At 39.3% G+C, this 72,089-nt stretch overlaps 7 protein-coding genes across 7 annotated transcripts; 4 read left to right on the top strand and 3 right to left on the bottom strand.

Annotated features, from left to right (window-relative positions):
* Window positions 1-7,242: 7,242 nt before the first annotated feature.
* LOC130967522 (uncharacterized) lies at window positions 7,243-11,460 on the top strand. The gene is made up of 5 exons (XM_057892415.1): window positions 7,243-7,588; window positions 8,148-8,649; window positions 8,768-8,972; window positions 10,067-10,564; window positions 11,044-11,460. The coding sequence occupies exons 1-5, from the start codon at window positions 7,243-7,245 to the stop codon at window positions 11,458-11,460; spliced, it is 1,968 nt and encodes a 655-aa protein (XP_057748398.1).
* Window positions 11,461-20,416: 8,956 nt separating this feature from the next.
* Window positions 20,417-21,031, top strand: LOC130966849 (uncharacterized). Its single transcript, XM_057891672.1, has one exon. It carries the CDS (start codon window positions 20,417-20,419, stop codon window positions 21,029-21,031), a length of 615 nt encoding a protein of 204 aa, XP_057747655.1.
* A 4,184-nt stretch (window positions 21,032-25,215) lies between these two features.
* On the bottom strand, window positions 25,216-25,644 carry LOC130966848 (uncharacterized). Its single transcript, XM_057891670.1, has one exon. It carries the CDS (start codon window positions 25,642-25,644, stop codon window positions 25,216-25,218), a length of 429 nt encoding a protein of 142 aa, XP_057747653.1.
* A 10,451-nt stretch (window positions 25,645-36,095) lies between these two features.
* LOC130966847 (uncharacterized) lies at window positions 36,096-37,474 on the bottom strand. Its single transcript, XM_057891669.1, has 2 exons — window positions 37,352-37,474; window positions 36,096-36,566 (listed from the first exon to the last, which is right to left on the bottom strand). Exons 1-2 carry the CDS (start codon window positions 37,472-37,474, stop codon window positions 36,096-36,098), a joined length of 594 nt encoding a protein of 197 aa, XP_057747652.1.
* A 3,205-nt stretch (window positions 37,475-40,679) lies between these two features.
* On the top strand, window positions 40,680-42,092 carry LOC130966846 (uncharacterized). The gene is made up of 5 exons (XM_057891668.1): window positions 40,680-40,742; window positions 40,829-41,094; window positions 41,173-41,269; window positions 41,505-41,768; window positions 41,871-42,092. The coding sequence occupies exons 1-5, from the start codon at window positions 40,680-40,682 to the stop codon at window positions 42,090-42,092; spliced, it is 912 nt and encodes a 303-aa protein (XP_057747651.1).
* A 1,871-nt stretch (window positions 42,093-43,963) lies between these two features.
* Window positions 43,964-46,041, bottom strand: LOC130966844 (protein FAR1-RELATED SEQUENCE 5-like). Its single transcript, XM_057891666.1, has 2 exons — window positions 46,010-46,041; window positions 43,964-45,947 (listed from the first exon to the last, which is right to left on the bottom strand). The coding sequence occupies exons 1-2, from the start codon at window positions 46,039-46,041 to the stop codon at window positions 43,964-43,966; spliced, it is 2,016 nt and encodes a 671-aa protein (XP_057747649.1).
* A 5,070-nt stretch (window positions 46,042-51,111) lies between these two features.
* On the top strand, window positions 51,112-54,170 carry LOC130970155 (uncharacterized). The gene is made up of 5 exons (XM_057896151.1): window positions 51,112-51,609; window positions 51,716-52,217; window positions 52,320-52,521; window positions 52,656-53,120; window positions 53,385-54,170. The coding sequence occupies exons 1-5, from the start codon at window positions 51,201-51,203 to the stop codon at window positions 53,748-53,750; spliced, it is 1,944 nt and encodes a 647-aa protein (XP_057752134.1). The 5' UTR covers window positions 51,112-51,200; the 3' UTR covers window positions 53,751-54,170.
* The last annotated feature ends 17,919 nt before the right edge of the window (window positions 54,171-72,089 follow it).

Here is a 72,089-nt window from a genome sequence, read left to right as displayed (position 1 = left end):
GATGCCACCTCCAGCGACAGACACCGCAACCCCGGAATCCTTTCACGGAAGTGAGTCAACTGATGCCCTTCCACCACCTTCCATCGTCCGGTTGACGATTTGACCTGACGGTAGAATAGGGTAAGTATCATTTTAAGTGTTCTATATGTTGAAAGTGTCTAACTTTTGATTCTAGTTTAGTGGATTTAGGGTTGTAGGTTTGAACTACTGAAAGTTATTGATATATCGTGATTAGTGATTCTTGATAGTTGATTCTAGTTTTAGTGGATTTATGGTTGTATGTTTGAATTGCTAACAGTGCTTCATATTTTCTTATTATTGAATTGCTAAAAGTGTCTGAATATTGATTCAAATTTAGTGGACTTATAGATTTGATTCTTGATTATTGCCTGTTGTTCATTGATTATTGACATTCGGTGGCATACAAACAGCGTCGCCTTCTGTGCCGCCTCAGCAGGACCACGAGAATGACGGCGATAACTACCTGAATTTTTAGTGATTATGGCTTCATTTTATTATTTCATTGTATTTATTTGATTTATTTGACTTTTAGTTTATTTGAACATTTGATATTTAATATTACATAATTGGTTTATGTTATTTATAAATTGACCATTAATTGTGTAAAAATTAAATTTAAATAAAAAAATTAAAATTACAAAAATTACATCGCAATTTTTTTAAAAAAATTTGACATTACCGTCAGAATTACCGAGGAAATAATTCAACGGTAATAGTGCAAGAAACAACATATTATGGTGCTAACATTACTGTCAGAAAAATTCGCCAGTAACCAAATATATTTTTGAGCAGGTAATTCGTCACAGAATCAACAGTACTTACCATTGGACCAAAATAATCTGACGGTAACCATTTACCAGTGAGGTTTATACCGTCTATTTCCTTCTGACGATAAATGCGACGGTAACTTAATTAGCATCGGACACTACAAGAAAAAAGATGAGTATTATCGAATTTACTGTCGTCTTAGAGTTAACAGTATAAATGGCACCAAAAACTATCTACCAGCGAATTATTTTCGTCCGACGCTAATTACTAGCAAATTTTTATGTCAATTTTTAAAAAGGATTTGTCGATACAGAGTTGATGATTGTTGTTAGATTAATCTGACGGTAACTTTGGCAGCATTTCACTTGTTTAGGCGCCAAATTACCGTCGGATTTGTCTTCTGGTAAATGCGTCGGTAGTTTTTTTATTATTTTTTTGGCACAGTTAAGCCACAATTAATAGTCAAATTAAAACTCTAGTTAACAAAATTATTAGCAGAAATTAATAAATTATTTTATTAAAAATAAATGGTCTAACTACAATAAAATATCACAGAAGTAGAATACAATGAAGTAGACAAACTAAAAAATAAAACCCTAAGCCCTACAGGTCTGGGTAATCGCCAACATTGTCGTCATTGTCATCGTCGTGGTCCCCCTACTGAGGCGGTGGAGTAGGTAATGACATCGGTGCCCTACCAGCAGTGTTGCCGCTGGAACCAGTAGTGCCACTGGCTCCAATGCATATCTGCTGGTTGTATGCCTCCATCTGCTCTCGCAACCGATTTAGCTGCTCCAACTTCTTCGTCAGGTCCGAGCTGATGGCAACGGTTCCTTCCACGTGTGGAAGAAGGTCGTTATACCTCTGCTCAGACTGTTCCGCTTGCTAGTGAAGCTCCTGTGTCAGCTTCTGCACCTCCTCCATTAAGTCGACAACTTCCTGGGGATCGGCAGGGCTGGTGGTAGAGGCAGAGGCAAAGGAAGCTGCCAATGCAGAGGAGCAGAGGCCACTAGCGAAGAACGAGTCCAACTCGAAGCGGAAATTCTTGTGGATTCAATGGCAGTCTCGCACCAAACCCTATAAAGATCTACCATTGAGGTCTCAGAGCTAGCTTCGTCGTTCCCACTAGGCGATTGAGATTGTTGGATCGTGGCCTCCAACCTCTGCATGTAATTCTCCTTGTCATACACGTCATGATTAGGATAACTGTTAATTGGCTTTAAACCAAATAAATTTGAAACTTATAATTAATTTGAACTCACATAATACGTCCGCGAGTGTCACCTCACGGTCCAATGACTTAGACTACAAATTTATATATCAAACCAATAAAATAAAAAGAACAAATTAACTAGCTAATTCAAGTTACTACTAAAAAATTAAACGATGACAAAATTCTTACCAGTCTGCTCTTTGTTTTCTCTTTGTTTTCATGAAGGTTGCCGACCCACCCGTATACTTCGACTACCTGGGCAAAGCACTGTTAGCAACTTTCGTTAGACGATGACATTTGAACCCCTCATCATTCCTAAAATAGGCCTCCAGATCCTTCTTGATGGTTGGACAAATCCATGATGTTATGTGGTCGCCCACCTTACGAATGTCGCTGATCATCTGCTGAAGTTGTTTAGCTGCCCGGTAGTCGTAGATCTTCTTGATCATGAGATTACGCTCCACATTCTATATGAATTTTAACTGCACAAAGTGATTCAACAACATTAGTTAGTCAGAATAAAATACAGTTCAATTACATACAGTTAATTAATTCAGCATTATTGAGGTCATACCGTCCACTTCTGAAACCATCGATCTCTAGTCTCAGCCAGGATCTGCGTGTAGGTCGGCCACAAAAGACCTCGGAGATCTTCTGTGTGCAAGCATTGGGGTTTGGTGTAAACCTATCAGAGAAAAAGCCCAACATTAGCGAACATATAGAAATGCATAAACTTAATATTAACAAACTTAAGATTAAAAAGTTGTATGTACTCACGCCTGCATGCTACCAGGTCAAATTCTCAGCTTACGGACGATGGTGGACGGGCATCCTGCTGAGGGGCACTGAAGAAATCACCCACCATGGGCTCTATCGATGAATCTATAGGGGAGCGTAGCAAAAGGAGGCACATAGTTCGGGTTTGGGACCATGATGAACTGTTGGTCCGCTAGACCCGCCTGCAACGTCACAGGGGGCGACGGGGTAGTCGGGGTAGAAGGTGAAGGCTGAATAATCACAGGGGATCCAATAGAAACTCTCCATCTACCACGACCACGAGACCCACTCGGTCTACCTCTGCTACCTGTTGTCATGTCTGCAAAAATAATGTATTATTAACACTAATCAACATATATTAACTATACGAATTGTTCAACGAAACTCCCCAAAAAATTGGACATAGCCTTCACTAAAATTGGGCATATAATCACCTTTACGGTTCGGGCACAAATCCAACTAATCTCAACCCTCAGCATCAGTCAACATACAATAAATTTCATAAGAATTAAACTCAACTAAACAAGAAGCCTTCATGATTCAAATCCAAAGCAATAAGATGTGACATGCATAAATCCAATGCAAAAACAATATGCAAAACTCAAAGTAGATTCACAAAAAATAAAACTGATTATTGAATAATTAATCAAACTGTAAAACTAATTATTAAATATTAACAGATCCTATACCATAAATAATTAAAGAATTGAATAAAAGCTTATGAATCAGAACTATCTAATATATAAGTGTGCATCAGTTGTTTCTGTTCCTATCTTCATGTTTCTTTCCATAACCTTAAGAAATATAATATGATAAAATTAGTCATAACCCAAAACATGAACAAAAAGTGAACACAATGTAGCTTGGAAAGAACAGAAAATAGATCAGGCAAATAAAAATATATTATAAAAGGGAAAACAAAATAGGAAATATAATATGAAGAGTGATCTATTTAGTCTAGTTATTGGCTTTCCTTTTGACAAAGCTACAACAATGCAAATGTGATGAATATTGAGCTCACTGCTTTCATCCTTTTGTCCATTACCTTCACTAACTACTTTTATTAATTTTGGAAAGTGGAAACTACAAGCTTAGCTTGGACTGTTAAGGTACTAAACTATTTACTTAGAATCAACTAAGAAACCTCACTAATTTATTCATTTTCTATACCCATTTCCTTTGATCAAAGGTCTACCGCTCAAAGTAAACAAATCATATATGCATTAACATATATAAATATTTTCATCGCAATATTCTCTATTCTAAACCTTGCAACCTTATGTATATATGTTTTATTATTCAAAAACTATTAAAAATGAGAGAAACTTTTGCCTACACGCACATGAGCAACCGAGATTTAGTAGTGTTCCAATTTTAATTTATGAACTTCTAACACAATTTCATGTGACATACACTTAGAGTTATCCTATTTGATAATCTTGTATTTTTTTGTCATGCTTTGACGATAATTTTATTTAATTTAGCTAAATGATTAACGAAGATCGTATGAAATTAAAAATTTTCATATATTGACCAAAAGGTATGTGTGACTTACAAACTGTCATTTGTCAAAGAATATTGTATTTCCAACACTCCAAAATCAAATAAGTTAACCAAATCACGTTTTCTTTTTTATGAAAATTAGGTTAAAAATAAAACAAAAATTAAGCAAGAAAAAATTAATTAACCTGGACCTGGCAGACGATGACAAAGCTAGACCTGGCAACGGATGATGAAGCTGGCGACACAAAGAACGGCGCTTGTTGGCAGTGAGAAGAGCAGTGGCTACAACGGAGGCCAGGGTTCGCAATGGCTGCTGCAATAGAGACATTGCGGCAAATGGGAGGTGCAAGGAGAGGAGGGAGGTGGCGTCGATGGCAGCGGAGATGGGGTTGACGGTGTCGGCGAGGTTCAGACACGACTAGAGAGAGAAAGGGAGAAGAGAGGTTAGAGAGAGTAGCTTCAAATTAAAGGGGTAGAGGGGTTCATGCTTTGAATTTTAAGGCTCATTACCATCGGATTTATCGGCGGATCCGCCAGTAACTCGTTGCAAATGACCGAAATGTAGCATTTCACTGAAATGGGTTTACCGACAGATTGTTCTGACAGTAAATTTCACATAACACTTCGTGCCTATTTCTTCCATTTTCCTTCCAAGTATTATCGACAAATTTATCGTCGAAAATCGAAATCCGCCAATAACGATTTGATCCAATGAAATCCATGTCAAAATCGTATGTGAATTCGTCAGTAAAGCTGACGTTAATGTGCGACGCTAAACCGACAGTAAATTCAATGGTACTCAACGTTTTTCTTGTTATGGAATTTTATTCCTTTTTTGAACAATAAATCTGACAATATTCAACATTTTTTAAAGATTTTATCAATTTTCTTTTTTTTTCCCCTTAAGGCTTAATATTAAATTGAGTTAGTCCTTAGTATTAAGTCGAGTTAATCCTATACACACATCAAATATGTCTAATATATACTTAGATGGATCACTTCACTCAGCTCATTTATTTAAAAAATAAAGTAATAGAGTAGATATAAAATGGCAAAAACTCATCACCAATACAAAGTTACTCACTCTTTAGTATTTAGTAGGAGTGGCAAACGGATTAACTCGTTCTACTCCACTACCCTACACTTTAATTTATAAATATATATATCCTTCTCATTTTTGTTTCTATGTAATCTTATGATAAGTAATTAAAGAATCTCATATTTCAAAATAGCTAGTTTATTTTATTATATTTTGTTTGTTTTAATACTCCAAATAATATATTTTTTTTATAGAGAATGGGACATAAAACTCAAAAAAAAAAGATAGAAGGGTCCTAAAAAATGTAATTTTAACAAAGTCTACATAAAAATTTAAAGAGATACATGAGGAAAAAAATGACATTCCAATTAAAGTTCATATTTTTATCATACTAATCTATATGTACAAGCATTCGCTTTTCAAAATTCGTGATAAATATTCTAATTACGTAATTTATTGCAATATTCTTTAGTAACCAAAACTAATACTTTTATAGAGTGCAATTCGACAATTTTTTAAAGGCAACAGAAATTTACTACTATTTTAGAATATACTTTTATACAAACATTATTCATTTACCTAAAATTTATAGTCAAGTCCAAATCTAACAAAATACTTTAGAATTCTACTCTAGTTACCGTACAGTTACCTAAATTTGTACTATGACACTAAAAATTTACTTTTGTGATCTCTTAGACTTTGTTTAGTTAGAAGAAAAAAAAAAAGAAAAAAGAAATAGAAAAAAAATAGAGTAAAATTTTATTTTTCTTAAATATATTAAGATAAAAGAAAAAAATAGTATATAATATTATGAAAGAATAATTTTATCTTTATATATTTTAAAATAATTAAAAATAGAAACTAATATTAAAATATTAATACTAAATACATTTTCCTTTCATTTTCCATCGAATATACGGAGAAAAAAAATTTCAAGAATTCTACCTACTTTTTTTATACTATTCATTTTCTTTAAATTTTTTTATTCAACCAAACAAAAAAATAGCTATTTTCTAATTTATTTTTTTCTTTTTTTTCTTTTTTTTCTTAGTCTCATTTTCACTTCAAATAAACACACCCAATAGACCTTCACAAATCATTTGATCCTCCTTTGTAATAGAGATATCCGAATTCAGCTTAATAAAGGAAGTGTTTGGGGAATCCGATAAATTTATTTTTCAGCAAATCATCCAACCTTTTTTCTTATCCAAATTATCTTCTCATGTACTTAAATTATACTCTTTAACTAAATGTACAGACAAATAATAGATTTTATCTTTATCTACTCTTGTCTCTCTTAATAATAATAATAATAATAATAATAATAGTAATAATTATAAAAGAAGAAGAAGAGTGCATTTAACAAGCAACTAACCGCCTAAGGAAAGAGAAATAAAACCTTAGGTTGGAATTGAAAATCAAAATCTACAAGAGTTTCGCCACGCGGCTTATGCTACCCATAATATAATATAAATGTAAAATAATGTATTAAATGTCAACTAAAAATATGTATAATATCCATATCGAAAAGTATAGGTTACCAATATATTATCTGCCAACTTCTGCCAACTCTTATTTATATTTGTGTTTTATGGAAGTGTGTTCGTAGATGTGTCTAATAATTAATATATTTTAAATACATATATAAAGAGACACATCCAGAAAATATATTTATAAAGACACTTCTATTAAACACAGTTATAAAAAAGACATTTTTATTAGACACATCCATGAACACACTTCCATAAAACACAATTATAAATAAGAGTTGACAGAAGTTGGCAAATATGCTGTTGGTAACGTAGCGGAACCGTATCCATATATAAGCTAAGGTTTGCAACTCTATAAAAGCCGTCTCGTTGCTCCCATCTTCTTGTGAGTGTGTTGTTTTCAATTCTTGAATCATTGTTTTATTGTCAACATGGAGGTTGAGAAGACGTTATTAGCAGAGAAACCCATATTTATTGAACCAAGCATTATTGATAATGATGATTGGGTAGTTTCATCCAAATCAGAAACGAGTAACGTTGATTTGTGCAACCATTTTGAAAGCTTTAAGATGCTTGTAAAGATGGAACTACCATGTAATAATAATGAATCTGTTGAGGAAAAGCTTCGTTGGCTTAGATCTCAGATGATAGGTAACGCTGCTGAGTTCTATTCTCCATTTGGAAGAAGAGAACTTGTATATGCTGATCACACTGCTTCAGGTCGCAGCCTTCAATACAATGAAGATTTCATCATCAAACATGTTCTTCCTTTTTATGGTATGTATGTTCGCACAATTCCTTTCTATATATATGCACATCTATCGATCACTTAAAGAACCTGTATTTCATCAGTCAACAATTTCTCAGGAAAAAAAATTAAATAAAATAACAATTGTCTTGTTTGAAATTATTAAACCCCAAGTTTAATTTATTTAAGTTACTTCATTCTAAATATAATTTTTGTTATAAATCATATAAGTAAAATGATTGTGTCAAGTTGTTTTTATGTGAACAAAATAACTAAGAAGAAAATGTTAGGTGAATAAATTATTTTTTATTAAATTTAATTAATTTTTTATGCCTTTTTTTGTTTTTTAACTAAAATTTTTAATTATCAATCTTGAAGTTATTTGACTAAGATTATAGAATTGAAAATTATTAGATAATTTAATTAATATATTTAATAAAATTATTATCTAATTAACTATTTTTATTAGAGTATGGTCTGGTACAAAAATAACTTTTACGTGAGTAACTACTAATTAATAATTAGGTTAATAAAACTATGTTTATGAATATTTAATAACAATGAGTGGTATTTAATTGGTGTGTATAGGCAATACTCACACGTGTGACAGTTATGTGGGAAGTAGAAGCACAAGAATTTTGCATGAAGCAAGCGAGTACATTAAGGAATGCTTAGGAGGTGGTGAAGAAAATGCAATCATATTCTGTGGTTCGGGGACAACCGCAGCCATCAAGAGGCTCCAAGAAGTAATGGGCATCGCGGTGCCCTCAATTCTGAGAGAAAGGGTGGTAAAGAGCCTCAGCAAAGAAGAAAGATGGGTTGTGTTTGTGGGACCCTACGAGCACCATTCCAACCTGCTTTCATGGCGGCAAAGCTTGGCCGAAGTAGTTGAGATTGGCCTCGATGATGAAGGCTTGCTAGACATGGATGCCCTTAAGCTACAACTTGAGGCCTACAAAAATACCAACAGACCATTGTTGGGATCTTTCTCTGCTTGTAGCAATGTCACCGGGATAAACTCCGACACACCAGCCATTGCTCGCCTTCTTCATCAATACAACGCCTTTGCATGCTTTGATTTTGCAGCAAGGTACGCAGTCTCTTCATATAAATATGATAGTCAAAATATGTACACATATTATATTAAACTATACAGTTTAATTAAACATGTCATAGTATCTAATAAATTCATGAACCAATGTATATAGTGGGCCATATGTGGAGATTTGCATGAGGAGAGAGGAGAGGGATGATTGGTATGATGCGGTGTTCTTGAGTCCGCACAAGTTTGTTGGTGGTCCTGACACGCCGGGGATTCTCCTCATGAACAAGGCACTGTACCGGTTGAATTCTTCGCCACCCTCCATTTGTGGAGGTGGCACTGTGAATTATGTCAACGGCTTCGACGAGAAGGTATGTATAATTAAAAGTAAAATCATGACTCTCTTGTTCTTAAGTTTTAAAATATATTTATGTTCTAAAATTCCACGTTAAGATTATAAAATAATTTTTTTTATTAAAAATATAAATAATTTAAATTTTTTATTAATTATAAATTTATGATGTGTCTTTAACTAAATTCTATTTATTATTCATAATGGCAACCTGATCCAGCGACGACGAACTTGATATGATTGGCCTACATTAGCAATGAATAAGACGTAAAGTATCACGCTGTGTGTGTATTTATGGTTTTTCAATTAATGCTAGTATGGAGACCAAGCTGCGGTAGAGAAGGGGAGACGCCCTCACAATCAATGATAATATTATCAAGTCATTGTCTTCGATTTTATCATCGTCAGAGATAAAATTAGATTAACTTTAATAAGATGTATGGAGTAATTAAACACATAACTAGCTATAGCTAGCTGTGAGATTTTTTTAAATGTTAAATCTTATTTTATTTTCAAACCTTTTTTTTTTCAAAACATTCTAAATTCCAGATTTGATTTACCAACCAAATAATAATATATTTAAAATCCAAACAATGCAAGTTGAATGGGCTCTATATAACTCAATATATATTATGCCTGATAAATTGATAAGAGAAATAATTGAACTTTTCCTTTTCATGAAGTTATTCCAATATGCTTCCTAGAATATGATTGACAATTGAGGGTCAACGAAATTGATGCTTGCATGTCAACTAGTGTACAGTGTTTGTGTACAAATTGAATTTCTAATCTATTACTTAAAGTACCTATATGACGTATATATTCTCCTGAAATTGGTTATAATTGTTACTAATATGCTGTAAACACCAACTCGTTTCCACCATTTTACACTTAACATCATTTCTCTCATGGTCAACTTTGAAATTTCATTCAAGATATTTGAATACTACCGAGCTAGACAAATATTAAATGGAATATGATATTTAAATAGTATAGACACTCAACTTAGTTTAATCCAATAACTAAAATTGGGAAACTTTTGTATATAAAATAGATACTACACATAAATACAAAAATTGAAATGTTAAAAAATAGATATTATTATTGATGCAGGATACGTTATACTTGGAGAACATAGAAGAAAGGGAAAATGGGGGCACCCCTCCAATAATCCAAACAGTAAGAGCAGCCTTAGCATTTTGGGTGAAAGAATATATTGGCTACAAAGAGATTGAAAGAAGGGAACAAATATATATTAACAGGGCACTTAAGAGGCTCATCTCAAACCCTAACATTAAGGTTTTGGGAAACAAAAGCACCAAAAGACAAGCTATTTTGTCCTTTGTGATTTATTCTACCACCAATTCCTCATCAACATGTTGGGGCAACGATCAAAACCAAGAAAATAGTAATGAAGAGGAACTTAATTTGTGGGAAGAGATGGGGAACAAAAGGGGTAAATTACTTCATGGACCTTTTGTTGCAACATTGCTCAATGACCTATTTGGCATTCAAGCTCGTGGTGGGTGCGCTTGTGCTGGACCTTATGGCCACCATTTGCTCAATATCAGCAAACCTCAATCTCTTGATGTTAGGTCAGCCATTCAACAGGTAAATAAATTAACACAAAATATTATTTGCATATTAAAATTACTCATTAAAATTAGTTATTATATATTTATCTATATATATATATTAAAAATATATTTTATATTTCAATATATATCTAATATAATTAATTAATAAATTAAATATATAAATATATTTTTATATTAAATGTACACAAAAGAATATCTACTAATATAAATTAATTATTTGTATAAAATATATATATTAAAATATAAAATATATAATAAAAATAAGTTAAACAAAATATATATTTATATATAAATATATCGTGAATAATTTAGTAGTTGAGTTTTTATGTATCGTATATAACAATTTTTATTTTTAAATCATTATATATTATATATGCAGCTCAAGAAATTTCCATACTTCATTTATTTATACTGATGGATATCATTATTATTGTGCCACATATTAAGGATTTTATTTATTAAAACCGTTGTTTGTTATACATTGATATATAGGGTTATGTTGGAATAAAACCTGGATGGACCAGAGTGAGTTTTCCCTATTACATGGAGGAAGAGGATTTTGAGTTCATTCTAGCAGCCATAGAGTTTGTAGCCATGTATGGCCAACGGTTCCTTCCTCTTTACAGCTTCAACTTGAGAAATGGAAGATGGAGAGTAGTGAAGACTCAGGAACTTGGGGCTCTAATAAAGGAAAACAATAATAATAATAATTATTGCAACTATAGAAGAACTATGGAGGAAACAAGCGTTGAGTATGATAATGGGGTTAATAATAAGCAAGTTAGAATGTTGAGGAGAAAATCTTACCTTGACATGGCTAAGTATATCGCTACTCGCCTCCCAAAGTTCCCTTCTCAAACCATGCTAATGGAAAACGTAAATCCCAGTGCACTCCATTTTAGAATTTAATTAGCTTCACAATATCAACATATATTCGTTACATATATATTCAATTGTGTGATAGACTATAGTATTCGTTTCACATGTTAACCTAATAAGAATAAATAGTTATAGAAATAGAGAAATATTTTAAAGTATACGTGAGATATTAGTAGTTTATGTCTTTATGATGGTCATAAAAAATTGTAAAATTTTTATGTTAGTAATGGATGAATGCAGAAGGAAAAAAATTGGTATTGAAGAAAAAAATTGGTGTGACTCAGTGACTGATATTGCTTCCCTTTCTCCAACAAAAACGCATCCCTCCATCTTGGGCAGTTTTTGGTATAGAAACGGGCCTAGGCCCAAAAAAGAAGATCATAAGGTTCCACCTGCCAGCACCTCTTAAGAAAATAGGTTACACAAGGGTTTGATACACGGGCACGGATTCGGTGTGCCGAACCGCTTTGGCACATCAGTGCACATGATGTTTATGTTTGGCTGATCGGTGCGCCATTTGAGGATGGCCGTCGGATCTCTCTGTTTTTTCAATCCAATGGTAGAGATTACTCTTTCTCTCTCCTCCTATGATTGGTTAGTGGTGTAGGTGTGTCAGAGGGGTTAGTTTGCAAATTTCACTTTGTAGCTGGTTATTTTTGTTACAATTAAAAATTAGTTGGGTTTATGTGGAATTAGTTTATCATGTTTTAAGAACTAAATTAATGGCTGTTAGTGATTCTGTTTAACGCCAAATCGGACATGATAGAGGAGGGCTGAGAGGGAAGGAAAAGCGCCGTGGATACAAGATAAGCTGCGATGGATACGTATCCGTCACTGACCCGTCAATGGAGTAACGGAGTTGCAGGAAGCTTTCTCCCGCGGAGTCACACTGGAAAGCTGCCTGCTCTCCGAAATGCGGCCTCTGTCGCGACTCGTTGGTTCGGAGGATGAAGATCTGCATAGCGTCCTCGCCGGAGCTGGAAACGGTCACCGTCGGATAACAATGAGTGATGTTTTCGGCTAGATGCCTGGCTTTGCCAGAGACGCCCAACAAGGAAGGATCGAAGCGGCGCGGGATGGTGGGCGACAGGATGACGAAGGAGAAGCCCATGGTGTTACGGGTCGGGCGGGTTAGGTTAGAACACAGTTGGTTGAACTTGGGTCAATCGTGATGGGCCTCTGGATTTTTTTTCCCTGAGATGCACATTTTTTCTGAAACCAATGCTGGGCTCAAGTGTTGGGCTATTAAAAGTGTTGTTAAAACTAGATAAATGGTCTAGTATGGTGGTCCTTTTCACCGCACGAGCTGGTCCGGTGTCGAAAGAGGCAAAGAAAGGAAACGATGAAAGGGGGTGCAGAGGTGCGGTCTTTGTCGCCAGACAGGGCATGATCGAGTTTCCTGCCACTTAAATCCCAACAGCAGAATGAACACACAAGAGGGTGCATCATACTTTATTGGTGAGGGCGAAGGTGAAACTGGCAGAAGGGAGGACTCGTCTGCGGAGGATGAGGTAAGACTTTGCCAACAAATTTGTTTAGTCGTCTTTTTCAATTAATGTATTGCTGTTCATCGATTCCTAGTTCATGGCTAACTGAATGTATCATTGTAGCTGGCATGGGACGATGCATCGGACGTTGCCTTGGACGAGGGTTATGATTCACAAGGCACAATTTGGTAACCATTCATTATTTTTAGTGCGCTCACAGCTAAATCCAGCGGGAACGTGGGTCTTCAAATTAGGCAAAGGTTTGGTGATGCAGCAGGTGTTTTAGCTTCTTAGAAGATCATGCGTGATGTTCTATGTTTGGACAAACCATAGGTAGCTATATAAAACTGTTTTGGACTGTTATATTTCCAATTTGACCATATCCAGGCTGCTATATGACTTTATTTTGTAACGCCCTATATTTAAACTGGAAATTATTGTAGAGCATCCATGGTGCTGTATGAATTAAAATTGCAAATTAGTGTAGAGAGCATCCATGCTGCTGTGTGAATTGGAAAATTAAAGTAATCTAAGGAACACTGATATTTTGAAAAGTTCTTAGTTACACCGGTCATAAGATTGTATCATGTACAAAAAGAGTTAAGTCTAGCAGTTGCAACACATCAACAATCAGAAGACAAAAAGTTGTTGCCAAATCAGAAAAGGCAATCCAAAAAAACATGGTCAGCTAGTTCATCAACCCAGTTGGATTCATTCAAAATCAATAAATTGGACCAACAGCTCCACTTCTGGGTGGGTACTGGAGATCTCAAAGACGGCCAGCTTGGGCACACTTATGTTACACTTGCGCAAGAAGCCCACCCACCCTTGGCTAATGGCGCCACAATTGCGCCTTCTCTTGCCCCCGTATTTGCTGTAGACGGCCCGGACGGAAATCTCCCCCGATCTGAGAGTGACCATGACACCATCGTTGACGTCGTCTCCAAAGTGCGGCACATTTGGCTGGGCAAACCAAAATGGAGAAGGAGATGAAGTTAAGGACATGTGTAACATGAATGCAATGTGCATGCAGTCAAACAGAATGAAACGACAACTACTGACGATGGCATTATGAACAATTAGCATGCAATTGGGTGCTTCTTTCCCTAAACAATGGAATTTAAGTATTTAACAACAACATACATTACCAACAAATTTCTGTAATGAATTTCAAGTCAACAACCGATCCACCAGATAGCCAACCATTAACAATTAAGCAACAGCAGAGGACAGAAGATGTGGAAAACGTAGAAGGGCACACATGCCAACAAAGTAAGGACCAGCGAAAGAACAACACTTTATGTAGACCAGGTAGGCCGCCACATTACTTTTAATAGAGGGCACAGTAGGGGAACAAAACAGATAATGCGGTCCCCAAAGTTAAACAACGTAACACATGTATATATAGTGGAGAGGGAAAGCCATTACCAGGAAGTGGGTGCCCAAGAGCCTTTTCGTGATGTGCATGATGAAGAAGGGGTGCTCGGACCGAAATGTCTGCTCCACCTCAGCTGCAGCTGCGCTCCTGGGGACATTGATGCACCCCGTTCGACGCCGAGGCGCTTCAGGAGCGCGTGTACGGTTCCGTCGAACCTTCGGGGGGTGTGACGTCGACGACTTCATCACCGGACGTAGCATACGTCTTCTCGACACCCGGTGACTGAAAGATGCGAACGCTGAAGTTGTCTCTGCCCTTGTGCTTGAACAGCAGAATGTTAGATGGTTGTAGCTTGTATTCACGATAGAACCTTTGCCATCCCCTGCCGAGAGTGATCTCTTTCCACCCCTTGGGTCTGCATGCAATCTTGTAGGTATGGTTTGACCCATCGGCGACCGTGATGTAGAGATGGTTGCTACCTTTGGGCAGGAGCCCATTCGGTAACGGTAGACGCTGCATATAAGGGCACATGAGGAGTCGGCGTAAGAGATAGAACAAAATGCGGAGAGGAGAGTCAGAAATAATGGAAAGAACAGAAGAGCAAGCTTTAACCTACCATCAGTCGCGACGGATCTCCTGCCGCTTTGATAACCCTAAGGACGTCACCTTTCACGTGTTCTCGTACCATTTTCTCGTCTAGTCACCAACAGAGGAGAAGGGGATATTCTTAGTTAGGAGAACACCAAGAGAGTGGACAGCGTGTGAATCGAGCGGATATGAAGGGTGAATCATATCTAATTAAATAATTTAGTCAGAGTTCCACCCCTTAGCACCGTGCGCCATCACCCTTCCATGAAGTCTTCCTCGAGAAGCCAAAAAGTTTTGTCCCTGAAGAGGAGAGGAGCTTCGAGTGGGGTCGGGTATTAGGGTTTGGGTTTCTTGCGAGTTCGGGTTTTCATTTTTGGGTCGAGTCAGTTTCTCTGGCCCAATACCAGATAAAAAAAATGTTATTTTCCAGGATGACCAAACCAAAAAAAAAATTTTAAAAACTGTAAATATACAAAATAATAAGTGTAATTATGAACAACTTACCTGCTTCCATCGACTATATTAATCCGTGCATCCATCAACGGGCCAAGGCTGACAACACGAAGGGATTTTTCACTGACCCACTGAAATGGAATGATTGATAAGATTAGGTTAAGGCTATAATTTAAATTTTGAATTCATTCGGTGGTTATAGCTTTTTTTAGAAATCCGTTTATTGCCCTTGGTAATTGCACCTACATTAATTCCCAATTAATGTCCAGTCTAATCAGGTTTAAGGGTTATTTATTAAAAAGATAAAAAAAATTTAAAAGGCAGGAGGTGTTTCGCCAGAATAACGCGCGTACGTTTACGTTTTTCACTACCCCCAAAAAAAAGCGCGTACTTTTCAAAGAAGGGAATCACACTGAGGTACGTACTTGTTTAAACCAGTCCCTTCGTATTCTTTGTTGATCCAAGCATTTTAGTTGGAAACAGGTTTATCCTTTGTAAAGGAACGGAATTTGGCATAACATAACGATACGCTAAATGAAAATAATTCCGAATGTTTATTCCGGTAGTGTAAAACCGTTTTGCAAGGATAACTCGATAGACAGGTCTTCCATAACGCACCCGTAAATAGTTGCCGAAATGTTCTGGAATCATGAGTTGGAAACGTTAAATGCTAACGGCTCAAGGCAATTCCGTAATTTTGTTTAAACCGCTCAAACGACTTGTTTTATTTGGGTGAATTACAGGCATAAGGGCTGAGTTATGAGTAACAACAAACAATTTACGATAAGCAGAGAACGAACCGCTGAAAGTAGATATAATAATCGCTACAGAGTTTTAATTAGCTTTTCATAAGATCAAAAGGACGACGAAACAAACAAACCAGATAGATCATTCAAGGCTTTGGTCATCGACAAAAAACCAAAACAACATAAAGATGTCACCATGTGAACCAGTTCAAATACCTCTGTCACTCTCTTCATCCTGCTCCGGTCGAACGCCTGCCTGGCGGGACAAAGATTTCTCCTTGGCTTTCAAAACATCGACGACACTGTTTGCCAGGAGTCGCCAATTTGAGCTTTCCGCCATCATTTCGGTTGCTTTGTCATACAGTCGTCGACCGGCCGCGTCGTATTGTTGCAAGGTCCTGCGAAGCAACTTTTCATCCCGTCGCCGTGCCTTCTTCTCTTCCTCCAGTTGATCCTCCTTTTGCTTCAATTTGACCATTAAGTCTACGTTCTTGGCATCAACCTGGAAGAGTTCCTCCGTCGCTTTTTCAATCCTAGCCTTCCATAACTCCTCCCTCCTGACAAGTTCGGCCTCAACGAGGTCAAAATCCGCGGACTGTTCATTTGTACGGAAGATGTTGATCAGATTAGACATCGGCTCTTCCGTGAGGTCGACAGGACTAACGGTGGGGTCGGTGACGATCTCGTTCGACATTTTATCAGAAGTACACAGTGGAAAGAGCAGTGGAGGGCGGCAAAAAAAAGGAAGAGGATAAGGATAGACTGAGAGGTGAGAGAAGGAGTTACGGCAGAGAAGAACTGGAAAAGAAGCATTAGGAGGTAGGGTTTGTCATCAAGGGGCACACATACATATACCGTGTAAATTGGGAAGCTTCGTCGAATAAACGAGTAATTAATGTACTTGGTTTATTTTTGGGAAAATAAACGATTTATATTTAAAAACTAGTTCGATGGAAGAAAAAAAAAGAACATTTTGCGTTAATATAGTTTTAAATTTGTTTTTCAATTGCCCTTCAATGCTCACCTTTAATAATTACGTCTAGGATCTCCTCGATTCACGTGCCAAACCCACAGATGGAGCATCGGTTACAGTCGGCGTAAATGAAGGCGTATGTGGCACGGTACCCGACTTATCTGGTAAGGCATTTTACAGTATATAATCTCCCTCCCCAGCGTTCCCTCATCGCGTCTGGTCTTCCATGCTAACAACGCAAGATAATTCCCTAATTATGTATCAAACCCTCAGATAATTCCCCGTTTTTTGCTTGGGGCTGTGAACTATCAGATACGTATACAATTAATTGATACAAAACAGCCCAAAAATTGTTAACTCAATGGCGAGTGGCCGAAATGCGTGTTTTTCGTATTTATGGGAAATTATTTCAATTTAAATCAACTCAAATTATGACTAACAATACAGGAGATGAGAAGATATTGATAGTTAACCGCATCTGGATTAAACGAAATTATACTGACTAGAAGCATAGAGTATTAATCTACCGAAACAATGCCATTCAAAGTGGAAATGACTAAAATTTGGTTGTTGACGTGTAGTCGTCATTGGCGAGGAAGGATAAACTGATTAACAATTCAATATTAACGGATTTTTGAAATCGAACCGATGAAAGTAGATATAATAATCGCTGCCAAAAATTTAATTAGCATTTCAAAAGATCAAAAGGGCGACCTACCAAACAAACTAAATAGATCGTTCCGGGCTTCAGGCTTCGACAGAAACCAACACAACATAGAGATGTCACACATGTGCACCAGGTCAAATTCCTCCGTCCCTGTGTTCACTCTGCTCCGGTTGAACGCCTAATGGAGGGGACAAAGATTTCTCCTTGACCTCCAAAACATCGACGACCCTTTGTGCCAGGTCACGCCACTTTGAGCTTTCGGCCATCATTTCGTTTGATTTGTCATACATTCGGCGAACGGTCGCGTCACACTGTTGCTGCTCCATGCGCAGAAACTTTTCCTCCCGACGCCTTGCCTTCTCCTCTTCCTCCAGTTGATCCTCCTTCTTGTTCAACTTGACCATTAACTTCAAGTTCTCGGACCTGACCCGGAAGAGTTGTTGTTATATTGTTTCAACGCTAGCCTCCCAAATTTCCTCCCTCCTGACAAGTTCGGCTTGAACGAAGTCACATACCAGGAACTTTTCATCTGTACGGACGATGTCGATCAGTTTGGCCATGGGCTGTTCCTTGAGGTAGACGGGACTGGCGCCGTTGTCGTTGACGGTCTCCTTCGACATTTTCTCGGTAGTACACAACGGATAGAGCAGTGGAGGGTGGCAGAAATAAGGAGGTGGATAAGGATAGACGGAGAGGTGAGAGAAGGAGATACGGCAGAGAAGAACTGGGAAAGAAGCATTGAGAGGGATAGGGTTTGTCATTAACGTGCACGTATACCTATATAGTGTAGGCCCTACAGTGTAAAGTGAGAAGCTACTTCGAATACTTTTTTTTCAATAGAAAATGTGTAATTAATGTACGTCGTTTTTTTTTTTTTGAAAAAATAAAATATTTATATTTAACGAAAAAGAAGGGTTAACAAATTTAATGTAGTTTTAAATTTAAATTGAAAGTTATTTTTCAGCGTTCAGGTTCTAAACCGACGTTTAAGATGTCTTCGATTCCTGTGCCAAACCTAAAAACGAATCATCGGTTACAGCGGGCGTAAATGAAGGGGTGCGTGGCACGGTTCCTGACTTATCTGGTGAGCCGTTTTGCAGTTTATAAGTTCACTACCCAGTTTTCCTTCATCGCATCTGGTGATCCATACTAACGACGGTCCTCCTGTAAACTTCCCCTTCCACCACCTATTCAATAAATTTAGATCAAATAGGATGAGATCTAGTGCAACCACCGAGAAAGGCAGAATAGGAGAGAAGGCCGGATATGGGAGAAGGAAAGGGAAAGGGAAAGGGAAAGGGGTCCCACCGCGCGTCTGTCCGCTGACTCTTCTGCCTCGCGAAATATGGGAGAGAATTGCATCAAGGGTTGCGTCGTCCTCCATCCAGGATCTGTTTAACATGCAGGCGACCTACAAGGTATTTTTGGACACAGGCCGCTCATCTGCGGTGTTCAAGGTGGCCTCCGTGGCGGAGATACCCGTCGTGTTCGGTTATGACTTGGAGGACCGTCCTGAGGATGGGTTCCTTTATGTCAGCGCGCGCGCAGGAAATCCGGGCGCTATATTCCGTATAGGGATGAGAGAATTCTGCTGGATGGGCCGACACGTTGCTGGGGTCGACACCCTGCTTGAGGCCGCCGATGCGAGTGATGTCCAAGCCCGCTACATGTGTGCGATGCTGCTGCTGACGCCAGGTGTTGGGGACGGGGCGGACGCTGGAAGGGGGTTGAAATGTTTGAGAACGTGCTGGCTGCTGGAAAAATCGAAATGTGCAGAGAACTCTTCGGGCAGTTGTTCGCAAATCCGCTGATTGGGGTGCACCCGTCGGATCCAGGGAAGCCCGTCGTCTGCCGGTCAAGCGTCTGCCCGACCCGCGGGACCATGGGTGCCACCAACGATTCCTCGACTGTGTCCTGCGTCCACTGCCTTGCCGAGTTCGAGGTGTTGCATTTCTTTAGTCTATTTACTTTCAGATGAAGTTTCGCTGTAACCAAAGCTGAATGTATTTCATTGTTAATGAGTCGGGTGTTTGGGTTGGGTGGCCTTGTAAATCCCCGCTTTCGTGGACCAGATAAGTGACATATTCGAACCGATGCATATCACCTTATTCAAACATTTAAACGGTCACACGCATAACCTTCGATATAAGCACTATTTCATAACTTCATTAGCTAATAGGTCAAGCCGAATAAATTAAAAAAAATAAAAAAAGGGCCATAAAAGTTCAATATTAGCGTTGGGACTAAACAGTACAATAGTAATCCTAAACATACAATGCCGGGGAGGGGAGGCGTCGGTTTATGGTGTCTCCATCCCGTTGTTGCACTGACCCGTATGACCTGGGACTTTACCTGTCCAGCAAAACGTCGGCCATCTGCCGTATGATTTAATTACGATAAATGCTTCTTTAATCAATATAATTATTATAATATATGAATGCATCGGTAAACGAAAACATCTAGGAAAATGTATGCAGTACTAAACCACGGGCAACCCCCTCCCCCTACCCCCCGAACGGCAATATATTATATTAAAAGCAAAATGCCACAAGGGCATCTACAAATTCGTCTATCCTCCTTTTGTAATCTCCAATAATCCGTCCTCGAAGTCCCTCCAAATGGCCGGAGGTATCCATTCAGCACGAGTGTCTGCCGAATATTCTTCCTCTCGAATTATGGTCGAGTATTGCGACGATGGTTGCATCGAATTCGATTGAGGATCTGTTCAACATGCAGGCGAGTTGCAGGTTATTTGCATCTGCATGCAATTCCGACGCCGTGTACAGGCACGCCTTGGTGTCGGTGTTGCCGATCGCTTGCTTTCTCGACTACTCCGGTACGCCTGCAATGACATTTCTGTGTCGATGCGCCAGAGCGCGGAATTCGGCCGCTATGCTCCGCGTTAGGATGTCTCATTCATTCTGGTGTGGCCACCGCAGAGGTGGTATGCGGACCCTGACCGAGGCAGCAGAGTTGGGCGATGTGGAGGCCTGCTACATCGCTGCGATGCTGCTTCTGTCGCTTGGTGACAAAATAGATGATAAGGTCCGCCGTGGATTCGAATTTTTTTGCGTCGTTCGTGAGTCCGGCACAGTCGAAAGGTGCAGGGAGGTCTTCACGCAGGTGTTCGCCGGTCCGTGGTCCGATATACCCCCGGCGAACCCAGAAGAGTCCGTGTCATGCCGTTCCGGTAGTTGCCGTACCCGTGGGACCATTGGTGATGACAGCGATCTGTCCAGTGTGGCGTGTGTGCAATGCCTGACCGAATACGAGGTGCGGAAGTTCTTGGGACTTATTGCGTTTAAGTAGTTTTGTAAACCCCGACGATGGAGATGCCGATCATGCTAATTGCTATGCGTACTGATGGTGTATTTTACCTTATTTTTGTAAACTCTTTTTTTTTTGTTAAAGAACAGTCTTTTCGATCAACTATCATGTGGAGTACACAGACGACGCAATTAAGTCGTATCTTGGCCATAACTTAGTCTGAATAATTCTTTCTTCTTGACTGGGGTATGATCTGGACTTTGCACTATCGAAGTGACGTTTGAATGAACAAAAGACTGTAGAGTTGACCAACGTTTTCCACCATCGGAAGGATTTTTTCTAGAGCTGCGTATTGAGACCTCAACAGGGAATTTATGCAAAATTGGTAACTTGTATAGGCAATAGGGATTGACCGAAAGGGGTCATGTAAAAAAAGGGTACGGGATAAATTTTTTATGAGCAATGATGATATTTGACGATGGTGTATAAAATCTGTACAGCGGTTGAACAACGATCATGTGGGTATGCTCAACTCGAACCACGGGATTGTATTCGCATAATATAACAGGGCCAGAGATTCAACTACTGTCCTTTAATGAACAAAATTGGCTTCAACATTTTAAGGAGTTTTTTATTATGTAAATACACTAAATGTATGTTTAGGGTTTTTAAAAGACGTATTTCGTATGATATAAAAAAAGGACACCATGTCTGTATTAATTTGTTTTTATTAGGTATTAGCGGTTGGCTTCGTCGTAACGTAAATCCCTAATTGTGTTTTAACAAGCTGAAGAACACAGAGAAAAGTATGCATAATTATGTTATCCGAGTTTAAGTTCCATTGCAGAATATCAAAAGGGCGACAGAACAAACATAGGAAATAAAAGGATCATACAGGCCTCAGCGGAAAACATGACATTCAGATATCTTGCATGTGCAGCCCATCAACTACCTCCGGCCCCGTCTTCATTCTGCCCGGCCGGATGACGACGACGACGACGACGGAGCAAGAACTTTTTCCTTTCATCCACAACGTCCAGCCGGCGTTCCAGGTCAGACCAGGGAAGAGACTCAACCTCTTCTCTTTCATGGCGCTTGGCAATTTCAGCCTGTAATTCCTTCTCAGTGAGAACCAACTGTTGAAGGAGCGCGTCATTTTTTCGCTTCTCTGTTTTCAATTCTTTTTCAAGCCGTCGCTTTTCCTGCACCTTTTTCTCCAGTTCATCCTTCCTTGCCTCGAAGACGAACTTGGAGGTCATCAGCTCCACCTTTGCCTGCCTCAGTTCTGCATTGGTGGTTACAAGTGTAGCCTTTAAGATATCCTCCCTCTTAACTAGTGCCGCCGCAACGAGATCACAATCTGCGGACTTTTCATCTACGCGGATGATGTCGATAAGTGCGTCGATGAAAAGTTCCACGAGGTCCTCGGGACTAATGGCGTGTTCTGTGATTGATTGCTCCGACATTTTCTCGGGATAAGACGACGAGGACATAGTGGCAGTTATGGAGAAGGGTAGACTGAGAGTTGAGAGAAGGAGTTACGGCAAAGAAGACGTGAATAAGGGTTAGTAGTTAGTAGGGTTTGGGGTTGTGAATAATGGGCACGTATACATATATATAGTATAAAGTTGCTTGGATGGGTGTTTTACGCAAATAACGTGTCAATGATGGGGTTTATTCACGAAAATAAGACATTAATTTAAGCTATTTCGCTTGAAAAAAAAAAGTTAAGGATAACATTTAACATTTCTTCAATGAGCAATTAAGGAACGCAATTAAGCTTGTCATGAATATAACACAAGAATCGAATAGTCAACATTAAATTTGTGCATCGTAAAACCAAATCAGTTGAATTGGAAAGCACATTAGTATTTCGTTCGTCCCTTATTAAATAATTATCTTATCTTTTCCAGAACCATCGGTAGAGAATTGGAAAGCACATTAGTATTTCTGTCGCGCAGACCCCACGCTCAGGAGTTAACGTGTACTTCAAGCCAAATTCGGTTCATAAGCAGGTGTGCAGGGATGCCAGGGTCAGGTGTAGGGGTGTGGTGTACAGAGATATGAAGAAAAGAGTTTTGTTTTGTCAAATCAACCATAAAAAAATTAATGCAATTAACCGAAAATAAAAAATTTACCATATTATTCGATAACTTAATTTGATGTGATCACTGACGGTTTTTAATCGGTTTAATATTCCATAATGTACATAATACGACATGTATTTAATTGTTTTATCTGACGCTTTCCAATAATAACGATTATCGACGAGCTCCATTAAATTTGCAAACAACAAAAATGTCATTCACGTTTTCCAATTCCCATTTCTCATTTCCGGATATCTACGCAAGCTGGAAAATGAAATCCAGACTGCCCACCGGCGTTTGGCAAAAGGATGCCACTTCTAATTGTACGTATAGGTAAATATGGGTCTAAGTACATAAATTAAATGTACTAAATATCCGGTATTAACCATAATGTTGTGCAACGAAACAAGTTACGCGCTAAGCTGTAAAAATTAACTAATGTCAGTGTATATTCTACTGTTGGGCAACGAAATGATTTACGTGTTATACCGTTATTGTCCTTTTTATTTTTCCTTGACCGGCCGGATAGTATCGATCACTGTGTTGAAGCAGGCATTGCGGATGCTATTCTCCGACAGGGGTTGACGGAGTATTTCCGGTTTGCCCGCCTGTGTAGATAGCTTCATCCGAAAATAGAAAGAAAGAAAGAAAAATAACTCAAACGCTGCGGAAATTATATATAATTAAGAAAACTGAGTTTTACGCAGGGGTTACAGAACATGAAAAGAACAGCTAAGGAAATACGGAAACAGAGCAAATAAAGACTCAGACGGTAGATCCCGGGGTCATATAGCCCCAACATCGTCTCCATTCTGCCCGGTAGGATCCTGATAGTCAGAGCCGTCTGCCGTTGCCGCAGGTTGACCATACAGTTGGCGGACCAATAAACCTACCTTGATCTCCACAACCTCAAGCTTGCCTTCCATTTCACGCCACGGTGCCATCTGTTGCTGTTCCCTTCGACGAAGATTGGCAATTTCCGCTTTCAAAGCGTTTGCTTTGTCTTCGAGTTCGCGAACGGTGGTTTGATGCTGTTCCATCTCCGTGCGCAACTTCTTTTCCAACCGGCGGCCTTGTTCCAGTTGATGCTTCCTGATACTAGCCCTGACTTTCGCGGTGATTGCCTCGATCCTGGCCGTCCTTGCTTCGTCCTGTGTCCTACGAAGACTATCAGTCAGAAACCTCATCCTCTGTTGGAGGGTGTTGATCAGGTTTGCGGTCGGGTGTTCCTCGAGGTCGCCCGGACTAATGGCGTGGTCGTCGAGGGATTCGTGCGACATTTTGTCGGATGAAGACCGGGAGGTTTGGTAGACGATAACGGCCCTTGAAGCTGAGTTTTCTCCCGGCAGTGGTTATGGATAAATATAAGGAATGGTTGTGAATTGTGACGGACTTGTGCATTGATATACATTAATGAAAATCAAAATTTAAGTTAATAATAAATAAATTAATACATTTTATTATGGTTAATTAATGTATGTATGGTATTCCCTGAGAAAACGAAGATAATAATACACCTGGTGGTTTTATCGATAAACGAAGAAAAAGCCTGGGAAAACTTAGGCTGCATCGATTGTGCAAAATCCGCTATGATTGCAAATCTTGGCAATGTGACGTTAGAGTAGACAGGAAGGGCTGAAGGTCTATGGACTGCTATGAATAACGTGGTAGACAGGACTTGTGTTGATCTCATAAAAAAAACTTTATTACTTGGCTATGCAACCAAGGGTCACCGAATGTGAGGTCAGTAAGTGGAAACAATTGTATTTTCCATAACTTAAATTTTTAATACTACGCAGAAAACACAAAAATAAAAAAGATGGCAAAACGAGACAAACAGTACCAAAACGGCAAAACAAGTCAAATAGTTGGAAAAATTATTACATAATAGTGATAATAGATATATTACATAGGATAACCAAAAAAATATTGAGAACCTATTCCTATCCAATCAGTCAAAGAGGTGGACAAACAGGATCAATTCATAATCAGCCCTACAATGCACGCACGGAATATGAGCAGCACCTCCGTCACCGTCGTTTACGTCCCACCCTCTTCCATAGCGTTGATGGCGGTAAATGGCACCCATGTTTCCACGGCTTGGACATGCATGCGAAGAACATACTTGATTCTATTCGTTTAGCCTTGGCAGGCGACGCAGGTGTCTCCACGTCCCCTGGACAACGCCGCGAAACACCAATTTGCAGTTTGTAGGGCACCGGCCGCCTCAAGCCCACGAAATGTTTGTAAGCCCTTGTTCTTTGACTCGGCGTCGTCGCGTAGCATCAGCATCATCGCCACTGTGTACTGCGCTGCCGAATGGCCCTGGGATGCGACAACGTGCATGGTTTCCATCCCCGCAAAACGACACCCGCCTAGGAAAAGGTCAGACACAGCAGACCGAAACAGAACTTCCAGGTGGCCACTCTGCCTGCATCGCGCTAAGAAGTTTCTTCCTGGCTGGTACATGGGACTCACACTCCACCATCGCTGGTCCCAAATTGGAATGTTGGCGCATCTGTAAACGAAATCCTCATCCCCTGCATTACGTGCAGCGGTGCACGACATCCTGAGACTGCACAAGTCCCTGACGGACTGTGTTGCGGTCTTTCCAGCAATTAAGGTCCATACATCGTGGGGAAGGTTGGCCGGGCCTGTCGGACAATACATCTCCTCCCCTTGTATTGAGCGCCCTCACACGATAGATAAATGGTCAGTTATGTGTAAGTACTGGATAACAGAAAGGCTCCAATCAGTTATCTCAATGGCTGTTGTTTACAGTGTATATATAGTCACCCGGTGCCGTGTGCGATGGTATCCCATCGGTTGTGTACCGTGCATCTACACCTACAAACTACAATCACGTCGTTTAGGGAGCCTGCCAGTTGAGTTTCCCGTCGGCTCACAGAAGGGTTCCTTAGCCAACACGTCCCTTGTATTCATATTTTTTATTTTTTTTTCATTTATGTTTAAGTAACCGGTCAATAACTTCCCTTTAAAGTTAGGTTTTTTCCATTTCGTCGCTTGGGGATTCCCAAATATATTTTTTTTCCTCTTTATGTTTTCTTATATCATAATTTAATGTTATTAGTTAAGTCTAATATTTTAATAGTATTAAATAATATTATTTAGACATTGTTCAAAATTCTTGTTGTTTAACTATAATTTTAAGATATTTATATGTAATAAGTATCCGTTTACCTAAATAACATTTATATGGTAATAAAGAAGATAACCGTTAATATTATACGTCCGTACTAAACCGAAACATAATATGTCAATAATAAACCTAATATGCATAACAATCCTAAACCCTAGCTATGTCAACAAATCGTTCCACCTCGTAGTCGGCGCGACAACGAATGCACCGAATATGGTTGGCGCCTCCGACACCGTGGATGGAGCCCCGCTCTGCCGCCCTTCGGCGGTAGTCATAGAGAAGACCCATGTAGACTCGGGTCAGGCATCTGGTCGAGTCACATACTGTATGTTCTTCTCCCTTATCCGGCATTTGGACTTCATCTGGCCAAGAAATTGTGAGGACTGCGAAGCAACTCGAGTAACATGCCGGGAGTAAGTTACCTGCTTCGAGCGTACGAAATAGTTCCAAACCTTCTTTTTTGGCGTCTCTGTAACATGCCGGGAGTAAGTTACCTGCTTCGAGCGTACGAAATAGTTCCAAACCTTCTTTTTTGGCGTCTCTGTCGTCCCTTCGGAGGAGCAACTCCATTGAAAGTGCATACTTGGCTGCGTCCAGCCCATTCCTTGCTGCATTTTGCAGCATTTCCCATCCGACGGCGTGGTTACGTCTTATGTAGAGCTCCCGCAGCGCCTCCCGAAACAGAAGTTCCGAGTGACCAATCTCAATGCCCCTCTCGAAAAATCTTCGCCCAATAGGGTCCCATATCCACACCCAATTCATGTCATGCGGAGGTGGTATGGCAACCATCCTGAGCACAGTATCGTCGTCGCCTACATCGCGCGCAACGCAACACGTCATACGGAACCTGCACAGGTCCTCAATCGATGTCGTCGCGACTTTAGTGGCTATGGCTACCCAAACGTCGCGGGGTAGTTCGGAGGCGTTACAGAAACGCTCCATTAAAACTTTCGCTTGGACTGGGGCCTGCTAGTGTATATACTTCACAGGATGTTATCCACTGACCAGTGATTTTGAGAGTAGGAATGCTAGTATATTTATGGATAACGGTCGCCCTTTGGAATCCAATTCGCTCGGACTTAACCGACGCATCATTTCGTTGGCGAAAATCCATTTAAGTTTTCCAAAAAAATAAAAAGGCAAAGGGATTCTACGAACTTGCATTGTAAAAAGAAATAACATTGTTAATTGATGGAATTTATTAGATTTGTCGTTACGCGCTGGTGCGTATTTAGTCGACGGCTAGGAGCGTTAAAATTAAATCTAAGTAAAATATACGCTAACTAATCATCATCGCATTCATATGTATAAATGTAATTAAAGAAAATCATTCCTGGAAATTGCAATAGGCGTACATGCACGAAAGAGGAAACATGAAACGAACGGCCGTAAACACAGAAAGTCTTAATTTGCGAGTAACATAACCTTGAATTGCCACACCTGGTCGCAGCGTACCCTAATATAAGACTAAAGAAGAAAGCAACGTAATACTACCCTGGCATGGGGGCATAAGCGTCACAGCTGGTTGAACCATGTCGCCAATGCAGTACCAGCCGGTCGACTTAGGTGCTCTTCTTTGTTTTCATCCTCCATAATTCTGCCTTGCCTAATACACGGTCCCGGAGTTTGTTGAATGGTGTGCTGGTCAGGTTCACCGCAGTTGTTGCCCTGATCTCGTTCTCTCGTAACTGCAAAATGGTTAACGATCGGGTTTATTGTGCCCCTATAATTTAATAGCCGTAATCTACCATTTTTATTTGAGCGTACTTACAATCCCGTCCATGATCGGGTTGAATTTGTCCCCCATGTTGAGCCACCCAATGACCCATATCCCTGAGTTCATGCTGAATGTTGATCCGACGAATAGACAGTAACCGTCAGTACGTATTATGGATAACATGTGAAAATCATCACTGTGATACATGCATGTTTTATTTGCTGTTAACGTACCTCTGCCCACAATTAGGTATCCCTATGGGGCTCCTTATCGGGAAATCTCCGAAGTTGCTTGGTAAGGGCATAAAGTGCTTCTCGTAAACTGCTTGTGTCACGTTGTACAACACCCTTGCCTGCACGGACCGCGGAATATAAATCAGAACGCTTTTATGCACGCCGTGTTGCATGCAATGCCAGTATGTCAAATTAAAAGTAAAGACTACAATCAAAGTTATAGTTAACCGTTTTTCGAATCCGGTCTTCCCGGTGAGGCGTCTCGAACTGGTTCGGCGATGAATCAAGGTTGTAAATTGCCTTGTCTTTCAGAGACACGAGCATCAAAAACCAGTGGCCCAGCGCGTCCTGCATGGGGACATAAATCTGCACAAGATAAACACGTATAGTTAATCCACTGAAGACACTTGTTCCTGGTTTAGTTTTCGATGAACCAAAAGTTGTCCTTTAACAGACAAGTTCAAGGAATCTGGATGGCCGCATCCAGTTCTCCATGTAACGGTTGAGCATTAACTATGTCGTCTCCCCGTTCAATATATCATCCTGCACAGACAACGTTGACGAATTAAATAAGTTATGTTCTATAAATGTCAGTGCGTCGACGACTGTCAACGACCGTTAACGGCGCAATAATTCATATCGAGTACCAACGCCAGATCAGGACAAACTTACCGAGACAGACGGTGGTAAGCACCAGTACACGGGCGACGTGGCAAGTATCTCAGCACCGGTCATAGTCATGGCAACCAGATGAATGATCTGGCAACGAAGAATAGCCAAAAATATAAAATAAACAAAAAACCCCGATGATGTCTCGCAACACCATATATGTGTTTTTCCTACTTAAAACAAGCATAAACAGGTGCCATACCTTGTCATCAACGTCATTTCCCGGTAGTAAGCTGTGTAAATCAACCCCGTCCACGGACTTGACTCCAATACGGACAAGTTCCTCGCTATAGTCAGAGGAAAGTGTTAACGATTTAAAATAACCGCGATAAGCAGGTTTAAAGAAAACAGAGCTCGAGTTTTACCATGGATCAAGGTTTCCGTCGAAGACGTACGCGAATAAGGCCGACTGTCGGTTGTTAAAGTCCATGGCAGGAGTGATCTTGAACCTCATCTACGACACATGTTTCTCAAACGTCAGTAGGTTAGCGCAGTTTTTGATAAACAAACTTACCGATTAGTTACCTTCTTGCTCGTTGAATGGGCAGACTTTTCCCTGCTGGAACCAGATCGCATAGAACTGTCAGTTCCATCACCGGAACGTCGCCGTTTGGCGTTCCTTGTTGCCGATGGTGGTGTGCGAAACAACTTTCTCATGATGCTGTCCGTTCCTACAAGGGGTGGAGTACTATTCTCAGGCGGATCTGGGACAATCGGCGTTCCACTAGCGATGTCAGATGCAACTTTCATGGACTGCGGGGTTGACTGTTCATCCGTCTCCCCGTCGGAATCCAGCAACACGACGGTTTTCTCGGAGATTGCCGCAGCTGCGTTGTCGGTCTCCTTCTCGAGATCCCTCTGTCGGAGAATAAGCTAAACCGGTTTAGTATCAGGGACACCTACATGACACGTTACATACATGGCCAAGGAGTAAAACCTAACCAGAACCTTTTCCACGAAACCCCTCATCAAGTCCTTGACGATGAGACCGATCTTCGGAAACGACCAGTCCTCTTCCGATTGGATCTGGTCACCTTTGACCGCATTAACATCATCCGGCTGTGGAGCTTCGGCTGAGTTTTCGAAGTCAGCTTTGGGTCCACCAGGGAGCTACATATTAAAAAAAAACAAAATCAAATCAGTTATTTGTTTAAAGAATGTGTGAAGTACACCTGATAAGAAGATTTACCTCAGACGCTTGCCGGGGCTGCGACTGCTCAACTGTATCTGCGTCGTGGACCTCTTCGCATACGTCCCTGCATGTACCCCGTACGTGGCTGTTAATGCGAATATTCGTCTACCATGCATATGCAACGTAGTGCGTTTTGTTGTATTCTAAAAGTCATAAATGAAACCTGTCTAACCTGTTGTGTGTGTCACCGTCGGAGCGTGCTTCACCGTCGCCCATTGTTTTTGTTTTTTTTTTTGTGTGTTTCGAATATTGATGGTTTTGCACGGTAGGTGGGTTTATTTTAAATGCGAAGGAACTTGCAAATGCCCACGACTTTGTCCTCCGTTTACGGAATGTGATGCGTCTATGTTAATGGTACTCGGGTGTTTTGGATGGAGTCACGGCTATCTGTTGTAATCGTCAAACTCGCGACAAATCTTTCACTCATATGGTACGTTGTTATTTGGGCTCGTTTTATGGTGTGTTCCGTATCCAAAAGTGAAAGTTCTGAGTGACTCTATACTATAAAACTTCCTTTTGCAATTACTTATGCTGTGACCACTGCGATCAAATCAATCCAAAACTATCGAGTGGCCTCCACTCAGGCGCTAAGTCACACCATGCCTTCCCCACCCCCCTCGCCATCATTATTTTAATTCATTATATCGTAGAGGCATGGAACTGCGCGCTATATATGCGATGGGCGTAATGCTGAATTTCCTACATAAGTAAACCGTCAAAAGGCATTCGTTGGGAGATGGGAGAAAGCCAAAATGGCTAATACATTCGCTTCCTTCCGGTTCCCTTCCCAGCGTACGTATTAACCTTTTGTCCAAAGTTGTACCATTATTGTTTAAAGCATAAATATCTACAGAAAGCGTATTGTCCCATACCCCGAATTGACATATACGCCTGCTCGTCTGCAGCTACCCATGCTCTAGGTTAGCGCGTCATAAAGTTTCGCCTTAGGCGCATCACGACGAAATGAGTGGCAGAGGTTGCTTTCCACTATCGTGCGCAGATTAGTAGCATCTAGTTCTCTCCCGGTTATGACCACCATTGCCCACGAATCTGGTTACGTTATTTTTTAAGCATAAAGCACAGGGTTTACTTTAAGGTGGACTTTCCAGTGAAGTCTTGGAAAACGACCGTTGGATATAATTTCAGATTGAAGATATGATGAATATGTGTCCTTTTTTAGTAGACCAAAAATTAAAGTCGGTGCAACATAAACCCTAAACCCGAAACCCTAAATCCTAAACCCTAAACCCTAAACCCATAACCCTAAACCCTAAACCATAAAACCTAAACCCTAAACTCTAAACCCTAAACCCTAAACCCTAAACCATAAACCCTAAACCGTAAACCCTATACCCTAAACCATAAACCATAAGCACTAAACCATAAACCATAAACCCTAAACCCTAAACCCTGAACCATAAACCATAAACCCAAAACCATATACCGTAAACCCTAACCCCTAAATCCTAAGCCCATAATCCATAAACCCTAAACCCTAATCCATAAACCATAAACCATAAACAATAAACCCTCAACCCTACCACAAACCCTAACCCATAAATCCTAAACCCTAAACCCTAAACCCTAAACCATAAACCATAAAAAATATACCGTAAACCCTAAACCCTAAACCCTAAACCCTCAATACTAAACCCTAATCCATAAATCCTAACACCATAACCCTAAACCCTAAGCCATAAACCATAAACCCTAATCCACAAACCCTAACCCATAAACCCTAAACCATAAACCATAAACCATAAACACTAAACCCTAAACCCTAAACCCTAAACCCTACACCATATACCCTAAACCCTAACCCCTAAATCCTAACCCCATAACCCTAAACCCTAAACCCTAATCTATGAACCATAAACCCTAATCCATAAACCCTAAACCCTAAACCTTAAACCCTACAGTAAACCATAAACCATAAAATCACAAACCCTAAACCCTAAACCATAAACTCTGAACCATAAACCCTAAACCTTAAACCCTATACCCTAAACCATAAACCATAAGCACTAAATCATAAACCATAAACCCTAAACCCTAAACCATAAACCTTAAAGCCTAAACCCTAAACCATAAACCCTAAACCCTAAACCATAAACCATAAAAAATATACCGTAAACCCTAAACCCTAAACCCTCAATACTAAACCCTAATCCATAAATCCTAACCCCATAACCCTAAACCCTAAACCCTAATCCATAAACCATAAACCCTAATCCACAAACCCTAACCCATAAATCCTAAACCATAAACCCTAAACCCTAAACCATAAACCCTACACCATATACCCTAAACCCTAACCCCTAAATCCTAACCCCATAACCCTAAACCCTAAACCCTAATCCATAAACCATAAACCCTAATCCACAAACTCTAAACCCTAAACCCTAAACCCTACAGTAAACCATAAACCATAAAATCACAAACCCTAAACCCTAAACCCTAAACCATAAACCCTAAACGTTAAACCCTATACCCTAAACCATAAACCATAAGCACTAAACCATAAACCATAAACCCTAAACCCTAAACCCTGAACCCTAAACCCTAAACCCTAAACCATAAACCCTAAGCCCTAAACCATAAACCCTAAACCATAAACCATATACCCTAAACCCTAACCCCTAAATCCTAGACCCTCAATAGTAAACCCTAATCCATAAATCCTAACCCCATAACCGTAAACCCTAAACCATAATCCATAAACCATAAACCCTAACCACAAACCCTAACCCCTAAACCCTAAACCATAAACTATAAACCATAAACACTAAACCCTGAACCCTAAACCATAAACCCTAAACCCTAAACCATAAACCCTGAACCCTAAACCCTAAACCTTAAACCCTATACCCTAAACCATAAACCATAAGCACTAAACCCTAAACCCTGAACCTTAAACCCTAAATCCTAAACCATAAACCATATACCCTAAACCGTAACCCCTAAATCCTAACCCCATAATCCATAAACCCTAAACCCTAATCCATAAACCATAAACCATAAACAATAAACCCTCAACCCTACCACAAACCCTAACCCATAAATCCTAAAGCCTACACCCTAAACCTTAAACCATAAATCATAAAAAATATACCGTAAACCCTAAACCCTAAACCCTAAACCCTCAATACTAAACCATAATCCATAAATCCTAACCCTATAACCGTAAACCCTAAACCCTAATCCATAACCCATAAACCATAATCCACAAACCCTAAATCATATACCCTAAAACCTAACCCTAAATCATAAACCGTAAACCCTACACACTAAACCCTTAACCCTAAATGATTTTGCAATTTTTACTTGTTTTTTATTTTAAATATTATAGTAAGTAATTTTATATTGGCTTATTAACTTGATACACTATTTATATTGAATGACATATTAAAATGACATATAATAATAACAATAGTAAATGTTAATGATGTAAGCAAAAACAAATAATCAATATAAAATTAGTTAAATTATCAAATATTTAGATTTGTTAACTAAATACTATAAATTTAAACTGAAAAAATTTTAAAAGCATATATTTAATGAGAAGAAATTAATCCTCTATAAAATTTGTAAATTATATATAAATATGCTTGTTATATATAAATTTAATTTTGTCGTTATTGTCAAATTATTAATTAGAGTAAATATTTTTTAAAAAATAAATTAAGATAAATAAAACACAAAACATAATCTAATCCAAAACTAGACCCGTATCTAATGTTCATAAATAAGCCTACATTTTTTAAATAATAACTCAAGCATTAGACTTTAATTACATACTTTAATAAATTTGTCAAATTATTGACACAAACTGACAGCCTCGTAATTTCTGCATTAAAACCTGCAAGAACTGTCTATTCGATTGAACACATGGCAGTATAACAACAAAACCAACAAAATTCCTGCATGTGTAGAAAAAAATGATGTTCTTCACCGTAGCATTGCCCTGTATTCATTATTTTGTTCATTGGATAAGCCGTTAACACTATCCAGATCATACAGCCCCACCCATCAAATCCCAAATCCTCCTCTTATAATGCATCAAACCAAGGTGAGCCAAAGGAGCGACAGTAATGGGATAACACAGCGTGTAGGAGGACGACGAGCAAACATATGGTTGACAGTCGGGCCTCATCTGGAGCGGGTGCGGGAACCTTATGGGATTCGGGCGGAGCACTGCTATTGAGTTGGTTCGGGGCGGTCTGCTGACCCAGAACCGGGGACAAAAAATTTAAAAAAGCTTTCCTCGGTATTGTGGCAGGACTCTTCCGTTTCGTCTTTTTTGAATTTAGAATAAATCGAATTTATTGTCACCTATTATCACGATATTTCTTGAAAAACGATGTTTAATATTTTATTTTATTTAAGGGGAATTGACGTCTCTTGATGTGATGTGAGTGACTGCTCCAGACGGCCCGCGGAACAAGATAGTCAGAATAACCACGTTGCCCAACGCAACGCGCTCAACAACTATATAATACAGCAAATGTGGAAACTGTATAATATACGCTTCCATCTACTCGATTGCCATTGTTGTGGCTAGTCTAACACACGGCATTGAAAGAAAAAAAATAAATAGGAAAAGAAAAGCAACTTGAGTATGGAAAATCAATTTCCGGATTCGTTGGCTGATATGGGGGAGCAAATCCTTCCAGACGATCTCTTGATGGAGATTTTCACTCGAACTGACCCGAAGATGGCGGCTAGATGCAGAACCGCAAGCACAACTTGGCGTTCCGACTGTCTTCCGAGAGATTTAGGAAGGACAACACGCTCACAAACATTGGAAAATACCGTAATGTGTTGCTCCAGATTGGTGACCCGGAGAGGTACGGTTCAACCCAGGCTTTTTGCATTGTGGACTGTGTAGGCGGAGGAAGAGTAGCCACGCCAATGCCAGAGCAACTGGGTCCACGCGGATGGTGGAATGTTATCGGCTCCGATTGCGGTGTGATCTGCGTCCAGTATAGCACGAATGGTCCTGAGTTGAGGCTCCTTTTATGGAACCCGCTGCTGCGAATCGCTCGTCAACTCGACGATCCGGCCGACAAACTACTTAAACAAGCCGTCATCGGATACGCGTTTGGATACCGGGCGGGAACTGACAATTACTGCGTCGTCCATATGTCAAAGAGGCACGTCCTAGACAAGTTTTTGCACTGCAATGTTTTCAATTCGGCAGAAGAAAGCTGGAAACACGCGTACATAAACGATCAACGTTTCACTCACCTTGACGAGGGCTCAACTTTTCACCTTGGTAAGGCCGTGTGGGTAAATTGGGGTGGACGTGGTTTGACGATTGCAATGCATGTGGTAGTGTTGGATGCAAACACATTTATTCTGAGCAAGATAAGGATAAACCGTAACTTAATTCAGCACGTGCAGGCACTGTGTGTGCTCGACGGCATCCCACACCTGGTCGGGTATGAACGATCCCCGCACCGAGGACTATCGACCATATGGTGCAAGATTGACTTGGAATCCATGTGCGTCGTCCCGTTCATCAAGCGAAGAGTTGCCGGTCAGTACGGCGTTCCATGGAATCATGTGACGATCATGGGTGATCGTATGATAATAGTGCGCGAAAACAACCACAAACGGGCAAGAGATGCTAACGGTGGTTTTCTGACGGAGATTTCGTTGGTTCAGATTAATTTACTTAACCGACACAGAGTCACCGCATTCAATGGTGAGTGGCCGAGTGACATGAACCTTCAGCGCATTATAACTGTGGGAGTGGGTTGTCTAGTTCCCTAATAGAGCGGCCGATATTGTGATTCGATCAGTTGTATCGTTGTTTGTATTCCGAGCATGCTTAAAATATGTTTTTCAAATGAATTGATGTGTATCATTTTTTATTATACTTGGTAGAATGAATATGCGAAATGAAAATTATCTTATTGGATTGAAAAGATAGTACCGGTGCAATCAAATCCACGCAACAATTAGGGCTAATCAAATCCATTGAACTAGTCATGTTTTCCAGTCGTGAATACCAAATCAAAAATAAATTACAAATAAAAATTCTCATCAAGCGATCTTCACCGGTAAAAACACCAACAAAATGATCGCGGATATCAGCACGGTGATCAGAACACCTCGCCTCCTCGTCGTCGCGACACTCGCAAGCATGTTGTCTTCCATGGCCGTAGATGCTGAAATGGCGGCCTCCAGATCTGCCCTTGTTTCATACAAACTATGTTGCAAAGAACGCAGCTCGTCTAGGAGTTCCTGTCTTGTCTTCTTCAACTCCGTGTTCTCGCTTCTAATGCCCTCGTTCGTTTCTAGCAACCTGCGAATGACGTCAGAGTAACGAGGCGGGGGCTCTAGATCGTACCACTGAAAGAACGAGCATTTCCTGCTGGTTCCGTACCCAGAACATCCGTAAAATCTTCTGCTCGGATAATCACATTTCCAAGCGGTTCTGATTGGCGACCTCACGCCACAGTGACATCGAGGCGTCGGTGCATCGACGGAGGACGAGCTTATGGAAGAGGATCCCTGCATTGTGTGTTCAATAGTTCACGAGGGGAGTAAAACACTGGCTTTTGAAATAGCCGTGCGCAACGAGGTTTCATATTCACCTCTCTGCTAATGCCATCATGTGTTCGCATCCCAACGGCCTTCTTGTTGACTGACACATGTGACGCCAACTTGGCACGGAACGGTCGATTATAGCCCCCAACCGCGGGCTGGATGCATCTTACACCATGTAGTTGTTAGCCGACGATCCAAACCATCAACATTAAATATGTGACCCGTTTTCTCTGCATGTTATAATCTTTCTATATGAAAAATTTCGAAAATACTAATTCATATGTAATTATCTTACTGTCAAGTAATCTCTTGTTATTCCTTGTTGTTAAGGGATATTGATTAATAAGTTGTTTTATATGTTTCTGTATTTAAGGGGCATTTACGTTTTTTGATATGACATGATTGACATACCCATCACGATGCACAACTGCGCGTCTGAGCGCTACACTGTAGCAAAACTAAAGAAGTGTATAGCAAAACTGACCTCATGCCCTCTCATGCTATGGCAGGTCACCTTTTGCTATCTTAGGAAGCACTTTGCAAGGGCTTGAATATTGGACGGCACCCGTGGTTGCCTAACCGGTGCAATTCTAAACGCATGTGATGCATCCTGCCTGGATGGAGCTGACCGTCTTCAGACTCCAAGAAAGGTGTTTGCAGACCCAACTTTTTGACCGGCCAACAGCTAGCCTAGTCAAATATCTTCACAAATCAAACCAACTCAAAACACAACCATATCCACGCACAACCAACGCAGACCAACTCATCGGACGCCGACGACCGATACTGCAACCAACAATGGCAGAGAATGGGACACCCGCTGCATCCAACAACGTCAACCACGAGACGGCCCAAGTACGGTTGCGGTGCATCAAACGTTTTTTGTTTATTTATTTATTTATTTCTGGTAGTTATGATTACTCTACTACCGATTCTTCTGAGTTAGTAGTATATCCGAACGAACTAACAAGCACCCAATGCTAGGAGGACCAGATAACATCGGGTCCCAACGACACCACTCCAAACGACGCGTTGCTGGAAATAATGAGAGAGGTGCTCGAGAACACAAAGGTTGGTAACACTCGTCTCACTTTTTGCTCTAACTGAATCGGTAAATCCAACCATCTGACAGATCTGTTACGATTTTCAATTGAAGAGCGCACAACGCCGAATGGACAGGGTCGAAGCGGAATTGGTGACGATTCGGTTGTTGGTGGGCGGTCTTAGAGAGCCTGTCACTCAGAGGCTACAGGAACATGCGGATAAAGTCAACGCAACGTCCGATGGAAACCGGATCGAGAAGCAGAGACAACCTGTGGCCGAAAGGGTACACATGCACAACCCGATGTCACGCACCTCCATTCCCAACCGTAGACAGTTGATGTTTCTAGGAACGATGAAGAAGAGACATCATCAGTCGTCGATAATAAGCAGCGGCGGAGACGTCGAAATGTCTGTTTACGATGAAGACGACGATCCGAAACGGGCCATGTACCCAAAGATGTGCAGGTCAAATACGCACGTCGACGAAAATAACCCGAAGGGTGGCATGGCTACAAACTTCTTCAATCGATTCAAGGAAAAGGTATACGGGGGTAACCGAGGGACTATATCCTCCGAACGGACCAACAATGCAGACAACCCGACAGGACGCAATGGACTGCAGCCAACGCAAAACAGAAAAGGCAGTTTTCCCTTTAACACAATGACGTCATCCGACGAGAGCTCATCGAAGCCTGAAAGCAGCCACGGACGGACAGCCGACACCTACAAGCATATTCCGCGACGACTCCCCTCAAACCTAACCAAGAAGGGAACAAACACCACCAACGCATGGCCCATCTCTCAGCACGCGATGGACATCTGTAGCTACGTCTACGATCATGATTCTGACCCAACGTGCGTATTGTATCTGAACATCAACGGCTGAATATGCCGTGCGGCATCATTAGTGCCGGAAGGCAGTTAAAATTGCCCTCAGGGTGTAACATCTTCCATTTGTTGACCGCAGGGAGATCGTTGTACGTATCGGGTCGCAACATGCAACTCGTTCTGACATGGGATGCCTGTTAGACGGACGGCAACCAACCCAGAAGGCACGTAGCAATCGATCGTACCCTCTTCGAATAAATGGATTTATTTCCGCTGACCCGGGTTTATTACTTCCATGTGAAGTCTGATTTTTTATTTTTTGTCGGATTTGACTTGCAGATAATGGAGATGATCACGATCATGGTTGCATCAGAGGGAGAAACCGATGGAGATCACCGTCGATCCGTGTGGTGCTTGCACCCGAATTTTGCGGTACGGCCAAAACAAACTTCCCTACTTTATTTTAATGCATAACTATGATTTAACCGTATCTGTTATAACACGAACCTTGTACCGTTGACATATAACGGTGACTTGTTTCAACCTCTGAATACTCCCTGAGTAACCAGTCCGATGTAATGGAGGGCGTCCACCCTGAAATTTTGGCACAGCGATACGGGGAAGAACACATGCACCCGACGGAAGACCTGCGCATTGTAAGCTACCGACCAATAAGATTCTTGTATGCAAGTTCTGGTCATGGTCAGACTGAATTTTGAGTCTCTTCTGGTTTTCGGCTTTTTCTATCGATCGCAGGTCTATATGCCAGCACTAGAAGAAGACTATGACAAGCACTGGTTCTTGGCCGTGGTTGACCTGTCGGATAAGCAAGTCTATCAATTTGACACGAATGCGACTAAAGAATCAAAGGCAAGAAGGAGACGTGTCATACAATGGATGGTACGCGACGAACATAAGTAAGATCATCGTCCTATCCGAATACGCTAATCTGTTTTATGTTTTTGAATATGTGCCAGCTGACTGCCCTGGATGGAATTGTTGCAACTGACGGGTATAAAAACTTACGCTCTAAGGCCGCTCCCGAGTTTGCCAGTATGGAAATCATGTCCGCACCGGGAGTGCCCAAAAACAGCAGCAGTACAGACTCTGGCATTTGGGTCATGCAGTGGATGGCAATGGGACGCAGGTTCACGTACGCGGTGTTGCCAATTGTAAGTTAACGCATGCAAAAAGGTAAAATGCAATTGCACTAAGTGTCTCTAATAAACGCGGTATTGACCATTATAGCTGGACGAAGAGAAGATCAGGATAAAAATGGCAATTGCACTGCTAACGGGAAGATGCAACGAGGAAAGTGGTGCATTGCTTGCTAAGTCGGCCGCGAAGAAGGGAAAGCGTGAGTAAGATACGTCTGAAGGGGCAGAATACAACGTTTTTTTTTTTGGTTAACTCATGCACTACAATTTTTTTGGTTGCTGGATGCATTGATAACGGTTATGTTATGTGACATTGTTGGGCATTCTGCAATTGACGGACAGTCTTCGTGGACTGATTATATCATGGGCCATACTTCTTATTACCTTTATGGGCCCCTACTTTTATTGTATACTTATGTTGGGCCCCTTTATGTTATTTGATGTTGGGTCGTTGGACGAGTACGGGATCTGGGTTTTGAGTCGACTCGGTTTCTCCGGACCAACACCAACACAGAAGAAAATGTTATCTTCCAGCATGTGCAAACAATTTAAAAAAAGTTTTTTTCAGGAAAAAAAATTGAAAACGGTAAATATACAAAAAGAAAAAAATATCGTGATTATCTGCGTCGTTCGAATACATCAATCCATCCATCCATCACCAAGTCCAGGCTAACAATACGAAGTCATTACTCACTGACCCACGCAATGGAATGAATGATAACACTAGATTAGGCCTAAATTTAAATCCTGTGCTCATTCGGTGGTTATCGATTTTTTTTTTTGAAATCCGGTAATTGCCATTGGTAAGTGCAACTATATTAATGCCCCATTAATGTCCACTTTAATCAGGTTTAAGTGTTATTTATTAAAAAAATTAACTTTAAACGGCGGGAGTTGTTTCGCCTGTTTAACGCGCGTAGGTTTGTACGTTACCCAAAAAATAAAAATCGCATACTTTTCGAATAAGGGAAGCCATTGTTGGATACTCAACAGCTTCCGGCAGTAAAGAACCCAAAACCGTCAAAGAAATCGCAGACGAGGTATCACCATGCCGCAGCTCGCTAATTGTCGCTTCTTCAGATTCATAATCTCCAACATGGAGAATCAAATTGTAAGTTTTCACTTTTTCTGTTCTACTCACATAACCCCAAGGCCCGCATGCAAGCCCACATCAATATCGATTTTTTGCTCCTGCAGAGATTGCCGGTGGCTTTCTCCAACGTTGTACGGGATAACATGAGCAACCCCGTCGAGGTAATCACAACAAACGGTCAGTCATGGAGCATCTCGTGGGATGTGGAGAAGGAGCATCCGCATCAAATCGTATTCACCGGAGGCTGGCGAGCCTTTTACGAACACTACCACCTACGAATCGGTGACTCAATGCTGCTATCGTATCACCAACCGAAGTTTTTCTATGTGGACATCCACGACACAACATACTTCGAGATCAACTACGGAAGGTAACAATATCATTCTAGCGGGTTATTGGTATGCACTCGGCTAACTCGTTTGTTTTATGCTGTTTTACGTTCCACCAGAAACTTGAGAAACGGAAGTCTTCCGGCAATACCCGCACATGGCAACTATACAGTCCAGTTCTTCACGATAATCCCGGTGAACGCCCCTGATACACTGGTATAGAACCCAATTTCAATTCCTTTACCACCTGCAATCATCAATCCATCCATCTGTGGCATATTGTAACCATTTTTTATTCCACCATCCACTACAGAAGCTCCCGCTACGGTTCTCCCGGGAATATGGCCGGTCCCTACCGCGACCACTGACCCTAACCACGCCTACAGGACATCGTCATCGCGTGGGCTGGAATATGCAACCTAACGGGAGGATCGTGCTTCATGGAGGATAGGACGGTGTCCGGGCACGCTATGGCCTAAGGGATGAGTGGCTTGTGCTGTTCCGTTATCACGCCGTTCAGAACACAATGTACGTCATATTCTTCAACGGTCATACAATGAAAATCAACTACTTGGCCCATGCCGGTCCCGGGACGGACTCCACTTGTATAACCGATCCGTCGGCCCCCAGGTCAAGGCACATAGCCGATGGGTTCAGATCGACCAATCCGTTCTTTGTAAGTCCAATCATGCACCGCCTGGCAAACCGTTTTCTCGTAAGTGTGCCGAAAATTGTTTTTAAGGGCAACTATTTCATATCCTATTGTTCTAGTCAACTATTTTATTGATCTAACCCAAAGAAATGTCTTCACTTTCAGCCGAATGTCCCCCCTCTGCCGGGAGTATGCGAGGATAGCCCAATTACGATTACCAACGACAGGGGCGCGTGGACCGTTCGGTATACGCACTATGTCGGGAGGACGAACGGATGCTTTGGAATTGGCTGGTCTGCCTTAGCAACTGCATGCCAACTAAGATACGGCCATGTTTGTGTCTTCGAACGGCTTGCGCCGCAAGAATACCGGCTGCATATATATTGAGAACTCCGGTCCCCTAAACCCCAAGCCACCGTCCCCAACCCCATCCAAGTAACTCGGTCAAGTACGGTGGTGCAACCTGCATGTCCATACATCTGTATCTTGAATCTATATGTTATTAGGGCCCAGGAATACAATTCTACCTTCCCGTCATTAGCTTATGTTTTGGATGATAAACATGATTATCGTTTCTGTCGTTAACGTGCACGTAGCATTGCAAATGGACTGATCTGCCAATATTAGAAATGTATGTCAATTTGTGCCTTTGAAGTTTGAATGTTATTTTAAGCTGTGAACCTTGAATGTAATCCGATTCACTTCACCTGCATTTTGTATCTTTGCATTTTTAATTTTGAAACTTCACACTGAGGTGTTAATACCCTCAAAATGCTAATCAGTAGTGGTTGTTTATTCATTCGAAGTTGTTGCCGTGCTTCATTTAGTGCATTTTACTCCTCACTTCAGGTGTTTTAAGCGTGTGTTTTAAATTACATCCAGAAGCAACGATCCCTTACAAAGAACTTCAAGGTCGCGATTGAACCACATGCATTTTCCAACGAGATTTTTTATGAGACGTGCATCTGAATATCCACTGAACGTTACTACCAACTACATACAAAATATCTACTTACCATACATACAAAATATCCACTGAACATAGAATGACTGTAAAAATGCCCCTAACTACCATGTCCGGTTCAACAAAAGGGTGGACAACGACCGAATAATAATACATCAGGTTTGACAGTCGATTTGCAGCTATTCGCATGACACCACTTAAACCCTACACATCCTGAATCCCGGTTAAAAACGGTGATATCTATAGAACATTTACATACCAAGGAAAGCCAACATACCAAAAACTTGTTTTAACGTGGACGACATGTAGACGGTTCTGTACCTATTTGACATGCAGAACATTTACATATCAAGGAAAGCCAACATACCAAAAACTTGTTTTAACGTGGACGACATGTAGACGGTTCTGTACCTATTTGACATGCAGACAACATTCGGTGTGCGGCTACAACCTACCGGAGAACGTCAAAGGGTTCGACCAACCTGCCGTTGCAACACACGGTGGTGACGACTGTAGGCCCCCTTTGCTCAATCGGCGAGAGACATGACTGGCCCGGACGTCTTGGTCCCAGCGAAGTCGCTGTTAGCAAACCCGGCCTGCGTGTCACTATCGGAGCATTGGAACGAAGGAATCTCCGCGGTCGCATACAGATCGCCGGATAGGTTATCATAGACCTGACACCAATGTAAAAAACAAATGATTAGATCCATTTAACAGAGCAGAAAACTTAACTACATCGTCTATAGAGCGACCAACCCACCATGTCAGTGTCCATCGAATCCATGTCTTCTGCAACTGAGCTGGATGGTTCCATTGTGCGACGCTCCGGACACGTCGTCCTGTTGTGTCCCACCTCCCGGCACAAACGACATCGCTGGTTCTTCTTTCCACCGTGAGCACCGTTACCCTTTGTATTGCGCCTGGGTGGATTTCGCGCCGGGGGTCTGCCACCCTCAGTAGGTGGCCCCTCGTGTGGAAAACTGTTGTTCCCTGCATCTTCGTTCTCGAAGTGCTTCAGCATCAGCACGGCTATGTCTCTTGCAAACTGGAACTTTTCGGTGCTGTGACATGCAATCTTGCACACTTTCCGGTACCAATCCATCAGGCACCAGTGTTGCGTCAGTTGTACAGAATCCCAAATCACGCCCATCGACTCCACCGCCACAAGTTTTGCATCCTTGGTCCATCTCGGTAATATCAGAGACCTCAGGATCTCATGAACATTGTTAAGAACAAGCACCGCAATTATATGTTCGCAGGGGACCCCGAAACATTCCATTCCCATGCACGTGCATCAGACCTCCCTCGTATCAGACGTTGCAACAACACGCCACTCCTTCCCCGGAGTGCCGTATCGAGAGACGGTGTGAATAAAATAGGAACCGTTGTCTTCAGAGTCAACCACCCTCATTACACAGGCCCTGTCAAGAATGGGAACAAACAAATAGAATATCGCACGAGTGTAGTTGTCGGCTACACTCCGCTCCAGCTGTTTCAGGTTGGTGGTCATAACAGGGTCACCCTTTGCGCACTCGAAATCAGCCTCCACCTCCTTTGCACGGACGAACATCAAGCATCGATGGAAATGACGTAAAAACTCAGTGTAGCTGTATCGAGACTTAACATACCGTGATATCACAGCGTGTAAGCCCTCGCACCTTGATGTTGTTCGAAATCCGGCAAAGAACTTTCCCCGTATGTGTGCTGTGGCCCAACTGTGCCTTCTCTCGTACATGTCCTGTACCCATCTTTTATCGGCCACTCCAAATTTCTCAACCATCTCAAACCACTTTCTCTGAAATGTTCGGACCTCGTAGTCGCCGAGCATGCAATCCCTAAACATCCTGGTGAATTTGGGCTTTCCAATGTTGCTCGTGGCGTTTCGGAGTAGATGCCAAGCGCAGAGTCGATGGTGAGCCTCTGGAAAAACTTGCTCGATCGCAGACTTCATTTGCCTGTCACCGTCGGTTATTATGGACACGGGAGCCTTCCCTTTCATTGAAGTTTGCAACTGCTGAAGCAGCCAGACATAGGTCTCTTCTTTCTCGTCTGCCACCAGTGCAGCGGCAAAGACAACCGTTTGGTTGTGGTGATTCACACCGGAGAATACTACGAGAGGTGAAAGGTAAACGTTTTTCTTGTACGTTGCATCAAACGCAACCACGTCTCCAAACACCTGGTAATCAATTTGGTTGGTGCCGTCACACCAAAACAAGTGTTGCAGCACGCCCTCACCGTCAACGACTTCCTTGTAGTACAGTGCTGGATCATTTGCCTTGCACTCTCGGAGATACCTCAAGCACGATTCCGCATCTACGCCACCCTCCCTTCGTTGCTTCGCATTTACATTGTGCATGTCCCTTGTTGTGTACGGGACATTATGATACCTGCCGGCCAGGCTCGCCATAAAATCGTGGATTCGGGAGACGCCAATGCCCCCTTTGCGCATGTCGTTCATCTGCTGGATGTCTGCTTCGCTCATCCTCCGATGGCCCGGGAGCATGGAAGAAAATCGCAACTCAAGAACGTGGTGGTTATGCGCGTCTGAAAAGAACGCAACGTGCCAACGTCCTGATTCATCGTCCATGCGGAGTAACATCCTTGCAGGGCATCCACACCGTGTCTCGGCCCTCGGCCTCTTTTGCCGGTTAGGCATCGAGTAGAACTTCGGGGATCGGAACCCTTGTCGGTGGCACACGAACTCCTGCCGTATCCTTACTTCGCCGCATTTTTCGCTTCTGGAACGTCTCGCGCCGAATCCATGGTGCTTTGCATATTGCTGATAGAACTCAAATGCAATGTCAACATCTGCGAAATTAAACCAGAGAACATCTTCCGCGCTCAAGTTCAAAAAATCAATCCAACCTATGGACTCACCGGAATCAACGGCGTAAAATTCGTCTTCCGCATAATTCTCAGACATTCCTCCGGCGCCGTCCAAACCGTCTTCCAATTCGACCGCATCCCCATTGTCGACATCGGCCTCTGCATGATGGTCGTGTTCTGTATCGTCTTCCTGAAAGTCGTTCTCGTCCGACTCCATCCCTTCAGAGCGTTCGCCCTCAACCGGATGGTCGTTTTCTGTTTCATCTTCCTGTAAATCGTACTCGTACAATTCCAACCTTGCAAAGCCTTCGCCCTCAACCAATCCAACTCCATGGTCTGCTTCGCCCCCAGTGGTATCTTCATCACCGGCAACCCTGTGCCAAATAGCGACAACGCGGTAATTTAGCGAAACACGCAAAATTGAGGGATGTACTTCAAAGACAATTTCAGACCTATGACGGAGAAAAAGGGGGATATTTGTAAATCAAGTGAAGGGTGATAATATAACGGGTACCTTCTTTCCATTGATGGAGACGGCGAAGCCATCTACTGCCGAAGACAACCCACAATGCAGATCAGGTACCGTCGTCGTCAGAGGTGGTGAGGCTGATTGTGTGCTTCGATCCGCCTAAACAGAATCGTTAACACTGAACAATTTCTCAATCCCAAAGAAAAATAGCGTTTCGTGGTTCAAAATCTCCGAATCTTGTCGGATGAGTTGCTGGAACAACATGCCGCCGATGCCACCGTCGGTGAGTGAGGGGAAAAGAAGAAGTTAGCTGAGTCGTTCTTGATGGTGGAGATAGGAAGGGACGGCGCAATTGCAACGGAGGAGAAGGGGAGGAAGAGAACCTGGGCTGTAGGAGGAGTTAGCCGTAGTAATAGTTGTTAACTAAACTCGAGTATCCAACTAATTGTAGAATTAACTTAGATGTATTTATTTTAAAAATTGAAAAATTGACCCCTCTATTTTATACGAAATTATAGAAAACACCCAACAAAAACAAGTATATATATTCTTGCACTAACTGGCTAACCGGTGCGCCAAACACAATTTTGGCATTTCGATGCGCTAACAGGGAGCGCGTACCGAATCCGTGCCCGTCAACACATTATGTTTGAAAACTTTAATGGTTTTTGAATTGAATTCTATTATGAATTAAATTTTTGTCAGAATTTAATTGAATTTTAGTGTTTAGAATGAATAAGTAAAATTATATAATTAAATTGAATTTCAGTATTTAAAATATTTATTAAATAAATTAAAATTTTATAGTGAATAATTTTATCTTTTATTAACATAACATCATATTTAAATAATACATATATTTATTCATTAAATTATATAAAATAATTAAAAAATTATATTTTTAATTAAAATTTATTCACCTCTTTTTATAAAAACAAAAATTGGAAAATATCTCTAGATAAATATTTTAATACCATTACAAATTTAAAGAGTCATGATTTTCGAATTATCATTTGGGCATAAATATTTAGAATATATATTGTGATATCAAACTCTGAAATTAATTATATATATAAATTGCACCATAAAAATCAACGAGTAAGCAAAATAGAAAATAGATTTTGTTCTTATTTTAGGTTTTTTTATTTTTATTCATTTGAAACAAGTTAAAAAAGAATAGGTTCACATATTCGAACAATAGTTGTGAAAAAAAATTCTATTAATACTAGACCATACTAGATAATAGATTAACTTTATTTATTCTTGAATTTGCTACGGTAAAAGTAATTGAATAAATATATTCGACTTCAACTAAAATTTGGAAAAACACACATATAAAATTAAGGGTTAAGTACGATTTTGGTCCCTAACGTAGTAGTTAAAAATTTATTTTGTCTTTGACCTTTTTTTTTGCTACGACAAAATAATCCCAAAGATTTCAATTTATTTTAAAATCATCCTTCGGACGAAAATACCTTTCCTCCTTCTTCTCCAAAATCAACCAAATACAAAAACAGAAACAGGCAGAAGCATAATGCAAAAACAGAAGCAAGCAGAAGCAAAATACAGAAATAGAAAGCAGAAGTAGAAAGCAAAAGCAATGAAACAACAACAACAATAGTGGATAATGAAGCAATAACAAAAACAAAACTAGAAGCAGAAGCAAAAACAGAAATAGAAGCAGAAGTAAAAAACAGCAAGTGGCGACGGCGACACTGAACACGGTTTTCCCTTCTCCATCACAGGTGGCGGCGGGCGCAGTGGCGCGGGGCGTGGGACGTAGGGCGGGGGGAGCGGCGGCGCTACCTTCCCGACCCGATTCTCTTTCTTCCCTCCTCCTCCTCCTCCTCCCCCTCTTGTCATTTCCTTTCTTTTTCTTTTTATTTTATTTCATAATTTTTTTAGGGAGAGATAATTTGGTAATAAAAATAAAAAATTTGATAAAAAAGACGATTTTAAAATAAATTAAAACTTTTGAAATCATTTTGTAGCAAAAAAAAATTGAGGACGAAATAAATTTTTGCCTTATACATTAGGGACCAAAATCGTACTTAACCCTAAAAATAATATTCAAATTCACAAAGTATATATAAATTCAAAGGTAGGCTGTTTTCTATTCAAAAATTAACAATTTAACTAACAATTAAAATAAATTCACATCCCCAACATTATTAAAAAATAGGTATATATTATATTGAGTTGAAACGAAGGAAAGGGATTAGAAATGCTAAAAGAAGAGGTAGTGTACATTGAAGAGTGGAAGATAATAACAGAAAGTGAGTGAGAGATGTTAAAAAGAAATAATTAATTTATAAGAATAGATATTTTAAATTTTAAGTAAAATTTTAATATAATGAAATTTTAAATTAGACATTTGGTTTAGAGTTGATTTTAGGAGAAAACAATGGATAAGAATCTTTAGGTTACGTTTGTTTTGAGGTACTAAGACTAGGATTGGGAGACTAAAACTGAGAGATTAAAATTTCAGTTTCTTCAATACCTTTAGAAAGTGAAGGCACAGAAGACTAAAATTTATAGGAATAGAAATTGAAATTTTAATAATATTTCTTTTTGAAAATACCCGTATTCAACTTTGATAATTTCTAATCTACTCTATGTGTCTAAATAGAGAACAAATTAAAACAAACAAATTAGGATAGAAAGAAGGGATGGGAAGGAAGAGGAGATAGCACAGGGAGCCATGACTACTGTTACCGTTGTCATGTTTGTGACTGAAAGGAGAGGAACAAATTGCGGAAAAAAAAATAACAGAGAATCGAGAAAAAGAAGATAAAAGGAGGGCATTACCGACAAAGAAGGTCATCGTGCTGCCGTCGAACAAGAGAGGAAAAGACATAGATAAAAGGAAAGAGAGAGAGAACTAAAGAGGGAAATTTCAAAGAGAGAGAAAAAAGAAGATCATAAGGGGCTCTTCTATATGTTGTCGCCATTGCTACAACCTTTGCCATCACCGAGCTGCTTTGCCTTTGTTGTCACTGAAAAAGGTCGTCGAAACTTGCCAAAATTATCGTACTATGTTTTGACTTTTTCGTTTTGTTCTATTTTTATCGTAGCTGGCAAATTTTATTACCATTAATTTTGATAAATAAAAATGAATATAAGGATTTCTCTATACGTCTTTCAATGATCTAACAATTTTTAATACATATTTTTTATATTTGTAAATTTTTTTATGTGCATAAATTTAAAATATAACAATCCCACTAAATAATTGATAGAAATTTAGCTAACAAGTCAACAAACATTTTTAAAATGTACTTCATATTAATTAATTGTCATTAATTAATGATTATTTAAATTTTATTTTTTAAAAAATACAAATTAATAATTATTAATTACAGTTATTTAAAATTGACTAATTAAAAATTATTTATCTATACTTTTTCAAAATCTAATATTTGGTGGAATTCATAATGGCTTCAATTATAGAACTTGAGATAGCACATACATTAATTGGAGATGCTACAACAACTTATATCCTTGTTTCAGTTTTTATATTTATTTTAAATTAAATAAAATATTGTGCCATAACTCAATTTCAATCTCCCTTTTAAACATAATTTTAATATTGTGTGTGTGAATGTATAATGTGCATAAATATTGTAATATTGTAATGTTTAAAGTTAGAAGTTATCCAATCCAATTTGATAAAAAAATAAAAAATAAAAAATAGGTTGCCCTACCTGCCTTCGTGGAAGCATAACAGTGTATTATTGGTCAGAAGTCAGAACACGGCATGCACAGGATGAAACCAAAATGAAAATGAAAATGTTAAGGTAAGTTCTATGATGTTTTTTACTATGATGTTTAAATTATTTAATTTTTTTTAAAAATAAAAAATAAAATATTTAAAACAAAAAATAAAATATTTAAAATTTATTAAATATTATCTATTTACCTTTTTTAGTAAGTTAAGTACAATATCAAAGGGACTATAGTATTTATCAAATGTTAAAATGTTAATATAGGTATAATCTCTTGTAAATCATGTTTCATTTTCTTCCATCGACGTCACCCGTGGTTTCTGCGGGCCCAGTTGTCAATAGTGTGTGAATCAGATAACTTGTGGGTAAAAAGCACCCAGTTTCTATACACTTTTTTCTTTTTAATATAAGATAACTTGAACAAATTATGCACAAGAAAAGCTTAAAAATTATAGGAAGAGTTATTTTTTATAAAGCAATTATGGAATCTCTAAATTACTGTTTAGGTAAATAAGTGTTCATCTAGACTCTAATATACTGGTTAATTCTTCTGTTTGTATTGAGTGCAACAGTCAATTTCTTGTTTTACATTATTACTAATTAAGAATTAATAGCATAATGTTTGATTGAAAAATATTTCATATGCATCTCACAATATAGACAACGTAATTAAACAAAATACTGATAAGAGAAATAGAGACAATCTTTTAAATATGAAAGAATTATGGATAAAAATTGAAATATAAGAGATTAATTTATCAATTTCTAAAATTGAAAAAGATTTATAGAAAAAAGAGCTAAAAACTCACACGGGAGCTGTCCAAAAATTATATACTACTTTACCGTCAAATATATGTTAAAAAAAATACTATTGTATATTAAAATTAGTCGTTAAAATTAATTATGATGTATTTATATATAAATATATATTATTTAATTTATTTTTAATATATATTTTATATTTTAATATATATTTTATATTAATAATTAATTTTAATATATATCTAATATATATTTTTTTAAAATATTATATATACATAAATGTCAGTTATCAAATTAATTATTATAAAATTATGTATAAATATATGTATTTTTTATATTTTAATATATTTTATATTTTGTATTTCAATACAGAATGATTTAGTGGTTGATATTTTTATATTATATCTTTTAGCAACTAGTGCTCAAAATGAAACTCCCCAAACTTAAGTAACAAAAAGGTCAAGTAACATATAGCAGTCAACACCAAGGAAAAAAAAAAAGGAAGCAAATTAAAGTTCAAAAACAATGTTTGGCACCACCGCTTGTCTCGAAAGAGAGCTACCAGAATTTGATTCATATAAAGCCATAGTAAAATTGCACCACCAGGTTTATATATGCATGCTGCCCATAATATGTAACTTCCCACCGAAAACACAACTAATCCTTTATCAAAATATAAATAACCAAAACTTAATGTGCCTTGCCTTAATCCCCTTCTTCTATATCCTTCCCTCATCACATTCTTGTATATGTTGCGTTACCTAAACAAAATCATACACCACATTATTCACTTGTTGCTCATGGAGATAGAACCCATATTACTAGCGGAGCCATCCATAGTTCAAAGCAAGAGAAGCAAGGTCGTTGAAGATAACAGCAAGGTTGTCGTTTTGTCAAAAACAAGTGTCTTGTCAGAAACATCTCAAGATTTTTGCAACCACTCTGAGTCATTTGAAAAGCTGGTACGGATTGGCCTCCCCTGCAATGACTCTGTTGAAGAAAAACTCTGTTGGCTTCGGTCCCAGATGATAGGCAACGATGCTGAGTTCGATTCTCCGTTTGGAAGAAGAAAACTTGTGTATGCTGATCACACTGCTTCAGGCCGCAGCTTACATTACAATGAAAACTTCATCACCGATCATCTTCTTCCTTTCTATGGTATATATGTTACACTATGTATATCATATTAATTTTCTTATTCTTTTCTATCAAGTGTTGTAGAGCATCTTTTTGAGTCATGTTAGTTTTTGTGTATGTGTTGCAGGTAACACTCACACTTGTGACAGTTACGTGGGAAGCAGGACAACAAAAATGCTGCATGAAGCAACCACATACATTAAAAGTTGCCTTGGCGGTGGAGAAGAAGATACAATCATATTCTGTGGTTCCGGCACAACCGCAGCCATCAAGAGGCTCCAAGAAGTAATGGGAATCGCGGTGCCCTCGATTTTGAGGGAAAAGGTGGTAAAGAGCCTTGGCAAAGAAGAAAGATGGGTGGTGTTTGTGGGGCCCCATGAGCATCATTCAAACCTCCTTTCATGGCGGCAAAGCTTGGCTGAAGTGGTTGAGATTGGTCTTGATGATGAAGGCTTGTTGGACATGGATGCCCTGAAGCTACAGCTTGAGGCCTACAAAAATACCAACAGACCATTATTGGGATCTTTTTCAGCTTGTAGCAATGTCACCGGAATACACTCCGACACGCGAGCCATTGCTCGTCTTCTTCATCAGTACAACTGCTTTGCATGCTTTGATTTTGCAGCAAGGTACTTAGAAATAATCAGTGGACTGCTATTTTATTATTGTTGTCAGATAAACTTGTGTATTAGAAAACTTTGTAATGTTTTTTACTTGTTTTGTTTGTTTAGTGGTCCATACGTGGAGATTGACATGAGATCAGGGCATAGTGATGGGTATGATGCTGTGTTCCTGAGTCCGCATAAGTTTCTTGGTGGTCCTGACTCCCCTGGTGTGCTCCTCATGAACAAGGCCCTTTACCGTATAGGATCTTCACCTCCCTCCACTTGTGGAGGTGGAACTGTTACCTATGTCAATGCCTTCAATGAAAAGGTAAATCGATTTGTTTCATATTTAGCATGCCCTTTTTAGCAGGGATAAAAATATTCACACAAGTTAATATATTCTCATACAAGCAAATTTCATCCATCAATGAATTCAACATCAAAATTTGGGTAACAATGCAGGATACATTATACTTGGAGAACATAGAAGAAAGAGAGAGTGGAGGTACCCCTCCAATAATCCAGACAGTTAGAGCAGCCTTGGCATTTTGGGTGAAAGAATACATTGGCTATGAAGAGATTGAGAAAAGAGAACAGTTGTACATTAACAAGGCACTTAAGAGGCTTATCCCCAATCCCAACATTGAGGTTCTAGGAAACACAAGTACCAAGAGACAAGCTATATTGTCATTTCTCATCTACACTAACACCAATTCTTATTCCCAAGAACATGATGAACTTAACTTGTGGGCAGAAACAGGATGCAAAAGAGGCTTGCCACTTCATGGCCCTTTTGTTGCAGCATTGCTCAATGATCTCTTCGGCATCCAAGCTCGTGGTGGTTGCGCTTGTGCTGGTCCTTACGGCCATGAGTTGCTCCATATCAGCAAATCTCAATCACTTTCCATTAGATCAGCTGTTCAAAAGGTAAAAAACCAAAAGCCTCTCAACATTCTTCCAAGGAATTAATTCTATGCACAATAAACTGTCAACTAATAAAATTGCAAAGAAGTGCTAAATCAACAATAATAACTACCTATTACAATAACTACTTATGGTGACTTTTCACTTTCCTGCAACTCTACTGTTTGATAGTTCAGTGTATAGAAGCTCTTTTACAAATCATATAGCTGCTCATAATGTCAGAGTATGTTTTGTTTCTTACCCAAAATTGTTTGTTATTTTGAATAGGGCTATGTTGGAGTGAAACCTGGATGGACCCGTGTTAGTTTCCCTTATTACATGAGTGAAGAGGATTTTGAATACATTCTAAGTGCCATCGAATTTTTAGCTGTATATGGCCAAAGGTTCCTTCCTTTGTATAGCTTCAACTTGAGAAATGGCAGCTGGAGAATGAAGACAGAGGAATTTGAGGAAAAAACCAAGAAAAGCAATGTCAAATTCCCTACCAAATTGTTGGGAAAAACTCCAGAAGAAAGAAAGAACCAATCATACTTCGACGTTGCTAAATCCATTGCCAGTGATCTCCCAAAGTTCCCTTCCGAGGGGATACTCAATTTAAATGTGGATCCCAATGTTCTATGCTTTAGAATTTGATTATTACGGTATCAATACCAAACACCATTTGTTAATCTACATACATATATTTTATGACAATTTCCACTCTTTTCAACACGACCTATACACCCCCTCCCCTTCCTTTTCTCTCCCCAACACACATACACCCCCCTGGTAACCTGGTACCTTTTCTCATTTCTAGATATCTTTAAGGGGAACTAAAACCAATTGGCCCTAATATTTAGAAAACAGGGGCTCTAATGGTCTCACGATGCTTCAGAATCAATGACATATACACGCTACAGTAAATTGAACTATGTACTGGAAGGAAGGACCCAACATGAACATTTGTTTACTTAATCACAAGGCAACTTGTATTCATGAGTGTGGGTAACAAGACCCCAAGGACGATTTTCAAATAGTTAGTAGTTACCAATTATGGGTTTAGGTTTCTAATAAACTCGTACCATATTATGCAGTCATATGAGAGGATTACACTGAGTAAATTATGATCTTGTTCATCCTAGCCACCATCATCATCATGCATATCATCCTCACCATTACATTATGAGATATGATAAATGTGCAAAACCAACTTCATTAAATTGTAAGTATAAGCATATATCGAAGAGACATATAAAATTTTAACACATTTCACAACCACAATAAGAAAAATCACCTCAGTAAACAAGCTTCATCATTAAAGAGACCAGGTTCCTTGAGATATATAACCCCTTCAAGGTCTTGCATGTAGAAAAGTCTAGAATCCAAATCAAGAAATATGAATTCTACTAAGAAGCCATTCTTCTTTAAATAACAATCAGGGACGATGATATAAACATATTATTATCAGTCCGCCAATAAACATATACTAATGAGTAATGACAGAAGTAAACAAGTAGAAATAGGTAGAAGATCAGTTAGATAAAGCCTAATTTTGCTTCATTATTCATATATGAGTAACTTATCTAGGAAAACAATGTCAGAAAAAATGTTAATCATAAATCATCACTTAGAACACCCAGATAAACTTCAATAAGAAATGTATAAAACGTGGCTTATATGACTAGGGCCAAACAAATGGAAGCCTAAGAATAATCAAGTGCAAACCATGTGTGAGAGTCCATCAGCTAAATATATGATTTTCTTTGATTTCTATTGGTATATACTTGTTTGGATTAATATATAAAGACTTAAGGTTTCATAGTCTCCTCTATATGCAACTAAGTTTGAAACACAAATTTACAACACAACAACGAAAAGATAAAAGGCATGTGCATATGCCACAAAATCAGGTTCCTTAATCAGTACATCAACAATTTAATGGCTTCATCTTATTCATGAAAAAAACAAATAAAGTTAATATTATTTTGTCAGCTAAGATATTATTCAAACAATTAGTATGATAGATAGATCATAATTTTAAAATTGAAGAACATATTTAAGCACTAGATGTATTTTAGTTTTGAATTAATCTTAGCATACAAGCAATTAGCATTTACAAGTCTTACAAGTGCAGAACTTACTAAAACCCTAAACGTGCTCCAATTCATACGTACAAGTCACGCGCTATATAACAGACTTTAGTTTCAATCAAAATCAATTAACGCGCGAATATCTCTCTTCCAATCTTCAAAATATTTCCTTACCTTCTTCGAATCTCTTGCCAAGTTTCTTCGTTCTCCTTCTCGCGTTCTCCTCTGATCTTTTGGATCCTTCTTTCTTCTGCGTTTATCACTTCTTTGGTCTTCGTCATTCGCCTGAGTTTTGCGAATTGTAATGCTAGCTTCGTTTTATTTTGATTTTCTGGTTTCTGAAATCAAATTTTGAAATCCTTTTGAAGATAATGGATGATTCAACCTCAGATTATTAGCGCAATCACGGCGAAGTGGCTTCAATCTCAGATTGTTAGCTCAATCACAGCGAAGTGGATTTTGAATTTGAATCGAACAAAGTTTCTGAGGTTTGATTTAGTTTCAGTTAATTTTGATTGTTTAGCTGAATAATTCGTGAAGCTAGACTGTGAAATTAATGCGTGAACATAATCTGTGGATTGAATCTAATGTATTAGTTTTGATTAATTATCTGCAATTTATAGCAGACGCTCGGGTGTAGATCAGAACTTTTTGGGTGTATTTTTATGGAAGTTTGGGTGTATTTACAGTTTATGGTTTTTTTTGTTATTTTTAATTGACTTGTTGTCGTTCGGGTGTATATCAAGAGTCCTTGGGTGTATGTTAGTTTGATTGTTATATTTTTATGAGGTGCAGAAATTCTATAGTATTTTCTTGTTTTTAACATGTTGTATTTTGCAGTCTCTCTCTGTTGTTGATGAGCAACTTGTTCCCAAGGTAGGAATGACTTTTAAAAACCTTGAAGATGCTACAAAATTTTACAATGACTATGCCAAGGCTGTAGGTTTATTATATCCAGTTAAACCTCTTTCATGCTGTATCAGTGGTGCATCCGAATTTCAATCAATATCAAGGACGTGTTATGAATTATCAGTTCAGGAAACCAGCAGCAGTGGATAGTTTTTTGGATGTATAGTTACAGAATATGTGTGTAAACCATAGTTTTCTTGAGTGTATTATTTCTGAATTTTTTTGTGTTTGACATTTTACACACACATATATATATATATATATATATATATATATATATATATATATATTTCAGAATCTGCTATTTATGTTATAAATTATTCTTTATTTTTTTATTTTGGTATAGGGTTTAGGGTTTAGGATTTAAGAGTTTAGGGATAAAGCATCAGGGGATAGAGTCTGGTGTATATTTAACTTTTCTTGGGTGAAAAATGAGATTTTATGTGTAATAACCGAGAGTGTGAAAAAAAAAAGAAAAGAGAGAGAGGTTGAGAACACGTGGGGGGCACATGCCCCCACTTAAAAATTTTCTTTCTCTCTTCTCATCTTCTTCGACACTCCCCCTCCCCCTCTGTTCTCCTTCCCTTTCATTTTCTTTAAAAAAAATCAAAATATAAAACCCTCATTTCTCTTCTCTTACCAACTAGATTTTTTCATCTCTTCTCCTTGCAACCAACCACTCAATATCATCAAATTCACCTTCATCATCTTGCTTCCTTTTCTTCTCTATTCTATCTCCATTTATTCAAATCTCATTTTCTCAAAATCTCCAAATCAGAAAATTTCAACTTAATGAGTGAATGAAGCATTCAACTTTGAGTCCCGGTTATTATTGAGGCTTCAAGATAACTCTTTGACTCAATAATTAGCCATATCTCCAAGTTTTGTCATCTTTATATTTATGGGTATATATAAATCCGAATTAGGGTTATTAGGGGTTAGAAAATTTGGGGCTTTTGTCAAGGTGAGTAAGATTATGTTAATTGACAATAGTAGTAGCTCACAAATATCATTATTGTCATATTTCTAGAGTTGTAGAATTATTGGACATCATTTGGTAGCTCGTTGACGCGCTCAGAGTTGCTTCCGGTTCTTTGGAATCAAGTTGTGAGTGGATATTATATCTATAATTGTTTTTAAATATATTATTATCAATATCTATGTTGAATCATTAATTTTGGAGTTTGAAAATATTTTATTATTGTGATTTCTGAATTTTTGAAAATAAATATTGATTTGTGAAACTTACAATTTTATAAAAATACACACGAGATGATATTTATATATTTTGTAAAGTATAAATGTTTTTTTATTTGACCTTATGTAAATTTTAATTAAATTTTAGTATGCAATCCTATATATATTGATTTGCTATGGAATTTAGTAGTATGTTATAAGCACTAGAGATTTTTATAAGTGATTTGATTTGGATTGGTTTGGGAGACTCTGACTAGAAAACCGTAGTTAACGACGGTTATGACGTTAACCTAGATGCATCTGGCTCAGACCTCAGCTAGCAGGGGCGTTGCTAGCCTAACGTGTAGGCCACACGTTGGATCTGTTATACCGTACGGGCACACTAGAGGAAAGGGCTACCCTTAGAGGTGGAGCCGCCCTAGTTGTGTAATATTTGATTTGATTTGACTTCTGGAATGAGAACTCCCATTTCAGTTCATCCGTTTAACTATTTATCTAATGTTTGTATAATTAATTAATATGAATTTCTCATCTCTGAAAAGAAATATAATTTTCAAGGTAAACTCTGTATTGTCTCGTGTGGGTTATAGATGTAATGTTTGCTCACTGAGTTGCAAAACTCACCCTATTATATTCCCATGTTTTTCAGATACAGGAGTCATTCCAGGTTCCATTCCACCCGTCCCTTAGTAGATCTTAGTCATTTTGGTGAGCCCTTCTTCTTTCCAAGGGCTAAGTAATTATGTAATGGAACCTTTGCTCAAAATCTAGATTATGTCAATGCTCCATATGTCACAGGCAGGATCCTCGTGTGGGTTATGTTATTTTGAATCTTGAACTGTTTAGGTAGTGATTATGATTTGGTTATGTAAGATTTATGGTTTTAACTATATACTCTAGTTATCAACTTGATATATATATATATATGATGCGTATTTTGGATATATTTGGTTGTGGATATAATTTGGAGTATGTTGTTGTTGTTGTCTTGGAAATGGAGGTTTATTATTAATACAGGGAGTTAATATTTATGTTGGTAAGGTCCTAGAAACAGAGGAGATTCTGTCCGTTTTTCTGAAAATTTAGTCGTTTGGCTTGCTGAGGGACTTGTCCCTTGAGCGCCAGTCATGGCTTGGTTTGGGTCATGACAAAGTGGTATCAGAGCTTTAGGTTTTTCTGTGTAATATGGAGCAAGTGTCCTTTAGTAAGATCACAATTGTGCAAATGGAAGCCGGCCTATTTTCACAAAGTGTGATGTTACTAGAGGCCTATAGGAAGTTGTCCTTAATCTTTTGGTCTCATAATTTTTTCTGTCTGTCCTATTATCTTCGAACTCCATATATATATGTCGTTGGTGATTCAATCGCTCTACTTACTCGATAGGTGGAAGATGCCACCTAAGAAAAGACGTGGTGGAACTGTTGGTGCTCCTGATACTGCCGAATCCAATAGGGCAGTTTCTCCGCCTCTTGGAGCGCTTCGACAAAGGCCAAGGAGCCAAAGGATAGCTGATAGGTGCGAATGAGAGATACCCCGCGAGAGAGTTCAAGAGAACCCCGCAGCAAGAGAGGCTCAACCGGACTTAGCAGCTGAATTGAGGGGAATGAATCAAACTCTTAATGCGGTGTTACAGGTTCTAACAAATCAAAATAAGGGTGAATCGAGACTTCCTAATGCGCCAAATCCTCAGCCTCATAGGGTTCATCAATTGTTTGGGGATCAAGAGCCGCCAATTGAAAAATATTTGAAGTTGAATTCATCCACTTTCAATGGAGATTCATTGGATGAAGATCCACAACAATATCTAGAGGATGCAAAGAAAGCTATTCGAGCTCTCAAGTACACCAAAGAATGGGCTGTTGAGTTAGTATCCTACAACTTGCGTGGTTCAGCAAGATATTGGTATGAGTCTCTTCTTGAGAGCAAAGAAGCAGCTGGACTTTCTCCTCCTTCTTGGGAAGAGTTTACTGAAGAGTTTCTTGCTCGATTTTATCCAGCTAACAAGCAAGTAGAAGATGCAATTGCCTTTGAAAGATTAAGGCAAGAGAATATGACAGTGAATGAGTATGCTAAGGAGTTTACTAGACTTTCTAAGAGTGCTCCGTACTTGGTGAATTCAGAAGAGATGAAAGTTTGTCGTTTCGTTCGTGGATTGGCAGAACCTATGTTCACTACTGTTATGCCTGAAGTCGGACGCATGTCTTTTAAGGATGTCCTAAACTCTGCCTATGGAATTGAAGCTGGAATAGCGGAGAAAAATGCTTTTAAGGATGTTGGTAAGAAGCCCAAGATGAAGGGACAATTTTCTGGTGGATCTAGTTTAGGAGGATTTCAGTCTCATCATGGTCAAACTAATCAGTAAAGTTATTCGGGGTATCGAGCTCGTCCTCAAGCATCTTTTGGTGGGGTTGCTTCTTCTGGATCTGCTCCCATGAGTGTTTCGAATCCCAGACCTTTTGTTAAGAGCACCTCTCAATCTAGTGCACAGGGTTCAAATCAGACAGGGCCAGCTCAGCCCTATTGTCTTCAGTGTGGGAGTTACCATTCCGGTATATGTTTCAAGGCTACTGGTGCATGTTTTGGTTGTGGTCAATCTGGTCATCTTAGGAGGGATTGTCCAAATCCTAGAATAGGCTTTGCTCCAGGTATTGCACGTCCTACAACACCAATGCCATCATCTTCAGCTATGTCTATTGGAAATTCTTCTGGTCCTAGTGGCAGAGGAGCAGGTGGTAGGGGTCAGACTTATAACAGAGGAGGGAGCCAAAGAGGAAGAGGTCAGGCACGTGTGTATGCCTTAACACGTCAAGATGCTCAAGCTTCTCATGCTGTGGTGGCAGGTACTTTACAAGTTTGTTCTTTAGATGCTCGAGTGTTATTTGATACGGGTTCTCATTATTCATATGTATCTCCACATCTTGCATCTCGTTTCGATAAACAACCTGAACTGTTATCCCACCCATTTCATGTTGGCACTCCGCTTGGAGTCTCCACGATGGTTCGAGTCGTATTTCGATCTTGTGTTGTTAGAATTAATACCGTTAAAACCTTAGCTGATTTGATCCTTTTAGAACCAATGGAAGATATTGATGTCATCTTAGGCATGGATTGGTTAGCAGCTTGTCATGCTGATGTGGGCTGTTACTCCAAAACTGTGAAATTTGACATACCGGGTATCTCACCTTTTGTTTTTAAGGGTGATGACTGTCCCACTTTAGCTAGCATCATCTCATCTATGAGTGCTATGCAATTGATGGATAAGGAAAACCAAGGATTTATGGCAGTTGTTAGAGATGTTGATGCCGAAGTGCCTAGTCTTGATCAGGTTCCTATCGTTAGAGAATTCCCTAACGTGTTCCCTGATGAGCTACCGGGGATGCCGCCTGACCATGAAGTTGAGTTTTCCATAGAATTGGCTCCGAGAGTCCAACCTGTGTCCATTCCTCCCTATCGTATGGCTCCAACCGAGTTACGAGAATTAAAAGCTCAATTGGAAGATATGCTAGAGAAATGATTCATTCATCCTAGCACTTCTCTGTGGGGAGCTCCTGTTCTATTCGTAAAGAAGAAGGATGGAACGATGCGACTATGTGTGGATTATCGTCAGCTCAATAAGATAACTGTTCGCAACAAGTATCCATTGCCCAGGATTGATGATTTGTTTGATCAACTTCAAGGAGCTACCTGTTTCTCAAAAATTGACCTGCGTTTAGGGTACCATCAATTGAAGATAAAAGAGGAAGAAATTCCAAAAACTGCTTTTCGTACTCGCTATGGGCACTATGAGTTCTTAGTAATGTCCTTTGGTCTAACGAATGCGCCTGCAGCTTTCATGGAATTAATGAATCGAGTCTTCAAACCTTTCTTAGATCGCTTTGTTATCGTCTTCATCGATGATATCTTGGTGTATTCGAAAAGTGCTACGGAGCATGAGTATCATTTGAGGATTGTGTTACAAACCTTAAGGGATCATAAGCTCTATGCTAAGTTTTCTAAATGTGAGTTTTGGCTTGATCAAGTGACATTCTTGGGGCATGTGGTATCAAAAGATGGAATCATGGTGGATTCAAAGAAGGTTGAAGCCGTTCAGAAGTGGCCAAGGCCTACTACAGTGACAGAAATTCGTAGCTTTCTAGGGTTGGCCGGCTACTATCGGCGATTTATCAAGGACTTCTCGAGAATTTTGGCACCATTAACCAAGTTAACTCAGAAGAATGTGAAGTTTCAATGGTCAGAAGCTTGTGAGGGAAGTTTTCAGACACTTAAGTCTTGTCTAACCTCAGCACTAGTTCTTGTTTTACCTTCTGGGTCTGGGGGATTCTCAGTCTTTTGCGATGCATCTCGGATAGGACTTGGTTGTGTATTAATGCAGCATGGCTGCGTCATTGCCTATGCCTCGCGACAACTCAAGAAGCATGAGCAGAATTATCCAACTCATGACCTGGAAATGGCAGCGGTCGTCTTTGCTTTAAAGATTTGGAGACACTACCTTTATGGTGAGACCTGTGAAATCTATACGGATCACAAGAGTTTGAAGTATATATTTCAACAGAAGGATTTAAATTTGAGGCAACGGAGATGGATGGAGTTGCTAAAAGATTACGATTGTACCATTTTGTATCATCCTGGAAAGGCAAATGTTGTAACAGATGCCCTCAGTAGAAAATCTATGGGTAGCTTGGCCCATATCACTCTTGAAAGGAGACCAATTGTTGAAGAAGTCCATCAATTGGAGGCCGGTGGAATTCAATTTGACCTTGGAGAATCAGGAGTTTTCTTAGCACATGTTCGAGCTCAATCTTCCCTAATAGAACAGATCAAGGTTGCACAAGGTGATGATCCGAAACTAAGAAAGCTTATGGAAGATGTTCGCAATGGGAGGAACTCAAACTTTTTTCTTGATCAAGATGTTTTACGTTGTGGTCAACGCCTATGTGTGCCAGATAACCCCGACTTGAAGAAAGCTATTTTGGAGGAGGCTCACAATTCTAAGTATACCGTTCATCCAAGCTCCAATAAGATGTATCAAGATTTGAAACAATTGTTTTGGTGGGAAGGCATAAAGAAAGACATAGGAGTTTTTGTTTCTCATTGCTTAACTTGCCAACAAGTTAAAGCTGAACATCAAAGACCTGCTGGGTTATTACAACAGATTGAGATACCTGAATGGAAGTGGGAAAGGATTACAATGGATTTTGTAACAGGTTTACCTCGTAGTTTTAAAGGTTTTGATTCAATTTGGGTAATTGTGGATAGAATGACGAAGTCAGCTCACTTTCTTCCGGTGAAAACAACTTTCAGTGCAGCTCGGTATGCTCAACTTTATGTTGATGAGATAGTTAAGCTACATGGAATTCCAGTGTCCATTATTTCAGATCGCGGGCCCCAGTTCACCTCTCATTTTTGGAAATCTTTTCAAAAAGCGTTAAGAACTCGTCTAGATCTTAGCACAGCTTTTCACCCTCAAACCGATGGGCAATCAGAGAGGACGATTCAGATATTGGAAGACATGTTAAGGTGTTGTGTTCTAGATTTTGGTGGGAATTGGGACAGCTATCTACCTTTGATCGAGTTCTCTTATAATAATAGTTATCAAGCCAGCATTCAAATGGCACCATTTGAGGCTCTTTATGGGAGAAGATGCAGGTCACCTATTGGGTGGTTTGAGGTTGGTGAGGTTAAGCTTTTGGGGCCAAATTTGGTACAAGATGCGGTTGAGAAGGTTCGCATAATAAGAGAACGTTTATTAGCAGCTCAGAGTAGGCAGAAGGCTTATGTTGATAACAGAAGGCGTAACTTAGAGTTTTCAGTGGGTGATCAGGTATTTCTGAGAGTGTCGTCTATGAAGGGAGTGATGAGGTTTGGGAAAAGAGGCAAGCTTAGTCCTCGATACATTGGTCCATTTGAGATACTGGACAGAATAGGTGCAGTTGCTTACCGCTTGGCATTGCCGCCTGAGTTGTCTATGATTCATCCAGTTTTTCATGTATCAATGTTGCGCAAATACCTTCCCGACCCATCTCATGTGCTTGCACCACAAGCCATAGAGCTAAACGAAGATTTATCATTTGAAGAGGAACCGGTGGCTATAATAGATCGCCAAGTAAAGAAACTACGTTCTAAAGAGATAGCATCTGTGAAAGTTGTTTGGAAGAATCATTCGGTAGAAGAAGCAACTTGGGAAGTGGAGGACGCTATGCGCGACAAATATCCGTATTTGTTTGAGTCTAAAGGTAACTATCACACTTATCATAATTTATGGGTTTGAAATTCGGGGACCGAATTTCTTAAGGGGAAGAAAATGTAATAACCGAGAGTGTGAAAAAAAAAGAAAAGAAAAGAGAGAGGTTGAGAACACGTGGGGGGGCACATGCCCCCACTTAAAAATTTTCTTTCTCACTTCTCATCTTCTTCGACACTCCCCCTCCCCCTCTGTTCTCCTTCCCTTTTATTTTCTTTAAAAAAAATCAAAATGTAAAACCCTCATTTCTCTTCTCTTACCAACTAGATTTCTTCATCTCTTCTCCTTGCAACCAACCACTCAATATCATCAAATTCACCTTCATCATCTTGCTTCCTTTTTTTCTCTATTCTATCTCCATTTATTCAAATCTCATTTTCTCAAAATCTCCAAATCAGAAAATTTCAACTTAATGAGTGAAGGAAGCATTCAACTTTGAGTCCCGGTTATTATTGAGGCTTCAAGGTAACTCTTTGACTCAATAATTAGCCATATCTCCAATTTTTGTCATCTCTATATTTATGGGTATATATAAATCCGAATTAGGGTTATTAGGGGTTAGAAAATTTGGGGCTTTTGTCAAGGTGAGTAAGATTATGTTAATTGACAATAGTAGTAGCTCACAAATATCATTATTGTCATATTTCTAGAGTTGTAGAATTATTGGACATCATTTGGTAGCTCGTTGACGCGCTCAGAGTTGCTTCCGGTTCTTTGGAATCAAGTTGTGAGTGGATATTATATCTATAATTGTTTTCAAATATATTATTATTAATATCTATGTTGAATCATTAATTTTGGAGTTTGAAAATATTTTATTATTGTGATTTCTGAATTTTTGAAAATAAATATTGATTGTGAAACTTACAATTTTATAAAAATACACACGAGATGATATTTATATATTTTGTAAAGTATAAATATTTTCTTATTTGACCTTATGTAAATTTTAATTAAATTTTAGTATGCAATCCTATATATATAGATTTGCTATGGAATTTAGTAGTATGTTATAAGCACTAGAGATTTTTATAAGTGATTTTGTTTGTATTGGTTTGGGAGACTCTGACTAAAAAACCGTAGTTAACGGCGGTTATGACGTTAACCTAGATGCATCTGGCTCAGACCTCAGCTAGCAGGGGCGTTGCTAGCCTAACGTGTAGGCCACACGTTGGATCTGTTATACCGTACGGGCACACTAGAGGAAAGGGCTACCCTTAGAGGTGGAGCCGCCCTAGTTGTGTAATATTTGATTTGATTTGACTTCTGGAATGAGAACTCCCATTTCAGTTCATCCGTTTAACTATTTATCTAATGTTTGTATAATTAATTAATATGAATTTCTCATCTCTGAAAAGAAATATAATTTTCAAGGTAAACTCTATATTGTCTCGTGTGGGTTATAGATGTAATGTTTGCTCACTGAGTTGCAAAACTCACCCTATTATATTCCCATATTTTTCAGATACAGGAGTCATTCCAGGTTCCATTCCACCTGCCCCTCAGTAGATCTTAGTTATTTTGGTGAGCCCTTCTTCTTTCCAAGGGCTAAGTAATTATGTAATGGAACCTTTGCTCAAAATCTAGATTATGTCAATGCTCCATATGTCACAGGCAGAATCCTCGTGTGAGTTATGTTATTTTGAATCATGAATTGTTTAGGTAGTGATTATGATTTGGTTATGTAAGACTTATGGTTTTAACTATATACTCTAGTTATCAACTTGATATATATATATATATATATATATATATATATATATATATATATGATGCGTATTTTGGATATATTTGGTTGTGGATATAATTTGGAGTATGTTGTTGTTGTTGTCTTGGAAATGGAGGTTTATTATTAATACAGGGAGTTAATATTTATGTTGGTAAGGTCCTAGAAACAGAGGAGATTCTGTCCATTTTTCTGAAAATTTAGTCGTTTGGCTTGCTGAGGGACTTGTCCCTTGAGCGCCAGTCATGGCTTGGTTCGGGTCATGACATTATGGGTATAAAAATCAATGATTTTGGTGTATAATAGGTTGGGTGATTTAGGGTTTAGGGTTTAGGTTTTTGGTTTTTAGGGTTTAGGAATTTAGGGTTTAGGGTTTAGTGTTTAGGGTTTAGAGTTTAGGATTTAGGTTTTTAGGGTTTAGAGTTTTTAGGGTTTAGGGTTTTAATATTTAATGTTTAGGGTTTATGGTTTAGGGTTTAGGTTTTAGGGTTTAGGATTTAGTGTTTAGGATTTAGGTTTTAGGGTTTAGGGTTTAGGGTTTAGGTTTTTAGGGTTAGGGTTTAGTGTTTAGGGTTTAGGATTTAGGGTTTAGTATTTAGGGTTTAGGGTTTAGGGTTTAGTGTTTAGAGTTTAGGGTTTAGGTTTTAGATTTTTAAGGTTTTGTGTTTAGGGTTTATGGTTTAGGGTTTTTAGGGATAAATCATCAGGGGGGAATAGATGTTTGGGTGTATAATCAACATTCTTTGGGTGTAAAATGTCAGGTTATGGGTGTATATTTGGTTTGATGTTTTCCTTCATGTTATAGTACCTGTAAATCAGACATTTTTAATACACCAGAGAGAGTTTAATTATGGAAAAAAATTTTACTTATAATTGGATCAAATATATTTATAGCATGTGTTTAATTTCTTACAAGAGTATATAACAGTTACATTAATCACTGTCAATATCATTAGAATCTATCTGACAAAATGGACTCAATAACAATGAGGATGGTCTGGACAGTCTTATTGCATGACTTCCGCTAATGGCTTAATCTTTGTCTTGATTCATTTCATGGAATAGAAGACATATATTTGTTCTTACATTTTTTCCAACTTGTTTTTTGCCTTCCATTTTTATTGCAATGAAAAATACACCCATAGATATTAGTCAGATACACTCATAGATCGACCAGATACACACAAATCGATTTCATAAGTATTTGATGAGATCAGTTCAAAATGATGTTCAATTGACTCAAACATCGATAAATATACAAGCTCAAGCAATATTACAATGTCAAGCAATATACAGCCAAGGACAAGCAGTATTAGAACATTTGCAACAGTTGACTATATTAAATTATATGAGTTCAGAAATATACACCCAACAAATTACGCCATATACACCCAACACATTACGTCATATACATACAAAAATCAGTTAGGAGAAGAACTAGAACAAGAAGAACTGTAAAAGTTAGAACAAGATGAATGATAAAAACTTAGATCAGGCACATACAACCAAACCAACTTCATAAGTATTTAATTAGATCAGTTCAAAATTATGTTCAATTCACTGAAACATGGATAAATATACAAGCTCAAGCAATATTACAATGTCAAGCAATATACACCCAAGGACAAGCAATATTAGAACAGTTGCAACAGTTGATTATATTACATGATATAGGTTCAGTGTAACACCCTAATATTCAAATCCTTATGCTCGAATCATAAGTCAATGATATTACGGTGGTACGACTCTCAGGTGGATTTTTAATATATAAATATAGGTAATTTCGAAAGGAGTATTAATCGAGAAGCCTGAAAAGAGTAGAAATAAAATCGCGAAGACATATCACTCACGTTTCAACAACGAAAAGATAGAACGTAAAGCCGAAAGCGATATACAGACAGGGCATAAAGGAGATTAAGAGATAGATAACAGATAGATATATATAACATAAGTAATATCCACTAGTCGCGACCCGCGAAGTTTAGGCCGGCTAGGGTACAGTATGAAAGTAGTTGACAACAGTACATCCTAATCTCTCCCAAAGGAAACATAAGAGCCTCTATAGGCAAGTTCCAAAAGAGTTCAACACATAATATAATCCTTTCAAAACAAAGGTGGAGAGATTCTAAGTAAAATACAAGTAGAGCAAATAAATATCTTCGCCGTCTTTCCGACGAACCGCAGCTCACTTCTGAGCACCTGAACCTGTATCTGAAAAACAAGAGATATATACGGAATGAGAACCCCGGGCCCATGGGTTCCCAATACGGTAAAAGTGCCAAATAAATACAATGCACTGCAATAAAAACTCACTAAGCATCCTAAACTCCTTTTCACCAAGTATCCAGCCTAGATTCTCACTAATCCATAAATAGGCATCTGTCGTAAGGGGATACTAAATCTAGTTCATGTTACGCATGTTTCCCAATCCGCTGATTCTTTCACGAATCAGACTCAGAATCATAAGCAAAACCATTACCAGTTGTTCTGCCTCAGCAACTTTATATCAATACATCATACCCTCACCTGGAGCTAGTGAAATCACATCACTGCGTCTACCCAGGGGGCTCAAATGATCTCATTCAAAAATCATCATCATTATGCAATCGCATTATCAATTCATCTCATCAAGGACAGCCCCCAACATCCACCAACACCATCATGAGGGATCTCTCAGTTGTACAAACACAAGCAATACAGACAAGTAATACACAAATAAGGTACAAGTAGAACAAGTAGCATGTAATCAGGTAACATAGCATATATGATATAGAAATCCAAAACAAATAGGCAAACCAAACAATTCAAACATATGCAAATGATGTATGCCTTCCCTATGGCTGATGATATCATCTGTCGGTTATATAGCCAACCCGACACGTCCTGGTAGCTAACCATGGACAGAAACACCCCTTGCGGAGCAAGTAGGTTTGAGCTACAACCCCCTTGCTACTACCCGCTCAGCCCAGAGCCAGTGGAACAACCACTACTGCGGCTACTACCCAGGCGGGTGTTTAACAGCTCAACCTGGAGCCAGTGGAACAACCACTACTGCGGCTACTACCCAGGCGTCACAATCTCTGATCTGGAGCAAGTGGGACGAACCACAACCCTTGCTACTGCCCAGGTATCTTAAGCATTAACCCGGAGCAAGTGGGACGAGCCACAACCCTTGCTACTGCCCAGGTATCTTAAACATTAACCCGGAGCAAGCGGGACGAACCACAACCCTTGCTACTGCCCAGGTATCTCAAACATATATTCATTCAATCTCAGTTCATATTATCAATCCTCATTGTTATCAAATCTCAAACATTAACCTGGAGCAAGTGGGACGAACCACAACCCTTACTACTACCCAGGTATCACAAATACATTCATTCAAAACTCCATAATTAAACCCATTTATCATAAACATCATTTTCCGTCTCACACCCGGAGCAAGTGGACAACGCCACTACCTACTACCCGGGGTTACACATCACATTTCAACATCTTCCATTATTATCCATTTAACACATTCATTCATTAATCATGTATGCAATTATTCTCAGCCATAATCAATAATGGCTTTGCCGTGACCCGGCAATAACTCAGCCATCCGGCTCATGGTCCAATCAGAAACCAGCCATTTATCAATAAATATAGCCCTTCGGCTCATGGCATACACGGTACTCCTACCGTCATCCTCCATATCTCATATAATCATCGTTGATCGCCATTGATCATAACTTTTTCCCCTTGCTTCACTCGCAAGTTACCACATCCCCTAGTTCCTTTCTCATTACTAAGCATATCATAATGATTTAATACATAAGGGGTGAGATCGGAGGCTTAAAAGTATGAGATTTGGCTTTTAAAACTCAAGTATCAACTTTGGCATGAAAACAGGGCCATGCGTACGCGTACTCCACGCGCACGCGTGGCTGGCCACAAAACTCATCGGCGCATACGCGCCATTCACGCGGACGCGCTGATTGAAAAATAGACAACGACGCGTACGCGTCAGCCACGCGTACGCGTGGGTACACTTGCGCCCCAAGCACAAGACTGGCACAACTCTGGCACAACTTTCGGGAAAATGGCTAGGCAATGGGTGCAGCGCATCGACGCGTACACGCACACCACGCGCACGCGTGGATGGTGCCTTCTTGAAGAACGACGCGTACGCGCCAAGTGCGCCTACGCGTGGAGGGTCATTCTGCTAAAAATTTTCTAAGTTAAAAGCTGCAGAATTCACAGATTCAACCCCCAATCTTCCGACGGACATAACTTTCTCATTTTAAATTGTTCTTCACCCGTTCTTCGAACGGCACGGACATCCCGGATCCAATTACATTTCTAAACAGATTTGGCACAAAACAGAGATCCGTAGTCCAAGTTATGTCCCGTCAAAGTATGCCCAAAAACCATGTTTTCATATAAAACCACAAAGTGCCATTTTCAAAACAAGCCATTTTCAACTCTTTTCAAAATCAACCAAAACATGCCAATTTCAACCCTTTTTGAAACCAGTCAAAATATATCAAAATCAACATCAAACCTCCTCAACTCATACATTAACACTTTACCACGAATCACAAAACCATCATATAACCATCTTTACCCATTTCAAGAAAATGGCTAAATTACAAACATATCAACATGTCATACATCCTTCCTCATCTCAATTTCCAACAATACTATTTCCAATCAACCATCATTATACATAATCAATATCATAATCACTATCACGTGGTTTCACCCACAAATCAACCTTAATCATTCCTCAAACATATATCACAATATATATACCTCTCATGCATCATCATACCATCAAGACATCAATAATCATAATCACATATATGACCACATAATATTTCTCAACCCAAAACCAAACATACTTCATCTACATAATTTCACCCTTCAACTCCTCAAACCTTATTATTCAACAATCAACCCAATCATTCGCATATTCATTATATGAAATTCATCCAATCACTTGCGTCATCATACAATGCACACATCAACTTACCTCCCTTACCTCTTTCCGGCCTCCGGCCCAAAATTTACGGCCTCCGGCCCAATTTCACAATTTAAATGCATAAACCACAAACTAATACTCATTACCCAATACATCAAATTTTCAATACACCAAGCATACAAGGCCACACAATTCTCAATTCAATCATTAATTTCACATTACATACCAACTATGCATATTAGCACCAACCATTTACACAATCCAAACTTAATCCTAGGGGCATCTAGCCTAGGAATTCTCATCACACACACGGTACTTAAATGAAACTTAAATCGTACCTCTTGTAGCCAAATCAATTGAGCCTCTTCTATGGAAGTCTCCACCAACCCTTAGCTCCAAGCCTCACCAAAGCTCCACAAGCAATACCAACCTCCCAATTGTGCATCAAAATCACCAAATACACTAACATAACCAATATCACATACATACATCAACCTAGGGCTCATAAAGATGATAAATCACAAGGGTTTGAGCACTTCTTACCTCAGCCCATATGAAGTAGGGATAGAACCCACTTAGAATCCATGTTGGAGTATCCCTAAACACCCAAAATCACAAGATTTCAACACTAACTTCCCAAAAACGTGTAACAGTGGGGAAATTCGAAAACTGGGCAGAGATGAATGGAATACTCAGCACAAAACTTAGATAGAATTGTAGAGGATGAGAAGAGCGACACGTGGCCGCAAACGGCTCGTCAATCGGAGCTCCGTAGCTCAAGTTATGGTGGTTTGAAGATCAAAGAGAGTTAGGTTTTCTCTCTTCTCTTCTCTCTTCTCAATTCAGCGCCCCACACACCTTCTTTAGGGCAAAATGAGCTGAAATGCTCATAACTAATGTTTATATATGTTGGGTCTTGGGCCCACTTAGGCCCATTTCACTTATTTTTATCCGTTGGCCCAATTTTGGACAAAAACCTTTAAGATTAGCGCTCTAAATCGCACTTCAAATATTCCTACCTCCCCTAATTATAATTCCTCATTTCTTAATCTTATTTACTCATAATCAACTTTCTCAGCTGCAGTACCAGACAGGTCTCAGCTGGTACTGCCGGTCAAAATTCCACTGCGCGCTTTTACGCAGAAAACTATGTCTTCCGACTCGGAAAAACTCACTGAATCCAAATATCATATTTAAATTATCAAATTCCAATTGCCAAATCTTCCAAGCATATTCGCTCCTACTTAACTCATCATTTAATTAATTTCGGTTAGACCGGGTATTACATTCAGGAATATACACCCAACAAATTACGCCATATACACCCAACAATCAACCATATACACCCAACACATTACGCCATATACATCCAACAATCAACCATATACACCCATACAAATTACTCCATATACACCTAACAAATTAAGCAATATACAGCAAAAAATTAGTTACGAGAAGAACTAGAACAAGAAGAACAGTAAAACCTAGAACCACTTTGAAGAACAGTAAAACCTAGAGGAACTTACAAGAAGAGTAAAACCTAGAATAAGAAGAACAGTAAAAACAGTGATATGAGATTTAGAACAAGAAGATCAGTAAAACCTAGTTCTTCGATTTCGAAATCAGAAACAGAAATGTGAAAAGTGTACAAGATTAGTAAAATAGTAACGTACCTTGAATAATATTTCTTCGTTTTTTCTGGAGATTGTTGATGGAGAGTTCTATCTTCGCGACGATTTCGACCTTGAATAATGTCTCTTCAGTTTGGAATGTTGCTTGAAACTTTGTGGTTTGTGTTTTGTTTGAAGGAAAAGAGGAAGAGTTAGCCATGACGAGCGCTTATTTCAAAGAGTAACCATTTGAGTGA

Source organism: Arachis stenosperma, chromosome 3, assembly GCF_014773155.1.
Source record: "Arachis stenosperma cultivar V10309 chromosome 3, arast.V10309.gnm1.PFL2, whole genome shotgun sequence".
In the NCBI taxonomy this organism is placed as follows: Eukaryota; Viridiplantae; Streptophyta; class Magnoliopsida; order Fabales; family Fabaceae; genus Arachis; species Arachis stenosperma.
This window is presented reverse-complemented; position numbering and strand designations above follow the sequence as displayed.

Coding starts and splice junctions, on each gene's coding strand:
- LOC130970155 (XM_057896151.1), top strand. CDS start 51,201: ATGTTGCGTTACCTAAACAAAATCATACACCACATTATTCACTTGTTG. Junction 51,610..51,715: donor TCATCTTCTTCCTTTCTATG/GTATATATGTTA, acceptor TATGTGTTGCAG/GTAACACTCACACTTGTGAC. Junction 53,121..53,384: donor TTAGATCAGCTGTTCAAAAG/GTAAAAAACCAA, acceptor TATTTTGAATAG/GGCTATGTTGGAGTGAAACC.
- LOC130966844 (XM_057891666.1), bottom strand. CDS start 46,041: ATGGCTTCGCCGTCTCCATCAATGGAAAGAAG. Junction 45,948..46,009: donor TCTCCATCAATGGAAAGAAG/GTACCCGTTATA, acceptor TCTCCGTCATAG/GTCTGAAATTGTCTTTGAAG.
- LOC130966849 (XM_057891672.1), top strand. CDS start 20,417: ATGGTTGCATCGAATTCGATTGAGGATCTGTTCAACATGCAGGCGAGT.
- LOC130967522 (XM_057892415.1), top strand. CDS start 7,243: ATGGAGGTTGAGAAGACGTTATTAGCAGAGAAACCCATATTTATTGAA. Junction 8,973..10,066: donor TCAACGGCTTCGACGAGAAG/GTATGTATAATT, acceptor TTATTGATGCAG/GATACGTTATACTTGGAGAA. Junction 10,565..11,043: donor TTAGGTCAGCCATTCAACAG/GTAAATAAATTA, acceptor ATTGATATATAG/GGTTATGTTGGAATAAAACC.
- LOC130966847 (XM_057891669.1), bottom strand. CDS start 37,474: ATGCACCGCAACCGTACTTGGGCCGTCTCGTGGTTGACGTTGTTGGAT. Junction 36,567..37,351: donor CGATGAGTTGGTCTGCGTTG/GTTGTGCGTGGA, acceptor CACACAATGCAG/GGATCCTCTTCCATAAGCTC.
- LOC130966848 (XM_057891670.1), bottom strand. CDS start 25,644: ATGTCGTGCACCGCTGCACGTAATGCAGGGGATGAGGATTTCGTTTAC.
- LOC130966846 (XM_057891668.1), top strand. CDS start 40,680: ATGCCGCAGCTCGCTAATTGTCGCTTCTTCAGATTCATAATCTCCAAC. Junction 40,743..40,828: donor CCAACATGGAGAATCAAATT/GTAAGTTTTCAC, acceptor TTGCTCCTGCAG/AGATTGCCGGTGGCTTTCTC. Junction 41,095..41,172: donor TTCGAGATCAACTACGGAAG/GTAACAATATCA, acceptor ACGTTCCACCAG/AAACTTGAGAAACGGAAGTC.